The 72,089-nt window shown below is 27.0% G+C and overlaps 3 protein-coding genes across 3 annotated transcripts; all 3 read left to right on the forward strand.

Moving 5' to 3' along the window:
- Positions 1 to 12,250: 12,250 nt before the first annotated feature.
- Osi5 (Osiris 5) lies at positions 12,251 to 19,180 on the forward strand. Its single transcript, XM_088192908.1, has 3 exons — positions 12,251 to 13,095; positions 13,295 to 13,404; positions 18,875 to 19,180. The coding sequence occupies exons 1-3, from the start codon at positions 12,657 to 12,659 to the stop codon at positions 19,076 to 19,078; spliced, it is 753 nt and encodes a 250-aa protein (XP_088049034.1). The 5' UTR covers positions 12,251 to 12,656; the 3' UTR covers positions 19,079 to 19,180.
- A 7,396-nt stretch (positions 19,181 to 26,576) lies between these two features.
- Positions 26,577 to 30,929, forward strand: Osi6 (DUF1676 domain-containing protein Osi6). The gene is made up of 4 exons (XM_088193150.1): positions 26,577 to 27,011; positions 28,199 to 28,452; positions 30,275 to 30,530; positions 30,600 to 30,929. The coding sequence occupies exons 1-4, from the start codon at positions 26,817 to 26,819 to the stop codon at positions 30,720 to 30,722; spliced, it is 828 nt and encodes a 275-aa protein (XP_088049276.1). The 5' UTR covers positions 26,577 to 26,816; the 3' UTR covers positions 30,723 to 30,929.
- A 15,459-nt stretch (positions 30,930 to 46,388) lies between these two features.
- Positions 46,389 to 48,207, forward strand: Osi7 (Osiris 7). Its single transcript, XM_088191401.1, has one exon. It carries the CDS (start codon positions 46,637 to 46,639, stop codon positions 47,474 to 47,476), a length of 840 nt encoding a protein of 279 aa, XP_088047527.1. The 5' UTR covers positions 46,389 to 46,636; the 3' UTR covers positions 47,477 to 48,207.
- Positions 48,208 to 72,089: the final 23,882 nt, after the last annotated feature.

The following is a 72,089-nucleotide window of genomic DNA, read 5'->3' on the forward strand; positions in this document are numbered from 1 at the left end:
GATGTGCAATGTTGTGATGCTAGTAGTGATTGTGCTTCTGATTCAATTTATCCATAATGCTGAATCTACTGCCAAGATAAAAACTGATAAGAAATCAAATAGAACAAATACAGAAGCAAAAACTATTCCATCGTTAAAATCCTTAGAACAACGTAAGTGATTTTTTTTATTTATTTATAAAAGGCATAATAGAAGTTACAAATATGTTTTATGTAGTATATAGTTCTTGGATATAGTAGTTCACTTTTTTAAATCATTGTAAATTAAATAAATCGATTTAGCATTATAAGTACAAACTTGACATTTGTATTTATCAGTATATATATAATATAATGATCTTTCACTTAATGTTTTTCTTCTATCCTGACAATATTACTATTTAATCTAATAGAATCTGATTGGGAATATTGATAGCGACAATTTCTTGCCTAATTTAATTATTTATATTTGAAAGCATTTATAAAAAAGGCCATTTTTAATAGTTATTCATTTTAGGTCCTCGATTTTTTTTTACATCCTTACTCATTTCTTCTGATATTAAAAAAATCATACTATCTAATATATTTTTACTAACACAGTTAATTGATTTTTTTAGAACGCACTATCTTAGCATAATTGTAATTTTATGATTCACTAAAAATTTTCATAGTGGTAAACTTCTAAAAAATAATTATAATATATATATTATTCTAATCATCATAAGCTTTCATATATAAATATCAAATAAAGCTTTCTTTAAATGTTTAATGGTTTAATGATCCAAATCAATTAATTTTGTTAGAATTAGATAGCTCTTAATTAGCATATTTTAGTTATTCTCTGATTTGCTAAGAATTCTTAATGATCATTATTCTCAATACAACATTAATGGTATTAGTAATTTAATCAATCAACCAGTCGATATGTAAACTGAGTTAACGATATCCAGGTAAATTATCTAAATAAAAAATAATTTATTTTCGTAATTAATGTTTTTTTTTCAAAACTGTATTTCTGAATTTTTATACACATAAAAAGTAATACTGTGTAACATTAATGATAATGATTACAGTATACATTTTTATTTTACATAAAATTCAGAATCACAAGAGGTTTTAAGAAAAAAATAATCTGGAATTAATTTTGTTTAATATTATTTATGAAAAAATATCACATATGTATATTTTTATATAATACACTTCTAAATATGTAACACATACTGATAGATAAGATAAAAACCAGTATTGTATTTATTTGTTTACAAATAAGATATCAAGGGTTTTAATAGATTTTACAAAGAATATGTTATTTCCTTTATAAAGAAAAAGGAAAACAAATTTACAATATGTTCAAACGTTCAATTTGAGCCTTTATATTTTTCCTTATTTTATTTTGATGTGGTTAATACATTAAATATATTTAGTTTTTTATATAATATACATTGTATTATATACATACAGCTGTGTCTGTGCCTATTTATAAATGTATGTATATGTACTATAGCAATTCTATATTATAAAAGAACTCTCATAATGGAGTTATTATAAATTTAATAAACAATAAAAAAAACATTACAATATTTTTTTTATTATTTGTTACAAATACATAGGCATTTTCTTTGTTTGTTTTTGGAGTAATTCAATTTAAGAAAAATATTATCATATTATTTTAACATCAGTGAATAATAGAGCTTATGAGTTTTTTGCTATAAATATATTTTTTTTATTATTTAATGTACTTCTGCTTTTCTGAGAAACAGTATACAATACAATTTAAATAAACTTGATGCAAACATTAAATAAAATATATTAGAATATGACAATTAAAAATCAAAGTAAAGAGGTACACTTTTAAAACCTTACTAGTAAGTATCATATATTTAAGCTAAATATCTCTAATTTTTTCATTAAATATATAGTCTGATTATTAGGTTTTAAAATTATGTCATTAGAATACTTTTGATAATACATTGCATTAAGTATTTTACAATAAGAATACTTAGTTCAATTTAATTTTAATATAAAAATATATACATTTATATTACGTCTAATATAGCAAGAATTTGATCATTTTATTTTATTTGATCAAGTTATATTGACTTTTAAAATTATTTTCTATATTATCTGTATAATTTTAAAACATACAAAATATTTTTATATACCGCCTAATAAATATAAAAGCAATTGTTTATGGCTATAGCAATAAAATTCGCAAGAAATAACAAATAAACAAAATAGGTCAACATGAAAGTATTTACATTATAGTTCTAAAGGATATTTTTATGAAAAAAACTGCCGAGTTTATAGTCGTGAATAACAAAAAACCGACAATAAAACGTTATAGTTAAAAAAATTTAATATATTTTTAATGTCGTAGTTAAATAAAATAAAATTTAAAATTTATATTTTCAATGCATATAAAAGAAATGCATTAGAAATACCGTTTAATAATATTCAAGAAAAGGTTTTAATTTTATTCCATTATTTATCGACTATATTATGTATCGCCATCTCTTGCTGTATTGTTATATCTTTTTTCGGCATACTAAACCGCGTGTATATTAAAAATATATACATACCTTCCTATACCTGTCTCTTTTGGTTGGCGTGTTTCAATTATTTTAATAATTTTATTTTATAATGAAACTTTTTGTGAACAGAAAATATTTGATTTTTTATTACATAGTCCTCTCTTACCTGCACATTTTCTAAATCGATATTCGTAGGGTGTGATACTAAAATTTTCCATAAACATTGTATAAAAGGCTTGTCATCAATCAACGTCAAAAAGAAAATAATAATACTTCATTTTATGATGTTTAAAAATTTAAACAATTAAAACATTGTATTTGCGAGTATTGTGTGTATTTATAAAGACTCGTGCTTATGGCATTTAATATTTTTATAAATAAATATATAATATATTATATATTATTATACAATAAAAACTTCATTTTGATCAGAATAGTTTACACGGGTTAGTAAAAGTATGCGTTATTTTCAATACGCATATAAATCAATTCACATATTGTATCAAAAAGCTTGTGTTTTTTTTTATTATTATTTGTGCCCAAAAGGCAAGAGGATGAAATATAAAGCAACATATGACATTACCGTGAAAGAGTTTGAGTGATTAAATAAAATAGGTTTTGTTGAAAGCTACGGTAGTTCCGGATAACAAAATCTCTTCCATTCTTATCGCTCAGATGAATCTCTTTTCATGGAAAGCATACTTTAACTATATCAAAGACCTTTTATAAAAATAAATGTTTTATACGTGTATATGCTGTATTCAATACTCAATAGATATTTTCACAATATAAATTATATAAAGCAATTAAGATCAAAATAAGGAGGAATTAGATTGTGTTTATAGTATTGAGCTACTTATTTGTGCATAATAGGTGCTTTATTATTATTATCATTGATGAAGATTCACATATTTTTAAGATGCTAAAATAATATTATCACAATAATTATAAAGTTATTAATACTATTTAGCTTTATATAAATTTAATTTTAAAAACATTTAAAACTGTTTTTTTTACTATAGATAAAGTTTTACTTTAATGTTATTATTTTTGATTTATTAAAGAAAATAACATCATTTTAAACAAGTTTAGTTATAATAATTGATATAAATTTACAAAAATACAAATGATAAAGAAATTTTAAGCTAATTTTAATATTAAGACATGTACTATTAAAATGAATATCATGTAAAACATTATTGATTTTTTATCAACATTTTATTAAATGTCTATTAAGCGCTTCGTAAATTTAAATGATTTTTAAATATAAACTTTAAAGGTATTTTTATTTTTAAATTTAAAATTTTGGAGGTAGAGTAACTGAATCTATATTTTACCACCTTTATTTAAACAGATGTTAAAATTCCATAGAAAATAAGTCATGCATATATTCACCAATTTCCATAATTAAACTAATACTGAGAATAGAAGCGAAAATAAGTGTCTATTAAATTAAATGCTTTCATCTTATCCAGTTTATAATATTTTTTTAAAATAAGTATTTTAAAACACTAGTGATTATTGCATAGATTTTATTAAGCTCTAATTGTCAAATAAAATAAAATATATTATTTTGTATTCGTAATGTTTTTAAAAAATAAGGATACAAAGTTTATGATATATAATACTAATCAATAATTTGCTTTTATTATTTATTTTAAGATATTATTTATATATTTTTAATTAAATTCAATAGACTCAGTTGATCATAATTTATTAAGTGAGTTTATGATTGAGTTTCTCGTAGTTTCTTTTTCCTATAAAATCTCCATAAAGAATTCTTATTTCCTCCATTCTACAAAAGAAATGGTGTAAGTCAAATATATATCCGAGCAATTTTATTATATTATAATAGGATTTATTCATTAATAATAATTATAAAAATGACAATGCAATTTATTTTAATTTATTAAGAGTTATTCGGAACGTAAAAATATACAGTCTAAACTTTAGACTGTGTATTTTTACTTTATTTTTTTTGGTGTTTTATTTATATTTTAGAATAAGGATTGTATTTAAGGATTTACTTACAGTTTCTTTACATTTTATAACATATGTGTATATGTAATACGTTTTTTTTCTTTTGCAAGTATTTGCCTAATATATGTGATACAATTCCATCAATAATTTTAAACAGTTATTGACAGTACTCATAAAGTTTATTGATTGTTGGTTCTGATCAAAACCATTCTTCCTAACTTTTTCGATTAAGCTAATCAGTGACACTACATACATATACTTTTCTTAACTTTTTTTTTAATAATACATATACTATAACTAAAGCATATTATTATGAAAAACTTATATTCTAAATATATTGTACTTTGTTAAAGTTAGTTCGTTGAAAGTTATTATTTATTACTATAATCCATAAAGGAACTATTTTAATTGAATTTTCATTTCTTGCAGGCACGTTCAAGCTGGCGGAGAAATTCATAATTCCGATACTTATGGGTGGTCTTTTGAAAGTGGCCACCGTGATTCCGATAATCGCCGTAGTTTCCACATTCATCGGCACCATATCTCTGATCGGCAGCAAAATATCGCTATTGATAAGCTTAATTTTAGGCGTCAGAGCTATATTGTCGTTGATACCATCGGAACCCAAGGAGCCTCAAAGTTTCAGCTACGAAGACCTGCACGACCTACATCAGATTTTGAGCAAGCATCCCGACAAAAACCACTGGGATCCACACAGTTACGTAGACAACGACCCTCATGGATATTCACACGACCCTCACGGATATCCGCAGAATGCATATCCAATGGTGTATTATCCAGAACCATATATGCATATGACTGCGCCAGATGTTCATTCGACAGACCATGCCATTGATGAGCATATCAAAGTGGCTGGAGCTCATGCTATCAGCAGGTTGGATAAAGAAATATTGAGAAGAGACGGAAATGTGGGAAAGATGAAAATTTTAGCTGCGGCAGAGATGGCAGCGAAAGCTAACGCCATTTTGCATCAACAGGCTTCGGAAAATCCCAATGGGAGGGTTGGAGTTAAAATAACAAAGACCGTTGTTAAGCATAATGGATAAACTAATATCTGTGAATATTACCATGAATCATTGTGTCAATAATTAATGTACCAATTTTATAATTTATATGTATTTATTACTTAAGACGTATTATTAAAACAGTTGTTAATGAAAATAAATTTAATTAGTATAAATGAAACGACTTGACAAATCAAAATCTACATTCTGATTTTATTTATGTCATCATTTTTTTCTCAACAGGGTGTTGGTGATATTTTGTGCATTATATGCTATTGTTCTTACTTTCTTTTTATTCATTCCATATAAAAAATGCTTTAATGTAAAACTAAATTCATTTCTTTACTTAAGTTATTATCAAAAACCATAAAGAGTCTAATCATCATTTTTGGTACGAGATCATTACTATATGTGGTTACACGTTATCTTATTTTGTTAGTTAAATTTCAGTTTAAAAAACATCTCACTAAAAAAACAGCATATTTTTAGTATATTTTGATTTAAAAGGACTTAATTTGACTTTAGTTTTTTTAGAGTTTTAATCTTTTATTCACTATTTAATTTTCAATGAAAAATTAAATGTCAACATCTATCAAATTTTGCATTTGCACTGAAAAATTACAAATACTCTCGACTGCTATATTTCTGTAATTGTCTTTGAAAATATATATTTTTAAAGAAAGATATACATGTACTAAATGTTAAGAGCTTTCAGTTATAATATAATATTTAATAAATAAAAAAAATATTGTAAAGTGTAATTTGTGCTATTACATATGATTTCGTGTAACTGAGTACATAAGGATGAAATGTATTTTATCTCTTGAAAGATTATCCATGTTTATTAAATTATGCTTTTGTAAATTATTTCTCAAGCAATTATATAATGTAATTAGGTAATTTATTCATTTTGCGTTATGTTAATATTTAAATATAATATTGTAGTAATTATAAACATTCCATCGTTATTTAGATCGACCTTGAAATGTTTTATAAAATAAACTTAATTTAATCAAATAAGAATATTAAAATTTAAATACTAAAGCTGTATACATATGACGGGCTTAATTTATTTATTGTGTTACCGCATATGTATCAAATGATTCATTAGGCAATAATTTCCAATAATTATTATGTGATCAAATTTTAAGCATTTCATTAGTAAAACTGCGAAACAATTTAATAAAAATACCTTTTCGCGATTGTAAAATAAAAATGTTTAATGCGACAAAGCTAATTAATTCTGAGCTTAATTGGCGAGGGATTTATGCCTACGCACAGAGCTCGTGCTCAAAGCTCTGTCGTTCGCCGACTGCTGGAAAAAGAGCCGTTGGAAATTGTTTATATATTCTTACCATTTTTTGTTGGTCTTTGTGATTATATACAGGCTATAATATTTTTTTTGTAATGCGTATCATAAAATAAGGCAAGGGTTTGACAATTGAATAGTGCTTTCCAATCTAGCGGTCATATCGATTTTTTGTTTAGTTTGTGGGTCGTCAAGAGATCGTTACAGTTTTCTTCTTCGGCCGTAACACTGACATACATTTTTATAAGAGAAACTCACTCACCTGTTCGAGCGATCAGTTTTACTCAAACTTTGTGTGAATTTCAGGAATTCATCGAAGAAAACGTCGTGTATATTTTTAAACATTTTTTGTAATTTATTTAAACATGTAGTATGTTTTGAATTTATTTAAAATAAATATTAATATTTATATGGTTTTCATAAAAGGTTTAGATTAAATAAAAATACTTATAATTTTTTTTTTTTACCAAGTAAATAAGGTGGAAGAATTTTCATCATATTTCTTAGTAGTAAGGTAAGACTAATAAGGCGAAATGGTATGAAAATTTAAATAAGGCCTTAAATATTAGTATTTTAGACTCATACAACAATAAATATATGCTTATAAATAGTCATAGCATATATGTACCAAGAATTTTAATCATCTTAAAAATCAAATTACAAAAAAGTTTGGATTTTAATATCATCTAAATCAATTTTTTTATTTATTATTATGTACTATTATATATGAATTACTTTAAACAAAGATTTATTATTCATGACAAAAATATTTTTCTTTAAAGTTTGAGAAACATTGATGGTTCGGAGATGATTCACGCTTGCATTCATATATAAATATCAGTTGTTCGTCATTGTTAGTCGTCTATGAATATTGGTACTCATTGCACGGTATATGCTGCTTTGTTATATACATATGTATATAACACCAGGAGTTTTTAAGGAAAATGGCTGCATTGAAAAAACTTCATGATTATAAAAATAATTTTTGTGTGGTCATGTTTTAATAAAGAATATAGCCTCTATTAATAAAATACTTACCGATAATGATTTATGAAGACAAATTGGTTGGTAAGATTAGACACGAAACTTCCGGTGAAATAATTAATTAAAATTTATTTTGTGCCCTTGCAAAGATTAAAGGAAAATATCAGGTCAATATATTAGGGCGTGTAATTTAAATACTTCAGTATTAAATGATTTTTATAAAATTATATTAAAATAACATAATAACCATGATTGAATATGATAAAATATCGCTATAATAAATTATGGACTAGTAATTAAGCCTTAAAAATTATAACGATCTTTTTTACTACGAATTTGACCGTTGTTTGTAAAATGATACAGTGAGATTGCTTTTTGATGCTATTTAATGATGGTGATATCATACCCGCCGCTTATAATAAGATACCATCGGTGATTAGCCACCTTTCTACTCTTGTACAATGTTGATCTTCTTATACAAAAAAACAATGCCATCTTTCTAGTAAATCTTACATATATAATAAACAGTAATATACTATAAATATGATTGACCCTATTAAACGTATTTTTTCAACAAGTACCTACTCTAAATATTCATGCTTCGAATTGGAGCATAAGTAAAAGTATTTGTGTCAGCATTAGCCAGAAGGAAATGGTTCGGTATGTCAAAAACAAATGGTTAACCGTTTCACATCGAGAAATTTTAAATCGTGGACCTCAACCACTGCTCACGATCTAAAAAACCAACACTTGAACAAAATCGTTAACAATTACAAAAAAAAAGTAATAAAAGTACAAGTGCGCTCGTTTAGCCAGACCGCGAAAGGTGAACCGTGTAGAAATAAAACTGAGATCAAAAAGTTACATTCAGGAATTCAATATATACAGTTAATCAAATTGATAGTGTTAAATGTGTAGTTTTAATCCTAAATTTAATGAATATATTATACTTTGTATTGAGTAAATTTGCTGATGAAGCTTCGTTTAACGTAAAGTTCACAGTGGTTATTTCATTAATGCTATAAGAGAGAATCTTAAATGAGGGCTTTATATTTGAATATTCATACTCTTTCTATTTTACTTTATCATATAAATTTTAAACACGCTAATAAAAAGGTGTACTTAATTTTAATAAAAAATTTTGAATGTAAATAAGGGAAATAAATCTAGAAAATCTCTTAACCCTATAAATAGTTTGTTAAAAATATTTAAAACAAATTAAAAAATATCAGTTTTAAACTATAATTTTTTTTTTAAGAAATTAAAGAGACATCTATCAAAGGAAAAAATTATAAAATAATATTATTTAATAATGCTTAAATAAAAAAATACTATTATAAAATATACGTGGGTGATTTTTTATAATTTTAAATCGCAATTGTAATTTTAATATATACAATATATTTTTAAACATATGTATTATTATACAAATACAAATTATTGTTTCAGATATTTTTTTTAATCATGTTTTTCTGCTGAAATAATATTATAAATATATATTGTAATATATTTTTTTAATATTCTCATATATTTCCATTACATAATATAATATTTTTGCTATGCTCTCATAAAAATATATATATTTTTTCTAGTTTTACTTTTGTAATAAATCATATGTTATAAATTAAAAATAAATATATTTAATATACAAATATTTTCTTTTTTTTTACAAAAAACACTGCTTTATATGTCTTTTAAATAAAGTGCTAAAATAAATGTAAAAGTTTGGCAAACGTTGAGTGGTACTATGCATATTTTAATATATTATTTGTTTATCTACTTAATTATTATATAATTTAATAATACTGATATGAAAGTGTATAAGTGTAATATTATTACTTCATTATAAATATATAAATGTAATGTTATTACAATATTATAATTATTTTAGAGGTTTATTTTGATTTATATGTATAATTTAATAAATCTTAGAGAACAATATGATAGTATGAATACTATGTTAATTTAAATGTATGTGTTGTATATTTTTACTTTTATTTCTTATTAATGGCACTTAAAAACTTTTAATTAAAATTAATAAAAATAAAAATAGAATTATTTATTATCTGTCTAACTAATATTATGCATAGAATTTTAACTACAGTCGTTCATTAAATATAGTTTTGTGCTGAGTTTTTTTAGATGCACGAGGCAAATAATTGTTCGAATAAACAATAAACTTATATATAAAATACCATAGCAAAAAATAAAAGGACGGAACAGCGCAGTCTGTAACGTCTCAGACTAGTAACTTGGAGGTTGCGAGTTCGAGTATTAGCAGCAGCACTCAACTTTTTATTTATAAAAAAACTGCACTATTGTTTAAAAAAAACCGTGCCTAGCTGTAGTGGTTATAAATTATAAAACACATAATAATTTACATTTAATTATATATATGTCACCGATTCCCGGATTTTGTCAGGTGGTTAATGTTTTTTAGATATGTATTTTACCCGATTGACTCATTCAGTTGGTACATATTTACTCCATCGTAAAGATTACAACGAAAGATTTAAAATTAATTAATAAAATAAAAAATGAGATTTGTATTTTTAAAATACATTTGTACATACATATGTACATATATGCATAAATATTAGTGACATTATAGTAGCCTTATTAAGAAATCGTTAAATGTTACTGATATTTGCTACAAAGCTCTAATTTATAATTTATTTAATAAAATTGTATTAAAAGTTTTGAAAATGTAAAAATAAAAAGCATAGTGCAATTTTGTAATCTTAAGGGGTGTGATTTCGTTAGAATTTTATTAGATAATACTACAATTGCGACAAACGATAAATAGCGAGATGTTTTCAACGAGTGGCGGTGAAGAAGCTGGCGCAGGGATGATGTACATGAGAGGTCTTCAAAGGTCTTTTAGTTGCTTACAGTGAGAGTGTCTGGAGGCAGTTCCTCTTGCTGTATTAATCGTGCTCGGGAGTCTCAGGTCGTATCTTTGCGTCTGTCAGTGGGGGCGCGTCTTCCAGACGAGGTGAATCTGCTAGTCTCTTCGAGTGACTGTGTGTATCCAGGTTTGCAAGTATCCAGGTTTGCAAAGCTTGCTAATCAATCACAATCATGCAGTAATCATTGAGTCAATAGATGTACTTGCTTATTTTATCAGCGAAGTATGTATACGCCTTTAGAAAGCGACAATAACTTGATGGGCATTATTCAACGTCGTATATTCGAGAATATTTACATTAAGAACATTAGAGGGCTCTTGAATGTTCCATCTTTTACATTTCATCATTTTGGTCACCACATAAAGTGGTACTCTGGTAGCACTGACATGATGTTGGCACAGGGCAATACATTCTTTGGCGGACTTGACGGTAAGACAACGACCGGCGGGCCTTTGTCCGCTGATCTTTTGTATCCTATATCATCCTTCAATATATAAATTGTATAACTTTAAATAACATATTACAGCTGAAGCTTAATCTATGTCTAATTGCCACAGTCATCATCCGCCTGCAAAAAACAACATTTCTTGTAAATGGGAATTTTTTTAGGAAGCAGCACTCAGAATTGCACAAAAGTCACGCATACTTTTGAAAGTCTTAAGTTACATAAAATACTCCTGGAACATTTAAGTCTATTACATTTAAATCCATCAGTGTTTTTTTTTTAAAAGACTTATCAACCGTAAGAAACGAAACTTTCGTAGATTGAAAAAATAATATTACGATAAATTTGCTTAGGGGAGTACTACCAATAGAATAGAACGTATAGTTCCAGAAAGGGAAGAATAGCGTAGTCCGTAGCGTCTCAGATTAGTAGTTCAAAGGTTACGGATTCGAGCCCTGGCAGCGACATTCGAAGTTTTATTTTAAAAAAATGCGCTATTAATAAAATAAACTCGCCTTAGCTTCAGTGACATAAATTGCTTATACATTATATTATATTGTCAATTATTTATTTATGATTGACTTAATGAGTTGGTACAGATAAAGCCAGTTGTAAAGCATTGGGCCTGTCAGGTTACAGCGGAAGATTTAATAAATAAATAAAATAATCAAACTTGTATATCAAATGCTTCTAGCTGGTTGTTGCTATTATTATGGTAGTTAAAAATATACATGTTTATGATTTTATTGCATTTATATGTTAGTGTCATATATTAAAAAATTGTAAATAAAAGTCTTGTTTTTAATTTTAATTGCATCTTATGTTAGATTTTGTAAATTTTATTTAAATAAATATAATATATTGAATTAAAAATGGGCCGCCGGGCATTGCGGGGTTTGGCTATGAATAAATTGAAGTACCAATTTACATTACAAATGTACCATGATCAATGTGCTATGTAAAATCACTTTTTGCTGTAATTCACGAGCAATCTGGGCATAATCAAGAATTGGGGCTGATTCATGATTCGTTAATCGTTTTATTATTAAACGCCCATAAAATAAAGCCGGTGCTCTTTCATGTGTCGTTGAGCAAATTTGATGAGTGCACTTGTTCTTTGGGCGCAACGGTTCACCAGTAATTGTCTTCACCGACTTTCACGCAAATCTTCGAGGCCGGGGCAGAACGCAAACGGGAGAAAATAAATGACGAAAAAATAAGACAGTGGTACCACAAAAAGAAAAGGAAGCGTTTTCGGTTTTATCGTCGAGTTAATGGACCATGATAGGCCTCAAACCGCTGGTCGGTTGTTCGTGCACTTTGTTTACTTTTTTTGTAATTCTTCTATTTGGTTCGCTCCACCTACTTTTGGCGTTTTGTACATTTTGTACACCTTTTTGCGATTATTCGCTATATAAAGTATCAGTGAACGGAATCAGAGCTTCAGTTTTGTGCACAGAGTTGACATAGCGGTTGCATTATTACAATAGAGACAATGTTCAAGTGCCGTGTAGTTTTGCTGGTGCTCGCTTTATCTGTCTCTTGCCGGGCACAAGACGACAAGAAGCTCAATTCTGTCGAAGGAGAAGAAAATTTGGATAATTATGGATTTGCAACGTGCGACGAAAAGGACACGTCCTTATCCTGCCAAAGTATCAGAATAGCCAGAAACGTGCTTCAGCAGTTAATCAGAGCCAAGAGCACAGATGGAGTAGCTGACGTAAAATTGATCGAAGGAGTCGAATTGGTCAAGACGCGTAATTTAGGAGAAGGTGGTAGGAACCTCAACGATGGAACGATGCTGGGAAAGTTAGCTGGATATCTTCAAGAGCACGAAATCCGAGTCAGGATTCCAGATCTTCTCGGTAGAGAAGGAATGAATGGAGTGTTTTCCGAAACGCTCAGGTCGTTTAACAAGCAAAGTGATCTAGCCGGTAAGCACAAATTGCTTAATTTACCTCATAATTAATATTTATAAAATTCGCGCTCATCTGCGTAACCGGTTTTAGAAAATAAAATCTCAGTTAACGAACCATAAAAACAGTTTTAATGAAATGAAAAATATTTTACATAAATTAGTATGTATATAAACATTAGGATTATTATATAATTTATTACTGATTGCATAAGCAGAGACTGGAAGAAGAAAGAAGGGAGGTCAAGAATTCTTGCTGATGGGACTTATGATGGCAAAAACTTTGGCAGCCATCGGTTTTGGAGGGTTGGGTCTTCTTACAATGAAGGTAAATACTTTAATTTGAACTTTGCGTCATTATCTTTTTTTTTATTACCGATAGGGAAAATAATTGAGCTAACTGGGTTAGCGATAAAATATTTTGTTCAAAGAAGTTTTTTATAATGATAATTTAACGTAATTTAAAATAACAGTTTTATATTATGTTTTATTAATTAGCATTGATTTCATTAACAACAATTTGGGCTAAAACAACATGAAAAATGCTGGAACTTTTATCAAAAAATACAAGTACACAATTATCACAATATTAATATTACATTTTGGACTTTTTCTAAAAAAAATTTTAGGAAGCGTTTTTCTTACTCTTTTTCATCAAAAAGTTTGTGACCGTAGAAAAAATATTATTTCTTTGTATGCTTGCTTAGAGCCGGCCCTAGCTTATTTAGCGCTCAAGGCAAAAATTAAGTTGCTCCCATACGATGCCAAAAAAGTGGAGAATAAAATTGATAATTGTAGGGGATAATACTAAATAGTTTTAGCCACGTATGAAATCAAAGTAAAATAATAGTATCCCTTTTAGTATAAGAGGACCGAAATATATCCATAATACAATTTAATTTTACATGTTTCATATTTTTGTATGATATGCACGAAGTGTCAACATAATAATCAATTTGCTTTATCTCAGGCAAGTCTAACGGTACTTAACAGTTCCCAGTAATTAGGTTATTTAGCAGAGAAATGACCGCGTCGCCGCGGCCTATTGCCTTCTTTTTTATGATAGGGATGGCTGGCGAAATTAAAAAAAGCAAGTATTGCATACAAGAAATTATTTTTACTATTTGTACATTTTTATCTACATTCAGACATATTTGTACCCAAATAGTACACGGAATAAGCTTCATTAAACATTTGTGTTAAATATTACAATAAATAAGTTTAATATTCCTTTACATTTTAGTGCATTCCCTTTTTAGGAATGTAAAATTATTATCTATTTATATTTAAAAAGTTGCAAATAAAAACCTAATTAAAAATGGCATTATTAGAACCCTAGTGTAATTGACATGTTGTAGAAAATAATTTATAAATAAGTTAAACATAAAAATAATAGGCGTTTTAGAGTATAAAACCTTAACCTCAGATATTATCCACTAGCTCTACGAAATAATTTGAAGCTCTCTTTAATTCTAAGTGGTCACTGATCGTGTGCACGCGGTTGCGTTTTAAATATTCTTACAATAATTGTTTGAACATTTTTGAAAGAGATGATACATTTTTATTTTGATTTTTTGGTGTGCAGCGTGAAAGAAGGAACTCAAATAACGACTTATAATTTTTAGTCCTTTTGCCAGTCGATTAAAGAATTTTCTTTTTTTTTTCTTTTGATCCGTATCCTCGTTAGTTACATACATTAGTATATTAAAAGGTAACTATTACATATATTCTAATTTACTAATGTAAAATAATGATAATTTTGACTTAAATAATTATTGAAAGTTGATTTAGCTGTCACTGTCCTTAATATTTTAAGGAAAGAGATAATTTTTTATTGATATTATATTGACATAAAACCATTGACTCTTGTTTCATAAGGCCTGAGAAAAAATCCTTGAATTATTTTTTTTTCTGAAAATATTGAGACACTGAGTTGTTCCTAGAGTCGGTCATAAATCTTACTTTGCCATACAATATTTTTACAGTGTTAATCGTTTTTTTTAATAAACATCACTTTTTCTATGCAGCTATTTTTAACCAACAGATTTAACCACTAGCTGTTTTTAAAATAACTATGATCGTAAGCCATTATACGTTTAAATTTGTTCGACATTATATATATGTGTGTGTAGGTATTTAATGTATTTGAGCTACATTCCATCTTGTAACTTCCGCCTTTGTCCTTGGCCTGTTAGTCTAATGATGCACTTGTGGTATTGCGGCACTAATATCACTCATTACTGTCATATATGCACCCCTTGTGTTTGAGACTGCTATTCTCAGAGACATTTTTTATTGTCTTATGTAAAAATAACCAGCATGTTTATTTCTACCACTGTTATTAAATTCAAATACATATAAAATAAAATACGAGAAGAACATAGAAGTTTTACACAAGTATTGAATTATAAGTTATATTTATCCACGCTTTTACCATAAATAAATACGTTTTCGAGCTCCGAACTGTATGTATTTGTTACAATGAATGTCATGAATAATAAATTAAAATAAAGGCGATAACTCATATTTGTAATTCAGAATAGAAAAAATGATTTAAAGCGATTATTCTATTTTAAGTATTCATTTATATTTTATAAAGCATTGTATTTATATCATAGATCAAAGATTTACTTACTTTTATCTCCAATACATATTTTTTTATTTAATTCTAAGATAAAATTAACCGGTCTAGTAGATGTTAAAGACCTTTCTTGTATTTTTACGGTTGAAAGTTCAAAAGAAAAAAAGGTCACGAACATAGAAGCAACTGGAACTGATTTTAGACGGACGTTTTTCTAATATAAACCCGCCATTATTGATGCCAACGCCAGGTTGCCGTACATACCTATTTGTATATATTTGAGAAGCAATGTGCGCGTTGAGGTTTTACGAGTTAAAGTGTAAAAATATATCGTCAGCTTTTAGTAGGAAAAAATCCTATGTAAATAAAATCATCTAACCTATGCTGTAGTGTCGTTTTAATTTATTTCCGACAGCGTGAAATAGCTTTCCGTAATGTTTTCCGGCGAACAATTTTATTTTTATTATGAATGCTTAGAATACGCTTAATGCTTTCATATTATAGAAGTGTATATATTGGCTTCACTTACCTAAGGTATCATGACCTATTTCACCTCCTGCAGTATTTTACGACTTAGCAGCGGGATAAAACTGGTCCTTTATTGTGTATATACCCAGTTACTTACGCCATTATTAATATATTTATACCACTTCTGTAGATGAACTTATACAGGATTTTAGTAATATAATACATTTATAATTAAAAAATCAGAATAATAATAAGTTTTTTTTACTGAATAGTTACAGAAATTTTACTTTTATTTTTTTCATATTAGTAAATTAGATATGAAAAATATAATTTAACACAAATAAAATAACAAGCAATACAAAAATATGTTCTAGAAGTCTTGAAACACGATAAAGGTGTTTTGAATATATGTAGATACCTAGTGGTGATAAATTTTCTTACCTATGATTTAGAGATTTTATTTTGTAATGTATCTTTAGTAAAGATTTTTTTAATGCGGGATAAAACACATTTTTTAAACGATTTATTAGAGTTTAACTTTTTAAAAGAAGTAGGGGAAATAAGATCCTAAGTTAACGTTGTTGCTTTATTTTTGTATAATATAATTTTGTATAAAATATAAGATTATATTTAATGAAATCAAGGTAGCACAAAATATATAATAATATATGTTATATACAATTAAAATAACGCAGCAAATTATGTTTGATTTATAATAAAATAACGAACTTTTTTTTCAATAGATATAAATAAAAACAATGGTTTCAATTGTTTCTCTTTTCTCAAAAATATTTTATTTTCTGTTAGATTATATTTCCGTTATTATTTAATCGGTTTTTATTACGATAAATAGTCTACCATGCTAATTAGTAATCAACTTGGCTTTTAACTGTTAATGTTCATCAGATAAAGAACTTTAATTAAACTCAATATAATTAAAATTTACATAGGATTGCCAAGTAGTAAATTTTTGCAATATTTTTTTGATATTTAAATATTTTAAAGGTGTTTTATATATAATATTTTACTATGTTATTAATGATTGTACATATAATATTAATATTAGCGAAAATAATAGCATAGTTCGTAGCGTAGTAGCGTAGTCCATAACGTCTCAGACTAGTAACTCTGAAGTTACGGGCTCGAGCCCCGGCAGCTGCACTAGAATTTTTATGTATAAAAAATGCGCTATTATAAAAAAACTGGCTACAGCTATGGTGATAATTATTGTTTATCAATTGAATTACATATAATAATTTAGAATTAAAAATATAGATGTCACCGATTCCCAGACATTTATTCTGGTGGTTAATACTTACTTTGTAGGTATTCATTATATCTGATTGACTTTCTTAGTTGCTACAGATTTACCCCATTGTAATGCACTAGGCTTGCGCTTGTCAGGTTACACCCGAAGATTTAATAAAATATAATTCAAAATGTCTGTAAATACTCAGTGCATTTCAAGTTCAAACGTATTAGTACAATATATTAAAAAAGCTGAAGAAGTTTTAATAATAATATTATGGTGTTATAAACCAATATGTTAAAAGTAAATTAGATATGTTAAGTAATAAAATTAATAATAATATTTTTAATAATATATTTAAGTTTATAAAAAAAATTATAAATATAAAAGCAGTAACCATCAAAACCAAATCTAAAAATTAATAAAAAGTAAAAAGATTTTATGCTTTTCTCCATTGTCTTTATATTCTAACTGCGAATGCAGTAGTCGGCATTTACAATCGAATGAGAATTTTCCACCATTCAAATTGGTCACCAAGGAAATCTCGAAAACAAAGAAAAAGTACTCGATAAATTTCCAACGTAGTTTTATGGTTGAACGGCAGTCATATTGTTTGTGTGAACATAAAATCCGACTCCCCTTTGGTTTTTAAATGCATTTTCGTTAGAAGTAATATAAAATAAGTGTGTGGGTGTGAAATAAAATGTGATTACCTTAATATAAGAATATATCTGAAAGAAACAGTTATTTAAAACTATTATTATTTTATGTATTATAAATTAAATTTTTAATTTACAATATTACAAAGTAGCATTGACGTGATCATTAACTCGCGGCCTAATTAAATCATACAGATTATTATAAATAATTTTAATAGAAAACACAATTAGCTGCAAGCTATGTAAGGTAAACGGTTCATTTAACTTATTTTTTCACTGTCAATTATAACGGATGTTTTTTTATGCAATTTTACATTTGGTGTTCCGAATTTCACTTACACGCATTTTTAAAATCAATACATTGACAATTTCATAAGTGTCTTAATATAATACATACATACTTATAAAATATACTTTTGATTGCAAATCAAATAATAAAAATACATAACAAAAAGTATGATGCATGAATTTTGTAGGTTAGATGAGATACAAATATTGCTATAGAAAAAAGTTAAAACCAAATAGTTCAGAAAAAATAGCGCCAATTAAAAAAGTTAGTTGAAAAAACAGAACCGTTATAACAGGTTGGTCCATATATTTTTGATCAATTTGGATTGATCGATCGAAGTAGTACTTACTACATAGTATGTTAATATTTTTTATTAAAAATAAATAAGATGTAATACAATCAATATATTATTTAATTATTTAAAATTAAACATTAATTTGATGTAATATAATTTATGTGCTATCGGAATAACTTAAGATTTTTATGTTATTAACTAATAAATTATTTTATGTTATGAAATATGTTATTAAAATGAAATAAAATTGATTCTAGGCTTTAATGGTGTCAGCAATGGCGTTGATGCTATCAGCAATCATTGGTGTTAAAAAATTAGCCTCTTCCGGTGGAGATGATGGAGGACACCAAGTTCACTATGTTCAAGCACATGACCACCACAGAAGAAGAAGAATGTTAAGTGATGACGACTACTTTCAAGCACCGTACAAAGGATGGCTAGACTACATGACCAAAAAATGACTTTCAACATAAAATATAATTTATTTATTTAACTTATCCGTATCGTAAGAATGTGCTTTGTATTTTATATAGAATATTAATTAAAAAATAAATATGCCAGCACCACTTTCTTTTAATGTACATAAATACGTAAAGATCCAAGAATGTCGAAGGAAATCGTTCAGGATAGAAATCAGGACAGTAAGTTCCGGTTAAAGGAATTTCAAGTGAGAGCAAGTGGAAGCTATAAGGCCGTGACAAAACCGGAACTCATTTGCTCGCAAAGAACGGTAAAAGAAACACTGTTTAAATGCAGAATAACAAGAAGCGCTTACTGATTAACAGCAATTTTAATATGATATTAATAATAAACATATAATATGTGATGCAATAAAATTCTTTAAAAATAAGAAGAAATAGAACATAAATGATTAGAAAATATCTTAAAATATTTGAGACTTATTTTAAAAATATTTCACAAAAATTAATAACTCAAAACCTTAATTTTAATATGAATTTATAGAAAACTTTGTGCGGTTTTATTTAAAAAAGTATCAAAAATTATAATATATTCCTAAATTATATGATACATTATATCGGTTTAATAATAAAAAATACCGTTAAATTTAGCTAAATATGATTTTAAAGAAAACACTTATATCTTACTATAAATACACGCTAAAGCTTAGATTTTTATAAGATTAAAGTAAACATGAGTTTGAAAATCGATACCGAAAGAAATATCCTCTTTTAAATCTAACTGCTAATACTTCTCATTTAATTTGTGTAGTGAACTGAAATATTCTAAAGATGCTTTTTAACATGTCTCTTTATTAATAAAACTTTGCACTGTGAATAAGCATAATGAAAATACTTTGACTATACTGCGCTTCAAACATATTCATTCTGATGCTATTTTTTAAATGTGTCTAGTGATGTTCTTAAAAACCCTAAATATGCTTTTTCATAAAACTAAAACAATGCTACTAATCAATTTTAATATAATACAATAATATAAGCTTTACTAATATATTGTAAATATGTATAACGAAATACTTTTACTATACTTAGCTTATGTCTTATTTCTTCTCATGCTTTTTCTTGAAATGTTTCTAGGGATCATTTAAAATATTCATTGTAAATATCTAAAATATACTTAATAGAAATCTGTCTAGTGATATTCTGAAATATTTTAAAGTTGCTTCTAACATTTTAAAACCTTATACGTGTCTCCTTCTTGGTATAAATTAAACTATGCTACTACAAATAATATACTTTTATTCAACAAAATCTACAAATACAAAGTAAATGAGTGTAATTAAGCAAATTTTATAATACTTATAAAATATTATAAAGTTGCTTTTAACATCCTTATACTAAAAGAAAGTCTCTTTATAAATAAAACTCAAACAATGCTATTATAAAATTTTATTTTAAAACAAACACGCTTTATTATTACACTTTAGAAATAGAACAGAGATACCGTTTCTTTATCACGAATTACTTTTGATGCTGACGATATTCTGAAATATCCTAAGAAGATGCTTTTATTTTATTATTTTAATCGATTTTTTTTTCAATTGATTATATGGTAACTTTTAATTTTTTAAAATAGAGCAATATCTTGAACTGAAGAAATGTTTTTCTATAACGCATTTATCTTATTATCTATTTGATACTTTTTTCTTAAAAGTATCTAGTGATCTTCAATAATATTCTAATGATGCTTTAATCATAAAACTCAAAATATATTATTTTAGTACAATAAAACAAGCTCTTCAATACACTGTGAATAGATTGCACTAAGATATGAAGCTTATTCTTGTTCCAAATAAACACATTAAATATGCATTAATGCTAAGAGGAATGTCCCTTCTAAAAAAACTTTAACCATTTTATTTTATTGCAATGAAACAAGCTTTAAAAATTTACCGTAAATAAATTCAACTGAGATACTGCTCCTAACATTCCTTTATCATATTAAGCTGTTTCTTATAATGTGTCAAATGACCACCTAAAGTTTAATATATCCTTTTCTAAAATTAATTTGATCATATTAATACATAAGAAATTTGCATTTTTATCACTTAATTTAAATATATTGCAATTGAACCAGCTTTTTAAATACAAAATATATACTGTAGCTTACATTTATTTTTATCCAAAATTAGTGTTAATTGATTTTAGTTTTTAGCATATCTAAATTAAACACTAAGTATTATATCATACAATTTCACTCTTTTTCATTGAAGAAATATCGAATTAATTAAACTAAAATACTGCTATAATATTGCATGTGATGTAAATTCTTGATATATGCTAAATCAGAATATTAAATATCCTAATAGTTTTTAATTAGATATTATTCTACCACACATTTTTATGTCATTACCAAGCAAGTATTTTATATTTAAAATAATAATCTTATATATAACATAATTGAAGAGTAATAAAATTATATAAAAAGCCACCTGTATATAAAAAAATAAACCCACATTCATATTGGCGAGAAAAACATTAAATGTAAATGTGTGTGAGAGCAATTGGATGAATGTAGTTGACGCAGCAATGTCTGATGGACCCAATGACCTAGTTGCTTGAAAGTAGCTGACCGTTCAAGTCCAAGGTAATGACTACTTTCCAACCTGCTCAACAACTGCTCACCAAGGACAGGTAGTGAGAATGTGAGTACGCCGGTCAATAAGGATGTGTGCGAACACGTTATCTATATACATACATTCATACATACGTATTTATATAAATTTAAATTATATAAAAATTAGAATATATTTTGTTTAAATGTATATTGTACTCACACATATTTTGAGATAGATTAATTCATGTATTTATATTTAATTTACACTAGTTCAGTAGAAATGTAGCTGTAAATTCACGAATTATCCGTACAACAAACAAGTTATTATTGATAGACATTAACTGTAAACACGAGCGAGCACGGTCCACCAAAAAAGATAATTTATCCAGCACAGCCTTAACTATTTCAAAACCGGACCTTTTGTGAACTGGTTCTGAATCGAAACCGTCAATATGATTAATATGCGGAGTCCGCTCTCTGATCACACAGCTGAGAAGAAACCGAGTTGATGAGCGATCTGTAATAGCCGAGACGTCGATCAAAGGGTGGCGCCACTAAATAAATCTTCTGAGGTCATACAAGAGCAAAGGACATGGACATGTGTACTGTACAGCAAATAATTCGTCCGTTGCACCCTCAGAATATGGCAGTTCTTGTTCTGGCAAAATGAAAAATTGTTCATATAGTGTCGCTATCGCAGAGCACCTTTCCTCTTTAATGCTTCGGTAAAGTGAGCCGATGATAAAACGTTTCGAGCTCTTTATAATGCTTCGAAATGACCCACTTGTAACTATGCTAAGAAACTGGTGTTGCGTGCAATTATTTATAAATCAATTAAAATAGCTGTACATCTCTATGGTTCTTTGGCGCGAGAGAACACATAAAACATAATCACGCGCCTACCGATTTTATTTTTATTATTATTTAAAAATATATATTATCAGTAATTGTTGAAATGAACCGTCCAATATAAGTTCAGTATTAACTGGAACAAATTAATGCCAGGCGCTTACAGGTTATATTTAGAAGAGGTAGTATTTTGCATTAAGGTAAGAAAATTGCATATTCGAACGGTGTTTAATCGTGTAAACCTGATTCATTCAAAACAAGTTGGATTAAATTGATGGGAAGTATATTGCTCTTAATATGATATTAATACGAGTGGTGAGATCATATACTTTATACATTATGGCATTTTTTGTTGAACCTCAGATAGAGATGGGATAAATATATGATCATAGTAGACTGAATCAATACTATAAACAATAAGATCATATATTGTACTATTTTGATATAATATATATTTTGGCTTAACTTTAATATTTCTCGTAATGCATTGTAAATAAAATAAATACATTTTCCGTTAAAATGGAAATTGAAACGCATTGAAGCTAGATAAACCTGCGTGATTCCGTGTTATATTAGCTGCTATGAAATGGTCAGTGGAGAGGAAAACTTACAAGTTTTCACGTTATTACTAAAAATGTAGCAAAAACTGTAGCAGCGTTGCAAGTGCATAAAATGCACCTCCAATACGTTCAATACAATTTTATTTATGTATTTATTAATAACTATAACAAAAAATATGATAGATTAATTAATAAAAATTCCATGTAAACACATTGTATACACATATATAATAATTAAAATTACAATAAATAAAATTCACAAAATCATATATAATAAATACTGATAACAAATAAAAAAAATTAACTGTTCCTAAAAAACATATTTATATATGATTTTAAGCTTCTTAGATATATAATAGACCAATTTTATCATAAGTACTAGTAATATTTCGATCAAATAACTTTTATTTCTGAATTTTTTTTTTATAAATTTAAAATTTTAACAATTCAATCTTATGTGAAAAATTATTTTAGCTGGACAAATATTTTTTATACATATTTATTTTTAATTTAATATCAAATAAAACACTCTTATAACTTATATTAAAATATTTAAACTATTAACGTATATCTTAAGAGCAAAATTAAAAAAAAATATATTTTGATTTTAAAATTATTTAATAATAAAAATATATTTAAAATCAAAATATATAAAATACAACATCCGTCTTTTTTTAAACATTTTATTCATTGTCATCTTATAAATAATAATAAATGTTAGCGTAGCCCGTAAGGTATATAGTAGCAACAAAGAGTCGACGGGTTCTAGTCTCAGCAGTAGATACGAATTTGTATTTAATAAAAAACCGGCAGTAGCTGCCAAATCGCATTTAATAATTATAAATAAAAATAAACAAAACAAATAATAATTATATATGCTATATATATGGACGTCACAGATTCTCAGTAGATATTCATTATGTCTGATTAACTTACCCAGTTGATACAGATTAACCTCATTTTAATGCTTTAGACTTACGCCTATCGAATAACAACGGAACATTTAAAATCGTAATTTTCAAGTCAATTTGTATTTATTTACTATTTAAATCAAAAATTAAAATGAGTATAAAAACTATTTTGATCTAAAAAGCATATACCAAATATATTACTTTTGTGACAATATATAATTGTAGGGATAGAAGACGAAAAATATTTCTAATTAATTATAAAGCATAGTAGCTTTACATCTAGTTATAAACTATTAATTAGCAATTGCTCTCACTATAATAAAAGCGCGGGTGTTGAAAGATTTTTTGTTTAATTAAATTTAACAGAAATGGATTAAAGCAAAGGAGAATCATGAAGTTTTAATTCGGAGACCACATTATTTTCCTCACATAGTAAAGTAATTAATTAGAGTGAATACAAAAATGACTTACAACTAGATATAATATAATATATCATACATAAAATATATTGCGTGAATAATGTTAAATGAAATGTAATTTTATTAATAATTTTTCATTATAATTAGGAATTAAACTTGTATTGCTATTATTATCTGCCATTAGGTCATTTTTATTACGTGACTAATATTTGCACATTATTTGCTTAAAATATTAGGTAATCCCAAAATGAATATAATTTTAATGAATCAATTTTATTAATTTCGTTACCATCAAATTGTAAAGGCTTTGATGTAAATATTCCTATAGATTTTTTATCTCATCATCTGCATTTTAAATTATATTTTTTTGTCTAGAAAGTGTTGCATTGATCACAATAAATATAATTCATAAGAAGCAGGGTCTGGAGAATAGGGTGAATGAGATTCCAAGTTCCTTAATTTTATCGAGAGTTAATTTCGCCTCATGGGGACATGCATTGTCGTGTTATGAAACTATAAAACCAAGTGCAATAATATTTCTTTACTACCTTGTGCAAATGATCCAGACGATTATAATGTAAGTTAGTTGTTATTGTTTAACCATGTAAAAGAGTTTCATAATGCACAATCCCTTTGCAGTCCCATCATTCACAAAATATTTTTTTTATAGTGAGCTTGGACTACGAGATAGGTTTTGCTACTTGACCTTTGGATAACCACTGTACAACACATATTTATTGTCTTCCGTTATCATATGATTTAGAAAAGGCGACCAGCTTTAAGGTCTAGAATCTCTTGGGATATGTGAAATCCATAAACCTTGTCTCCTTGCCTCTCTAAGCTTCTTTATATGTCTATGTAAGGTTGAATCGGAGTTACTTAGTTTTTTGGCTAACTGATAGATAGTTTGAGTAGGATTTTCTTTCTTTTGAGCAGGCAGAAATAATTAGCTATCTTTGCTGCTCCTTCACATCTAGGATTATTCTTGATGTTGTAATTTACATCTTTGACATTTAATATATATGTACATATATATCTAATAAATCACCTTTCAATTAACAAATGTTTTAAAGGCCATAGTTGTTAATTTTTTTATAGAAATTTACATAATATGCAGTTATGTTTAAATTGTTTACCTGGTAAAAAATTTGCCACCTTTTTTTAAATACAAAAATATGTACTAAGGTTTCAACTATCAAAGCACAACTGACTGCTAGCATTAAATAAAAAAAAACATACATTTTAGGATTACCTAATCTTCTCATAAATAAAAATCAAAAGCATTTTAATATAGTTTTTAACAGTCCTGTAAGGTTAGTCTTTTTGATTAAATTATCTTTAATGCTAAATAGTATGATGACACAAATTGAAGTAACCGTATAGAATATCGGACTGTTATATTATACACTTTCACAACACGAATTAATGCACTGTTTGTATCATATTTATTTGAGTTCTTCTTAATATAATATTATTTAACACTCAAGCTAATTTTACAACAGAGCAACTTTTATTTAATTTGTAAATAGTCCTATTCATATTTTTTTACTGCGATTTTTATTTGACTTTGCTGTTCATTGATCATTTTGATACATGTGCTATAAAAATCTCACATTTCCAAAATAGCAAGTAATTAATAAAATACATTGTGAAACTATATTGTTACTGAAAGAAATTTTGCAAAATGTCAATAAATAAGTTATTAATTTCATTGGCGGACTTGTCAGAAAAGAAAGTGTACGTTGATTAATAAATACAAATAAAATAAAATAAAAAAACTAAATACAGATTATTTTCTTTCCTCTTGAGATAATCAAAACCATGTTTTTAAAGCAAAATTCGTGTAATATATTTTTTATTATATCAATAAGATTTTATTAAAAAACTATTTTTTTTATATTTTAACCTGGATATATACTAAATAAACCATAAAATTAATTTTAACTTTCTTTGAAACATTTTTGATTTAATTGAATAGAAATGGAATTTTTTTTAATATACAATTTTTTGTATAAAATAGTACTAATTTCTTTCACATAAGCAGAATATAAAATTTATTTAACAATTAAATTATAGTTAGAAGCGTGAGCGGCCGGCTTAACACTGCACGCCGCTAAGTTAGCCAAGCAAGTAACTTAGTTAAACATGTCGGGGTTTAAATACAGTATGGTTTTGTAGTAAATTGTCATAGTAGTCCGCGACATCGAACACATGATACGTCCACAATTAATCACTAAAAATTAGAACAATCATCCATAAATAAACAAAGTAAAATAATAACTACAACTACACACATACAAATATTAAAAAAAAATCGGTTGGACAAAAAGTGATGTCAGCTTGAGGTTCGAACACAGCGCTGGAAAGTGAAAGTCGTCTGAGCGAAATTGTCACGAGGGAGTTATTTAACTGATAGCCGTCAAAATGCACAAAAAGTTAAACCATGTGGTTACTGTAGTTTTGCTGTGTTCCTGTTTTGCGTCTGCGTCGGTCTTATTACCCGCAGGAGATGGATATGGAATAGAAGATAACATTGTGGTGAGTTTGGAAAAGTCCAAATCTCCATCATCCATAGAGGAGTGCCTCAGGAAAGACTCAATATCATGCGTGCAATTTCAGGTATAATATGTTTAAATATGAATTTAAATAAATGTTATGCATCTTTAATAAAAATCTACTATAATATGAAAATATAATAATATAAATCTCTGCAACTAACAAATTATATTTTTCATTTAATAATGTTTTTCAATAGATATAATTTATATCCCATGTTAGTTATATCACAGTATTATATTTACAAATATTATTAAAATTCTACAAACCAAATAGTTAAATCAAGTTTAAATCTAGTTGAATGGACAATAAGCATTAATTTTTTTTTTCTTATAAGATAATCATATGACAGTGTTAAAATAATTTTGTGTTATTTTCCTATTTCACATTATTTGATTATGACGTAGGTACATACAAATGTATAATCATAGCTTTAAATAAAAATTAGCTACGTAAACTTTTGGATTTAAATTATTTATCATCGACACTGTATTCTGGAGATTCTGATACATATTAAATTCCCATATCCAAAATTATTCTTTAAAATAATAACTTCACACTCACTGAAACTATTGTTTTAAAATGTTTATACCCAAATTTTGCAGATTTATTTAAGAAGAAAGTATACCTTCATAGTTTGATTAAAATTTATATTACCTACAAAACGGGTTAGTCTATAACCAAACAGTTTCTTGTTCTTCACGTAAAGTTAAAAATTATACTTAGTTATATCTATCAATATATAATATATACATATATAATAATTTGCTTAATAAATAATGTTTATGGTGTGCAAGTATATTTAATAAATTATTTCACACCTTAATATAATGTAAATATAATTAAAAATTATAAATTTAATATTAATATACATTTTTAAAAAGGTTGCAATTTTTTATGTGTTTAGAATTGTAATTATAAGTTTTTTATGCTTATTTTTCATTATATGAAATTATTATATTGATTTCTCAATAGGATTAAAAAATGTATTATGTTTTATATAAATTTATCACTGGTGTGTATCAGTACTCACTACATGTTTACGATTTGTGTATCTAAATACAATATGCTATAAAATAAAAACGTATAATCCTTATCGTTCTTACACGGTTAAATAGATTAGTGCTTTAGAAAATGTGCGCGAGACTGTAAGAGATTTCATGTAACAATATATATATAATATATATATTGTATAGGTATTTAACAGTGTGTAGTAAAACACGTTTAAAAATGAATTTTTATTTGGGCAGATTTTCAGAATGGCCAAAGAAATGTTTGACCGTCCATCTATTGATGTATTAACCGGAGTCACTTTGACCAAGAGCTCCATATTTGCTGAAGAAGCCAGGTCTCTTCAATCCAACGGAAATCAGGCCGAAGAGAAGCTATCGAAAGCCCGAAGTGCTTATGAAAGGGAGGCCATCTTGGAAAGTTACGTTGTCGATGAGTCGAGAAACTTTTTCGAAAAGAGAAATATCAACTGGAACATTGACGTTTTAGCCAGGTTATTAAAAAACTAATTAACTATAATAGTATATACATACATATAGCTGATGGTTATATTCTAAAAGGGTTATTCTGATTATGGTAGCATAACGATTTACCTTCACAAAAATGTTAAAAGTATATTTAATATAAATAATAAAATAATTAAAAATCGATAGTCAATGGTTTATGTTTTCATATTATGAAAAGACAGTTTAATAACATTTAAAATATAGTTATTACCGCCATATATCTTAATAAATGTGTTTGTTTATAGGTATACAATTTTAATTAACTCTCAAAGTAAACGTACTATTTTAAAAGTTTCAATTTAATTTAATGGGTTAGGGAGATTTTATTTATTATGTCCTCACTCAAATCAAATACAATTATTGTAACTTTCATCTTTAAAGCTTAAGAACGTTTTTTTAAAATAATAATAATAAAATAAAAAACTGTCAAATGACTTTCTGAGATTCTTCATTTCACTAAAGTCAAAAAAAGAGCTTAACATTTTCGCCTTAGGTTTTAATTTAAAAAATATAAAATAGTTCACATCTTAAAAAAGAAGCATTAATTTGCTATACTATAAATACGTTTTATTTCGTATATAAATACCCCAAGATAATAATTGTATTAGTGCATCTAAGATTTCTTTCTGCGAACAAAAAAATAAAAGACAGTCTAGATTGCGACTTTATGAAAAAATACCAAGCACCGTAAAATAGATAAATTACAGCAATAACATTTAATTACATTATTATCAACCTTTGGTATGATCATAAATTTAAACATTCAAACATTCTATAAGACCTGTGTTCAAATTTATTTTGACTATCATATCAGAGAAATCAGAATTATTGCTTATTAAAATGCTCTAATTCAGATTGATTTTTAAAGATTAAGTTTTCTTATATTTTCTTAAACTCATAAATAAATATCATGAAAGTGACATAGTTGTAATTATACAATAGTAAATGTATGTAAATACATTATAAAATATATGTCACTGATATACAGACTTAGATTTTAGTTTAATATCTCACTTCTTATTTAGTAGTTCTTGATTTTGTTACCATTGTTTTATCGCACTTAGCTTATTCGGTTCATACTTAAAATAAGATTTACAATAGATAAATACAAATTTAAGAAATATCTCTTGAAATTAAAAAATCGTTTTAATAAATTTCAGATTTATTACTATTTTTCTTGATATGCACAAAGTGATACAAAAATATCAAAGCGCGTAGTAAATTTTATTTATAAGCTTTTATCACATATGATATCTTATATCAGTATTTTATCAACTGCATCACCACCTTTCCATTCTTTATTGTAATTCAATACATTTTTTTTCTTAACAGTACTAAAATGTACATATCTCACTAATATCATAAGTTGCTTATAGATCATTTTTATTAACTTTCTCTAATTAGCACCAACTGAGATTATAAAAATCTGTTTTATATTATGTTTGCTTATGATATAATAACACTAAAAAAATTATTCCCTTCTTTTGTGATACTTAATTAATATTTTTGCTACAATTTAAAATTTATTTTAATATTTTTATTTTATGTAACAGTTAAATTTTATAAAAATAAGTGTATATTTTATTATATTTTTAAATAATAAAAGGATGTCTTTTGATAAAGGTTGGAAACGTTAATGAACAAGAATTGCTGACATTTCACACCTTTTCACTAACGAGCTCGCTCGATTTGACGCAATATTATTTCACGTCCACATTTCTTTCCACTATCAAGAAGCATTTTCTTTACGTCTACCCCCTCTTACAAAATATATGAATTTTCTTAAAAAAATCTTTATATTTTATCCAGGAGTCTTGCAAACGCCACTCCAGCGAGCTTTAAGGGCGTGATCAGCGACCTGATGACCGAGGGAAGGGGAAAAAAGAAAGTTTTAAAGATGCTCCTGCCCTTTTTAATGGGAATGAAAGTTAAATTCGTTACAGTGTTGGCGCTTACGTATTTAGGCGTCGTTTTACTCGCCAAGAAAGCACTTCTTTTATCCGTAGTATCCATAGCCATTAGCGTGTTTCTTTTTATCAAGAAAATGTATCATCACACCGAAGACGTAAGTAAAATTATACTATAATATTAATATACAAGCGTTTATTTTAACTTTTTCTTACACGTATTTTAGGTTTACCCCGCAGGACCTGGATGGCAAAGTCACAGTGACGTAGGAAACGTGGAATTCGCCGCTCACAATTCACCCATTGCACAGCAGATGGCTTACAACGGTCCACCTAAGCACAGACGATAAATAACGTTTCAGCAAAATATGTACATAATAATTTTTAATTGAAAAATATTTATTCGCAATTAAAAATGGCTAGTCTCTGATAAGCGTTGATCGCGCAAAAAAAGTACACATTATTTATTATATAATTTATTTATTTTAAATGTATATTATTGTTATTTATTTGTAAAAAAAAATTTTGAATATTATATTTATATTTATGAAAGAGTAGCGTGTGTCAGTTTATTTTAATTATCTTTTATAGAAGCAAAATATACAGCGTAAATGAAAACACAATGATCAAAGAGAACATCCAGACGAGAATAATATTCGTCAAAAAGGAGGTTTAGATGAGTTGTTATGTGTATGGTATGAAAGGGGGTTAAACGTACACGATAAAATTAAGCTTTATTAACATAACTATAGAAAAGCGTGTAAAGCAGCGCTTTTCAACCGTTTTATGGTCGAGTATAAAACGCCACTAAATGCTACTCCTTTTTAACATTAATACTACAGTGTGCCTAAAAATATATATTATGTTTAAATTCTAACAGTATTAATAAATATCTGTATTATATAATACATATATATAATATGTAAAAAAGGAATATATTTATGTATAAAAGCCACACATACATCAACAAATACATTCAATTCAATGAGATATTTATTTTGTATATCATGTTTCTTAAAACATTATTAAAAAAAATACCTCATTATTTTACCAGTAAATTTAATACAAAACATATATAAATCACTTAAAACAATATTATTCTGGTTTTATAAGAGTAAAAATATTTTTTATTCACATTATTTTTCTCATGTTGAAAAAATATTTTTTAAACCCCATTTATCGATAAAAAGTAGTTGTAATTGTAAAATAATGAGTTCATCTAAAAATAAAAATATATATAAATATATAATAACGTATACATAGAGTATTTAAAATTATTTTGTAATACCTACACTATATATTAGGGTAATAAGATATAAAAATAATATTACGCAAAATTCTTGACAGGTTTATAAGGAAATCGTATGGTAAGGGTTATGGCTCTAGGAATGATTGACCTCACAACCAATGAGACTCAATGTAAATCTAGTAAGTCTTTTTATTAAAATATTTACATGAGTGCGATGGACGATTATCGACGAGACATTTTCTCCAAGCGGTAGTGAAGCTAATTTTAAGCCCGACAGCATTTAATGCACATTACAATTTATCAGACCAATGTCAAGCAGCTTTTCATTGTGTAGTAAAGCCGTTTTAACTAGTTCATATGGTCTTAAACCAATAGCAACAAAACTACAAAAATCTTTGCATAACTTAAATAAACATTTAAAAAAGTGGAAAATAAAAATAAACGATGATAAAACTGAGGCAATCATTTTTACGATGCGCCGGCAACCGTTGCCTCCGCCTTTAAAAACCGAGCAGGGCAAAAACATTGAATGGAAAACGAGTGTTAGGTATCTGGGTCTTCACTTAGATTCTAAATTAAAATATACAAAGCATATAAAAGAAGTACGGTCTAAAGGGCTTGCCGCCATTTCAGCTCTGAGACCCATTTTTAACAGAAAAAGCGCGTTGACGATTAAAAACAAAATTTTATTATATAAACAATTAATACGACCGATATTAACATACGCTTGCCCAGTGTGGAGTAATACGTGTAAAAATAATTTTAATAAGTTACAAGTAATTCAAAATAAAGCTGTAAAAATAATTTATAACACCCCATATTATACTAATTTAAAGAAACTCCACACTCGATATTCTATACCTACAATTAAAAATCACATTATTACTAATACGATAAATTATTACAAAAATATCTCGCGTGAACATAATAATAAATTAATTGCAAAAATTGGTAACTATGACAAAGTCACACTAAATTTCAAGTATAAACATAAAATGCCTAAGCACATAATGCTTTGATAGCAAATCTGTAACCACGACTTCAATAGCCCCAGTTCGTAAGTGTTATTTTTAATTATGTATCTTATATTTTATTTATTTTATTTTCTTTTTCTTATTGTATAAAGGTTTTAGTATTTTCTCCTTAAATTTTACTTATTAAATATTGCATAATGTCGCCTCTATTTTTATTTAAACTATTGTAATTTCGCTTGTAAACATGATAATGGCTAAAAGCCAGAAACATGTAATTTATAACTTGTATAAAACTAAATTATTTTTGAAATAAACACTTAAAAAAAAAAAAAAAAAAAAAAATTGTGTAGTAAAAACTAGTGGATTGGTTTATGGCGCTTTTAACACGTTAGATTTTTCATATCGGTCTACTTTAATAAAATCTTTGGACCAGTTGCCAATTAATTTTTATTTAGTTTATTGCTTGCTTGTTATAAAGTTCCATTTAATTAAACATTTTGATCTACAGATTATATTGATTTTTTAAAAATATTTTTTTTTAATATGTGAAAGAACTTCACGTTTTGGTGACGCTAACTGAGAATTGAGATCATGCGATTTAACGCCGTTGGATAAGAATCGTGTCAACACCGACAAACCTGAAACGTCGAAGATCTTAAAAACCAACGTCCGACAAGTTATAGCCGAAATACCGCTCAAAATGTACGAAAGAGTAATCGAAAATCAGACTGAAAGGATCAGCTGCTGCAAGAGGTCCAGAGGCGGCAATTTAATTGATATTATCTTATTAATGAATATATATCAAATGTTTGATTAATACAGAAAAATTCAAAGTTCTCCTTAAATTTGTGATTTAAAAAAAATAAAGTTCGGTAAATGAAGTTGAATCACACTTTAAAATGTGATAGACTCATTTAATGATTATTGATAAAAATTCTGTCATCTTTTCTAATTTTTTTAATTTAGTAGATGTAAAATGTTTTAAAAACAGTGGAGAAATATATAGGCACACAATAAATATAGCATACATATGTAGCTAAAACCATTTGCAAAAGGTTCGTTATTTAGTTCTTATCTAATCCATGATATTTTTTTATTTTATTATTTAATCATTTTTATTATAGTACGTTACTTAGAAGCAATAAAAAACACTTATCAATAAGTATCTCAGACTTCTGATCAATTTTTAGCTGAGATATATTAGAATATTTATTTTTATTATTTGGTAACAATATTTTGAGAAAAACTGTATGTATTTTTAATCTTTTATAATCAATTTTTTGAAAATGTTTTTAAATTATTATTTGAATCAAATTTTAAAAATTGAAATGATTAAAACCAAATTGTTACATACACACCGAGAGACATCCTCGACATATTTGGTTTTATTTTAATTAATTTTAAAGCTCGAAGGAACTAAGCGTATCTAAAACCAACATCTCTCGTACATTTAATAATATTAGTATATATACACGTATATTTATTATACATAGATGCATATGCGATTAAGATAAAATAAACCAGGCCTCATCACAGGTTGCTCTTGTGACCGGCGAAAGTGGATCAAACTCCTCCCGGTTGGTGATACTACCTGACTCACACGTGGTAATAAATCAATCGAATTTGGGCGAGCCGATTTTAAAGCGTATCACAAAAAATGCGAGGAAGTACCTCCTATCACTTTTCAATAATAACACACCGGATCGATAAAGAAATCGGCAATTTGCATATTGATCGGGCTGCTCGCAGGTGTATGTAACAAAAAAAATACACTTATTTTTTCTGATACGCATAGTTACCAGGTCACACTGAGAGGAATGTCATCATTCCGTTACAATTATTCCTCATGAATTATGCAAGTGCTACTCTTCATAAAAAAATATTAAACCGCTTAATATCAAAAGTTAATTCGCATCATGTATATAATATTCGATAGTAATAATTCGCGGAAATTAATCGAGAACGCCGCAGTTGGTTATTGGCAAAGCTTTAACCATTGTGATGATCATCATCATTATCGTCAAAAGAGGCTTGACCTCTCGTTTTCTATGCTATGTAGCTGTTGACCCAGTGGCGACTGAATCGTATTGGAGCACAAACACGAGACTGGAAATATCACGATTTTAAAAAATGAACATTTAGTATTTGCATGTATTATGTATGTATTTTTTCAAGCTGAAGAATGTTTTCCAAAATATGTAGTACGTTAAAAAATAATAATTCTTTTATTCGTACTTAGCAGTAAGATGACGCTCTTTTGCTATTTTCCTTATAAATATCTTTTGAATTATTCATGTGACGAATGAAAATGAAACCGGAATATTCTTTAAGAGTCGATTCATGCTCTATATGGTTTGCTATTTTTAAACGCCATACAAAAATATTAATATTAAGAATTATACGTCTACTAACTGTATACCAGTTTCTCTTAAGCCAACTTTAAATGCGAAATACTTGGTAAAATAAATTTCATGTATCGAAACGCACACTTATATTTTGAAGTAAGGATACAAAGTACAGCATATACTATGTCAGCACTTTATTTATTACAAATATTTATCACAAATTATTTTTTTCCCTAGAAACACGTTCTTTTTATTTCAAAACTATAGAAGCCTTTTCTTTCTCGGTATCCAACGTGTGCAGAATTTTCTATTGCCTAATATTTTAGTAAACGTTTCAAAATCATTACAATAGATACTTCATGTCATTGTTTATGAAGTTAATCGATCGTTAACTTCTATATTAATGCTTTCTTCAGTTGTGTATATGAATTTATCAGTGACAACAAATAAAATTTTGCTTTCATTATTTAAATGCTACTTTTGCAGCTTAAAATCTTTCGTATTCATAACGTCATTGCCATAAACTAAAAGAGGTCGTCAGTAATGCTTTTTATACAGTGTTGAATATTAGATTTTTATTTCATGTATTATATATACGATTTAGCTAGATTCTAATTATTTATAATGATATTTATCCGAATGATCAGGAAAATTCAAGAAAACCTAATAAGTGTAATATCCTAGACACAATAGAAATAAAAAAAACATTAGTATTCATATTTATGGTTCATATTAGTTTAATCCCAATTACTTAATTTTTTAAATTTTTATCACGTCTGAAAAATCTAAATTAGAGATTATTTTATAAATTTAAGTCTGAGCAATACGCAGATTAGATAAATTTAAATCTTCTTTAACTCACAGATTAATATTGTGATGACTAATTTAAATCTAGCTAGGTCGTCCAAATAAGGTATTAAAAATTGTCTAATATAATAAGCAACTTCAGCTTATAAAACAACAAAAAATTATTATTAATTCAGAATCTATATATATATATATAATAATGTATAATAAATAAGTCCACTGTACGGCATTTGATTGTGTGTATTTTATGTTAAATTTGTGAGGGACAGAATAAGGAAATTGTATTAGTTGATTTATGTCATAGTCGTAAAATATTTTTTTTTCTATTTTTATTCAATATTACTAATATATCTGCTCAGAAATCAAATATAGCAATCTAAATTTAAAAAAAATTGTTCTGGGCTAAAATATCGGTATTCTCAAATTGTTTTTAAGGTCTGTTTAATGTCAAATATAAAATTATTTTTAATAGTATTTTTTTTTTAATTCTATCTTGGCAGAAATTGCTAAACATTTTTTTGGTGTCATTTTAAAATTACAATTTAATCGGGTATTGTAGATGTATCTTTAAGAGTTAAAATTTTTTGAAACATTTAAATGTTGCTGTGACCTTGAACATATGCGTCAATACAATAGACTAAATTAACCTTATTTTATTATTATATTAAATGCTTATTTCACACACTTTAATAAAACTTGTATATTTATATATGCAAATATATCTAAGGCTTTTTATATTAATATACATATGTATGTCGTTAATAATGCAAATCTAGTTTTCAGAATACATTATATAATAATATGAATGTATTAGAATTTAGTTTCAAAAATATACAATTGAATAAAACATGAATATTTTAATGCTTTATAGATATAATTATTATATTTTAGAGATTTAAATTAATGTAGGAAAAAATCAAAATCTATCGTAAATATTTAGATTATAATCTAAAAGCATATTTAATTATTCAATGGAAGTATTTAAAAAATTTCGAAATGAAATGCCTCTCTTGCCTCAATATTAATAACAATTAAACGTCATTCAGATTATTCATTGTGTACACACATACATACTTTCAGACGCTCATTGACATGGTTTTATTTTTATAGCTAATTTTCTTATTATGAAAAAAAATCCTCAATACTTTCACCGAGCCATGTGCTCAGTGTAATTTGGAACAAATTACGCATTTTTATATAGATGACAACATTACCGCTTGGCACATTTAAGCGGTCAATTTACGGTAAACGCACTCTTTATTTTATCCTAAGCTGTTCGTTCCACTTTGCATAAACGAAAAGACTAACAATTCAAGGTCAATTCACTCCGAATCGCACTTACGTAACAATACCCTCTTCAACGTAAAAAAATCGTAACAATTTAGGTGTTAATCTCTAGTGAAAACGCATCGATTGTGCGGTAAACAACGAAACAGTAATAAGAATCCTATGTGATTTTTTTTGTATTGTTTAATTAAGTAATGTTTTAATTTGATTTAAATTACAGTTTACATTTTATATGTATATGTATATACTACATGACAATAGTAATTATGTAAAATTTGTTTGTTGAATAAATTATAATTAATTATAAATTGAAACACATTTCCTATTATGTTAGCTTATAAAAACAGCAATGTATTGTACTGGATTTATTAAAATGTGTGACTTTTTTATGAATAAAAAAAATAAAGAGAAATGATACTTATTTATGTTAGGTCTTTTAATGATATTTAAAGGTTATATTTAAAGCTCACAGTAATATGTTTCATAATAATCATAATTTAGATCTCTTATTTTGCAGATGATAAATATATTTATTATAAAAAAACTGACTTTTAAATGTTTATATCTAATTAATTTATCAGTCTATATAAACAATAAAATTTAGATCAAACGTTTATTTATTTCTTATATATGAATGTAAAATTATACAAACGTTCTTTAAATTATAAAATATAACTTAATAGAGAATTATGTTTCAGGTACATCGAAGAGAGATTCTTAAATGAACTTTCATATTATTATTATTTTTTTTCTGTAGCATTGACTGGTTATAAAGTTTGCAAGTATTTAAATATATTTGTGTCAGTTACTAGTGTTTTATTTAAAATAATGAATTCCAAAGTTATGAAATTTAATGTTTTGGTTTAATTTAATAAAAGTAATACAAATATAGCACTTTACATAATAAATATAAGTTTGATTTCTGAATAAAAAAAAATTGATTAAAAAAACACTTTTTTTTATCAAATAGTGATTGTAATATATTGTAAATTAATTAATAGTTATAATGGTATAATATTTCAGTATAACAGTCAGTATGTCAGTATTTTAGTGATACTGTAAGTCAGCTTGGTGTTAACTTATTCAGTCTCGATTGCTATTTAATTTCAGGTTTTTTTTTCAACAAACATAAAAAATTATTTGTTGATTAAAAATCAGTTTTATATTTTATTGTAATAGAGTATGTTAAAAATATATTATATTTATTTATTGTACAGCTTTGTAATCTTAAATATATTTATGAGTTTTGAAATAAATATTTTGGCAAAAATATTTTTTTGTTAAAATTATTGCATTTGCTAGTATGTAAAGAATATATTACTTTGATGAGATTACACTTCAAAATATCTTATTGTCATTAAGATTTTAAATGTGAAGTGATATTCTGATTTCATGTATGTTCTTGACTAATAATTGTATTAAATGAAAACAAATATTACAGTCACACATGCATAATTTATTAAATAAAATATATATTTTTTATTATGTGTATTAGATGTATATATTTAACTATTATTTTATAATCGTACTACTTTTATAGATAATTTCATAATTTATGTAATTATTTTTTTTTCATAAAAACTGTTTTTTGTAAAGGATAAATCATATTAAAGTGGGTCGTGCGAAGAATTAAATTTTATCTCTCTGAAAAAAGCAAGATGAGATATATTTTTTCGCACATAATTATATTATTTAAGTAGAACAAAAATAACTAATAATTTCAGGATTTTTAAACAATATTTGTGCTTTCTTATCTAAATACATCATCTTACATTATTCAAACTGACAGATTCACAAGAATTTTTACATAAATAAGATAAAATCTCTCATTGTCTTCGTATTATCATTATGCACCGTAGTAGTCATATTTGCATACGTTAAATGACACGCTAATATTTTTTTTGCAAACCGAATCGGGTTAGCTTAAAGTAAGACAACACAATTCCCATCATTTATGGAAACGTTACTAATTACATGCACATTTGCAGTTAGTGGTTCATAAGAGATTCACATATTCTTTCCCATCATAAGAGGCATTCTTCAATGTTAAATAAAAGCGTTACTCACATTTATTACCGCGCTACATTTTAATACGGTTTTATATAACATGTCATATTGTTCTTGATCTTATCAAATAACGTTTAAATAAATGTATACATATAATTCATATAAATAGTTTGATTATAATATTTTATCTGTTTTCTTTCATTTGAAATTTATATTCGTTGAAATGAATTAACATTCGGGCTTTTAAGGAAATATTATTAAAGTAAAATAAACATTGATTTATTTTATTATTTACGTATGTAAATATTATATTTTTGTTTCCAGTTTCAATTCACAGGAACATATTTCAGATGAAAGTTATTGTGTGTTGTTTATATATGAACCACAATATATTTATATAATACGAAAGGTATAAAAACGTCCATGGAAAGTTATTTAAATGTAAAGAAAATAAGGGTTGAATTCAGATCATTTGCATTTATGTGCCACTAAAAGCTTTTAAGTTCCGAAGTAAAAAATCAACCAAAAGGATAAAAACGGTAAAAGGAAAGTGCTTTCGATGAATGTTTAAAGAATTGCAAAAAATCTGGGTGTTATTTATTAGGCGTGTTATCGAATGTTGTGCCAAATTTTATAATGTTCTCTTTACATGTTTATGATCGTTTTCCGCGTTGTAATCCGCCGATTTTGACTGTAAATTGTGGTCTAGAAACCGAAAGTTGACGACCGAGGAGAATATTTTTTTATAAAAAAGTTAGAAATTTTTACGCATAGCTGCCCATTCAGGAAAGATTCATTCAGAAATTCATCATCAGACGTAACAATTTACGTTGATTGAACACGATCGAAAGAAAAATGATTAAATTTTGCTTTTATAGATGTTCTATTGATTGTTTATTACATGTTAGCGATAAAATATGTATATTATCTCACTACGTAATTAATGTTTAAATGAAATAATATTAAAAACTTACACAACACATTATAAAACTTTTTTACTGTTGTCGTTTATTTCGAACCATTTTAGAAAGAAGTACAAATAAATTAAAAAACACAACATAACATTAAATCACAATAGTTTTTTAAAGTAGTATCTTTCAAGCTCTTTATTTACATTTAAATTAAAAAGCAGCAAGCTACGAAAAATATGTTTTTAAGTTAATTTAATGTAGACTTAAAATAAATTGAATAATAAAAATAAATACATTTTACCAGTTGATTTCTAAATATAACTTCTTAAAATATAAATAATCTTTGCGTTTATAATATATATGATGAATTGCAATACAGGCAGACGTAATCTTCTATATTTTCCCCACTCAATGCTCTTGACAGTGACTGTATACATATGTTTATTTACCTCTTGATCTGAAACATTTAACGGATTTTTGATCTATTATATCCTGTTAGGACCATTTATGATCATCGCATTGTAATTATTTCGTATAAGATCGAGTAATCTAGATTTTCGGTTGTAAAGAAACGGTGTTTTAGTAATCTGCTTAAAATAGACAACGGACTATAGAACACAAGCAATGCTAAATAAATTCCAGCTAACAACGGGACTTCAGAAACCGTCCTCAGATTTAAGCCTGTACAAATTTCATTGTTGCTAGACTAACGCAACCCAGGCTTAAATCATACAGATTGGTTAACGAATAGAGAAAGAGTAGTCGTTGAACTGACACCGAATCTATATATGTGAAAACTGACTTAAAAATCATCAAAAACTGATATATTTTAGTTGTCACTGATTACTTAAATAAAACATATTATGATATGGGTTTACCGATAGATCTTATTACGTGCAATACATCGGCAAAATGCTGCATTACATGAAACGGTGGTGTAATTTTGCGTGTTGATTATTAAATAAAAAAATGAAATTCTGTTTGTTTTGATTAAGTTGCATACATTAGCGTGTTAAAAATTAATCTGACTAATTAGCTGATTTTAGAAACGATTAGAAACATGCAAATATGATCAGTCAATATAGTCGAATTTAGTAAAAATATTATTTTTTATATTGAGTGGCCAAATTTTACTAATGGAACAATACGTTTGTATTAAAAAACCATGTTTTTAATTATGAACCGAAAGGTTTTGAGTTTTATATTATTTTTTATATTTGCAGTTAGGATGTTTATTTGGCTCCTATGCATTATGTTATGACAAAAGGTTTATGTACCCATGTTTTGTATGAATTCAAACTAAAACACAATGTGGCGCAGTTCAGCAGAAACTGTAAGGCGTTTGTTCGAGAAATTTGCACTAGAAATATTGTACTTTAAAATGAAGTTGAAGATCACCATCTGCTGTCGATTAGGAAAGATAGAGTAACATTGGTGAAGCAAATCCACAAACAACTGTTCGTACACTAGCAGCAGATTTAGAAGTTTCTCTTGTACCCGTTTCACGACATCTTGACGCCATAAAATGACTGACCAAAAAACAAAAAAAAAGCAATATTCCTCCGTTCTGTATTAGTATAAATATTTTTATAGTTCGTTCAGTTTTCAAATCAGGAATGAGAATATGGTATGACAATTTTAACTATGTATAAAACATCATATATTGATAATATATATTGCTTCATTAAGATGTAAGCAATCATACTTACTACAAAATTTAACAAATTAGGATTGGAATTTTACTTGATCATTCGTATTTTACTTAGCATTATCCTACAGAATTTCACATTTTAATTATTTAGATTTAATTCTTGGAAATACGAAATTCAATGATTAAAATAATTTTATAAAAGCTTATAAAGATATTGAAACATTAACCATAGTCATAAGCAAGGAATTTAATTATTGTTTAAAGGAAGGAGACATTTATATTCTTAGAATTAAAAGTTGAAAAATACTTGTCTTATCAAATTAATTGGATTTATAATTATATGCTTAAAAAATAACGACAATATATTTATAGATATTTTTTATGGGGGAAACATTCTAGTGGATTTAAAGTCATGATTTTCGATAATTATGATTTATTATTTATTTATTTTTATTATTTAATATCATTATTCGATAATCAAATTAAAAAAAATCATCATCAGTATTTTCTTTCATAATTATTTCAGTATTCTATTTCGTACTGTATAAATTATAAAAAGGAATATGAATCATCTTCTCCAGTAATCAAACAATTTTTTTACAAAAAACTTTCAAATAATTTTGTAAAAAATGTATTAAATCAATAAGCTACTAATTTCACCTTTCTTAATTTTTTTATTTCTGTGCTGCAAACATTTTTAGTAATAAAGACAATTTTTTTAGTAAAAAACTTAATTTTTTCAAGTTGGTTAAAAACTGAGTTACAGAATCCCTAATCATGCCATATAAGGATGGAATAGCGTAGTCCATAACGTCTCAGACTAGTAACTCTGAGGTTTCGGGTTCAAGCCCCGAATTTTTATTTTATAAAAATGCGCTATTATCAAAAAAAATGACCCCATCTGCAGTGATATCTATTGATTATAAATTGTAAAGCACATAATTTAAAATTAATAATATAGAATCACCGATTACCAGACTTTCAGTCTGGTGGTTAATACTTACTTGTATGTATTTATTATGTCTGATTGGTTACTCAGTTGTAACGCATTGGGCTTACGCCAGTTAGGTTACAACGGAAGATTTAATAAAAAAATAAAAAATGATAGAGTAAAATATAATAATTGTCAAATGTATATATAGTAAATAAAGTATTAAGGCGCACTATAATATCTTGAATAATGTTTGGTCTGTTTTATGAATCTGTAAAATATTAATTTATTTACAATTAAAAATGTTTTTCCAAAAAATATTATAAGTTTATTATTTAAGGTTACTGCTGTCGTTGAAATATTTAATTATTTATTAAAGATAATGCCATTATCTAGTATTGATAAAAATACATTTAGGAGTGATTTACCTGAATTAAAGCCAAATCTGAAAATATTTTAAGTATGCTTTTTTGATCTTTACACAAAACTATATTTTTGTTATCAAATTCAATTCAATTTTCAAATGTCTAAATGTTCTTCAAATATGTGTAGGTTAGTTAATGTATGTAAAGATTATTTAAGATTAGCTCTTAGACATATTTGTAAATGCAATTGAAAAAATAACTTGATTTGATTCATAAATAAAATATAAGGGTTTGAGAATCACTGCATTGATGCACACATACATGTACCGTTGGATTCGAGAATGAAATGCATCTGCACGAATGCAGAAAGAGACTTACACCTTTGCATTTCTGAATGAGATCTTAACCGACTTATTGCGACCAGGGAAAGTGAGGCCTTTTTGCATTGCAGAGATATCTCGTCTGGACACACACATACACGCATTGGAGGCGTAATGTCTGACTGCCGAGGCACATTTATTCTTTAGTACCTTTTTTTACGGCCTTCCTGTATATAATAATTGTATATCCACGCATTTCTAGCACCAGACGGAAGACGTATGGCTAGAGAAAAAACGCATAATTTCATACAAATAATACTATCTGACACACTATGGCCACCTCGTTCACATCCATTATACATGTGGTACATGTTAACGTCCCAGTAACAACAAATCGTACAATTTTCGATGGCAATCTTTCATGTTTCTTCTTCATTTTCAACTAACGCACACTCACGCTAAATTACACGCAATTGTCGTAATTATTTTCGCCGAAATTTTACTTTTCGTCGTCGTTTCTGCTTAGTTGGTCAGTATTGAAGGTCAAGTTGGTCGCATTAATGCCGGAGATGCGTTTAACGCTTTAATGTATTATTTATGTCGACTATTGCGTATAAACATTATATTTAAGTGCAAGGCTTCTGCAGCCGTGGCATTGGCAATCGCCTGATGTGCACGCACAGGGGTAAGAGAAAGTTGTTTTTGTTGACCTTTACCAGTTTAACTACACTCTTGCATGGATGAATTTAAGGCGAAAATATTCGCGCGACTACATACAGAAGTTCCATTAAAATAAATATTGAACCAAAGTTCCAGAGAATATTATTTTATACATTTTTTCATATCAGATGTTTCTTGTGTAATATAAAATATTTTTATCTTCATAATATGTATCGTATTATATGAATATTAAGTCGAAAATTAACTGGTCAATTTCCGGTCACATCACATACTAGAGGTCAGTTTAGTTTTAGCCGTGACTAGACTTAACAAGATGGCTAAACCTCAATGGTAAAAGTCTACGTGCGGTTAATGCAAAAAAAAAAACTATTTAGAGCCGAAAAATGTCATGTGATTTTTTTTCCTACACATTATTTTAGTGTCAGCACAAATAGTTTAAAACCAAAATAATAGAAATAACGTGCACGATGAAGAGGAAAAAAATTTTAAGAGAAATATGGCGGTTTCTACTACATGAATAATTATCTTTTGAGGAACGACAACCGCGAAAATATGCATTACTTTTTTCACAAATAAAAGATTTTATTTTATTTCGGTTAATGATTAAAAATTTGCTTTATTGCCCATCTAACCGCAAAATTTCTGCAAAACCAGCTTTTCTCTTTCCACTGGCGAAAAAATGTTTAAAATAAATTCATGAATAAATCCAATCATTAATAATCAGAAAAATTAAACGATACGGTAGCAAAATTGCCAGTCTGTTGGTTTTGTAATAATAAAACTGTATTAAATTTCAACAAAAAATATTAAATTATATGCTGTCATCGTGTATATTGTTATGTACGCATAAATATATAATTATATTATTTTTAAAAAAGCATGAATAAATATAGTCCAATAAAATTAAATCAACCCATTTTTCATAACGATATAACAATGGACACAGTAGCTTAATTAAAAATAATTATAATGCAAAAATATAACAAATCACACACTAGTAAACAATTATCTAAAAAATAAGAAAACACTACAATATACATATATGTAGTACGCATTAGACTAAGCATAGTATTTTATTTTGATTCGATATTTTAAACTATTCGAAAATATTCATAAAGTTATGAAGAATTAAAAACGTCAGAAAACATGTTATAAAGACAAAATAAAACGTGTTAAGACTATTTTTTTTAATTTAAAAAATAATAAAACATACAGTTTTTTAATGTTTAAATTACTTTTAATTTTTTTTAATTAAAAATACTGCTAAAAACATTATTTCTAATAATTAAAAAGTGACGAAAATTTAAAAATCAGCCATTGAGAAAGTCCACAGGTGCACAATATTTACACATAAATATGAGTATTTTCTGGAATTTCTGCAGTTACAAAATGTTTTTTTAATGTTTGTTTTATCAGCTATTAGTTATTATAAATAGCATATATGTAATTTTTTATTTTTTTAAAATAAAAATGTGGCATATTTAGGCAGATTTTATAATGCAATAAAAAAATATTACTCGTGTTATTCCTTTTTTTTAGAATTACAATTAGAAGACTACACAATTTTTGATATTTTTATAAATAAGTAATATTAGATGACGATATATTTGGTTTTCGAATATTTGTTAATTTGGATTGGAATCTATGTACCGCATACAAATTTTAATATATGCTAGTTAAAAGTAGAAAATAAGATATTAAAATAAAAATGTGCTCTGTCTATAAAATATACAATAATTAGCACAGCAAAAATAAAAAAAATAAGGAATGGATAAAAGGCGTTATTAAGAGATGAATTTTATAATGGCTTTATCAAATTTATACTAATTTACATTTTAAAGAAGTAATAAAAACTAAGTTATGTTAATAAATTGTGCCTTATTATATATTGATTAAATGTTAATATTATTTTTATATTAATGAAATTAAAATAAAAAAATATTTTGTTATTAGGAAGTTATTAAAGTCAATGATTTTTCATCGCTATTATATCTATATAAAAACTAGTGTTGAATTGCGTTAAAACGTCGTTTTAATAATGATACAAATGTGTGTTTTGTGTCTATGATAGCATAAAAACTAACGAACCGATTGAAACTAAACTGCTAATTTTGATCAGTGATACAATAGTTAAAAATAAAATGAGTAGTATTGCACTATCATTTTTCTGCTTATTATATATGTTTTTGAACGTTTTTACGATACTTTCTTCTCCAATTTGAATAATTTTATTGCTTGTTAATTTGTAGTGTTTATTTTAAAATAAATTTAAATTTGTAATGTTTATTTAAAAGTATATCTAAAATAATTCATGATATTTTTTATTTTTTAAATTGATTGTGTATATTTTTCTAAACGTCATATCTGATAAATATGTTTTTTTTATTATTATTTTTTTAAATTAAAAAACAGGGATATAGTGGAAAGTAAATGCGCCAAAATTAACAGCAGGTGTTTAATAAGAGGCCGATGAAGAATTTTTGACCATACAATAATCGAACGTGGACATACGAAAAAAGAGAAAGAACAGTGTATGTGTGAGCAAGTGCTCATTGTGAAGAGCACCTTTCCCAGCGCGGGTGTTGCTGACCTCGTTGTTGGGGCGGGGAGGGACCTATTGCTCATGGTATAAAAGAACAACAGATACCAGACAGACGGCATAATCTCACAACCCATCCGTGCATCCGCGTGCTCGATCAGTGTTCCTCAAACCGGTCGGACGAGTCCCCTACAATCATGTCAATTTGGTGGAGAGCTGCTCTTTTGGCGTGGCTGAGCGTAGCCATCGCACTGCCTGCCCAGGAAGCGAGGTCCTTGCAACCGTCGCGCAATTCTATCCAGCCCGAAAACGATATCTATAGTGATTGTTTCCGCAAGGATTCGGCGACATGCTTCAAACTCAAGTTGTTCTCCCTGATCGACAGGCTATCGCTGCAAGAGAAGCCCTTCGTGCTCACAGAAGGATTCACCGTCGTTAAGACCGCAGGAGCCGAAAAAGACGGAGCACCTAGATCATTAACCGGAGACGAATCATTGGAAAGCTTGGTTTTATCGCGCGTGCAATCCTTCCTGGACACCCACACTTTGAAATTCGAACTCAAAGGAAGTGACGTAGTCAGCGCTGTTTCATCTACCGGACGCGCTCTGGAAGACGCCACCGATGGACTTTTGGGAGACGAAGAAGGTCGCGGAAAAAAGAAGAAGGCCTCCAAGATCTTGGGACCGCTCCTAGCTGCCGTAGCTTTGAAAGCCGCCGCTTTATTACCCTTAGTGCTCGGAGCAATCGCTCTGATCGCCGGAAAAGCTCTCTTAGTAGGCAAGCTCGCCTTGGTCCTTTCTGCCATCATCGGTTTGAAAAAGCTCTTGTCGCAGCAAAAGCACGTGACTTATGAAGTGGTAGCTCATCCTCATCACACCAGCAGCCATTCCACCGGACACACGGAATATAGCGGCGCAGGAGGATCAGGATACGGAGATGCGGGATACGCATCAAGCAGCTCTGGAACACATGGAGGTTGGGGTAGAGCTATCGATGCGCAAGAGCAAGCTTATGCTGCTCAACGCCCACAACAGTGAAAATCCACCACCTAATTATTAAGAATAAACACGTCAGTACCGATTAAAATACTCCGGTTAAGTTAAATAAGTTATTAATTTATTAACGGATAACAAGTGTATGCCCATTAAATTATTGACCACGCCAGAATTGTTATCCGGATTGTTGTGTTATTAATGTTATCGAGTAATTTATTATTATTTATTTATATAAAAATGGAGAAACTCTCATAATATTAAAACGATCATATATATTGAGGCTTTATAACATCTCGTATATATATATATATTTATCTTCATCGTTAATTTTTTTATTTTTGTTTTTATTTTTTTTAATTTTTATTTTTTTATATTTTTTTAGTCATTTTTTCTACCTCTGTCTATTTTATGTGACTTTATAAAAGACTTTATTTCTCTTTAAAAGAGAATCGATACAACGTGATGCGATTTTGCATCGATTTTTAAGACTTGTGATTTTTTACGTACGACTTTTATTTGTTTAAGTTTTTCTCACTTGCGATGTTATGTTTGTAATACCTTTTTTAAGCCATAACTTGCCATAACACTGTGACTTTCGTTTTCTGTACGTTTTCGATTTTTGTACGTTTTTCATTTGCGTTCGCCTATGTACTTTTATTATTTGCAATAGTTTAATATGACGATGCCAATATTACGTTTTAGCTTCGAATGTAATAATACTCTGCGAGAGAATGAGTTTTGTAAAGAGAAAAAATAAATGATTTTTACATAAATTGCCGTATTTACTTTCATTACCGACTTGTAAAATTATGTTCTTAATATTTCAATTAACCGTATTCCATATAATAAGTAAAACAGGTTTTATGAGCTGTAAAACGTTATTTGTTACACGACCTGTATTGAAACCACTAATAACGATTGACACCGAATACACATAGATTTGTTTCACATCATTAGATTCAAACACATACGTATAATAATTTCCGCTCGTATGAGTACAAGTATTAATCAATTTTTCGCTTTTGGCTTTGTTCTTTGTGCTGAACATAACATAATAGCACGGTATATCGTCGCTTTTTATCCCTGTCTTCTTTGAGTTCAAAACACACGAAATTCTTTACACATTTCCATACAAAATATTGATAAAACGAAGGCTTTCAAGTAGCACGTGAATATACAGACATGTTTTGTACGCTTCGATAGATTGTTTTTTTTTTATTTGATGTTCGCATAAGACCGCGTTATTATTATTTTTTCAACAATCGAACACAAGTAATGAACTCAGACCTATAATGACCGAGAAATCTACTTTAAACTTATACGTGACGAAAATCAAGATAGCTCAATTACTTCCCGCAGATGTTACTATGTTTGTAACACGAATTATTGATATAATAAACCATAGAAATTTTGTCGGTTAATGTCAAACGTGAGTTGTGATCATGCGCGGAGCTTCAATTACGCTTTGACCTTGATTTTGCATCCAATTTTTTTAAAGAAAATTTCACGGCTGAAAATTTAACATATTTTTATAATTTAAAGCAATGCGTTTCTTCCGAAAACGAGCCTAATTAGCGGACAGAGGAAGTAAGAATATCAATTCGCTACAGATCGGTGACTAATTTGCCATGTGTGACGACTGGCGATAAACGTTAACAAAGCAACTCTTGAAGAAGTTTAATGAACGAAATTTCACTTAACGACTAACCGTTTTTACGGTCGTTCTTATTTCTGTGCTATAATAATGAGAAACGCTTTATAAAATCTTAGATTGATAACATTCAATTTCATGTTATTGTGACTCATTGCCGAAAATATTTGGCACCAACTTGGATTATAAACCTACTTAATTATTGCTTGATAAATTCTCTATTCTTATCTTTAAATTAAGCGCAATCTACGGATGTAGTTTATGAGTACCGATTTCACATTCGCAATTAAAATATTTATAATTACACTAAGAATGCATTTAGGTTAGAAAGTTTCCCTTCGATAGCAATTAACATTTTTATTAATAAAATTAATAGTAATAAAAATGAAAGTTTTAAATACATATATATTATATTTTTAATATTAAATACAAAAATGCAGTCGATAATTCATGGACAAGAAAACAGTAAGCGAAAATGTAGTTATATTATGACACTATTTCTATCAAGTTATACCGTATTTTACTATAGTGGTTTTGTCTTACAGGCTTGGAAAACTTTGGGCCCATTAAAACTTTACACTTTACTATTAAAATATGTTTTAATTTTTATGGTCAAAATATTCTATAAAAAAGTTACATGTTATAATAATGGCCATTTTTTAAACAAATTTTATAATTTTTATTGTTAAATATAACATCCTATTAGTTAATTTATTTATCTTATCCCCATAAAAATCTTTTAAAATATTACATCAAAGTATGTTTTAAGTTAATTTTTCAGGGATTGGAATAAATGGTAGTCGCTAGGTGCTAAGTCTAATGAATACTTTTTGAGTAAAGAGTACCACATAGTCTAAGATTATCGTGGTAAAAAATAATTGTTAATTTAGTGTTTGAGTTAAAATATGTAATTATTGACATTTATTGTCCCATTCGATTTTAAAAGATATTAATACACAATAACCTTAATATTCCACCACACACATAACATAACATTTTTTAATGTGATTCTTCTTTGGAGCTGAAATGGAGGTTGCCCACTTATAACATTATTGTACATAATCTATTTCATCAGCCTTAGCAAGCAAAGATCAGTAGGTATCACTATCATTCATGCGACACCCAAACTTAAAGCTTTAACAACATTGAACATTTCTGCAAGTTTTATCGATTCTCGATGAGACTAGCAAATCTTCATCATATATTAAACATATATTTTTATTTGCGGTAGTTGCAGTACTTTTTTTTTAAATTTATGGAACATGCAATTGTAGATATTAATTTTATTCTTGGCCATAACTATATATTAAAAAACGAAAGAAAGTGGCCAAAACAGGTGTCAATTTTTAAAGCATTGGCAAAATAATACATTAAATAAACAAGATGAGTTAAAACGGAACTAGTTTCGCACCAGCCTGAAAGTTTCCTATTTATTTTTAAAATGTAATGGATAAAATAATAAGTCATATGACAGTTTATAAAGATTTCTATATTTACTAAAAAGGGGTCGAAATAAAATTAAACATGCCTTTATTATCATATTAAGTTTCATGATGATTCTAAAGATTTACAACTTATGGGTATCTTACTAATAACACATATGTTTAAATATCATATTTCTATACTTATATAATCTATGATGTTGTATATTAAACTTCTTTATAAACTCTTTTATATTTTTATTGATACTGTTATTATTCAGCGAAAACTTTGTGGCATTTTATACACTAAAATTAAAAGACTTATATCCCCTGAATCTAGTCATCACAATATAAATAATATATGAGCGCTTGTATGTATTATAAACATATAAAAAATCGACCCAGTTGCGTGTGTTTTTTTAAATGATCACACAGATAAAATATGTAGAACCAGCAAGTGAACAACTTAATAATTGCAGTTTTTTATAGAAGATAAATATTTAATTTACGGCAGCACTGTGTTACAGCAATTCAATTCTATAAATTTAGTTTAAGCCATACAAATAATATATTTTATATATTATAGCGTTATAAAGATAAACTAGATTTTACTTTATCTTATTTAAACCATGCGATATTTGTTAACTAGTGAATAAATAATAATAGTGATGAGCTTTGCTCCACATTCGCATCAGCACAACATATAAGATATTAATTGTGTATATTATTTTATTATATAACATTATTTTATCTTAGGGTGGGCATCTCAGCGATGGCTTGCTAACTTATCAAGACATACATAGTTCGTTTGATAAGGTTGCTTTGTTAGGTTGCACACAGTAGGCTCAAATTGAGATGTACAATATTTTTCACTTCGTATGTATAGAAAAATCGCCAATGTTCTTAGCCAGTAATATCCCCAATATTCTTACATAAAAGTCCTTCCCAAAATTAATGACAATCATTATAAATAAAAAAGGGTATACACGTGAAATATAAATTTATAATTTTCAATTACCAAGCTACAAAAAATATCAGCAATTAATTTGTTGTCAACGTTGGATAGCAAAGAGCAAAAAACCAACAAATTGAATGAGTTCTCAATAGCGCATTTATTTATTTATTTTATTTATTCTTCCGTTGTATCTTGACCAAGAAAACTTTATCACCATCTTTCAGAATTAATCGACAGTGAGCTCAAGCTTATGAATAAGCAGAAAACAGATATATTTGCTCAATTCCTCTAATGATTGTTTTAACCTAAGAACCTCACTGAATAGATGGATACTGTTCTGAGAGGTGGTACTCAACTTCGCTCATTTCAGGATACATAGCTGCTGCAATTCAGTAAGAAGTGACATTGATGATAAATTGGGAGCTGCTGATAAACTCATTTAAAACATTATAGGGGTTTCACGATAGAAGTTTTTTTATGAATATATTACTAGTAGACTTAGCAAACATTAACTTTAACTAAACGCATTGAGATATATACAGACTTTTAAGTCGATAAAAATATATTTTGTACAATGTATCTTTATATTTTTTAAATACTCATTCTAACTTAGGGACTTGCAATTAACGAAAATAAATCATAAATTAACGTGAGACAATTAAATTTTATTATATTTTCCAGAACATCGAGCTTTTAGTTTATTATTAGTTCAGCTAAAATCAATCGCGTATTTAGGATGAAATTTAATTTACGTGGAAGCTTCGTCAATTCATTTTCTTTTGTATTATGATATATATTATTTGGGCAATTTGCTGTGTAATTTCAATATTGTACTCGCATTGATTGACAATGGCAGATGTTCTGTGTAGTTATTAAGTTGTTTCCTACAGATCGGCACTAATCATCGATGGAAAGATTGGTACTCATGTGTCAGAAGCTGGTTTCATCATGCGATCCATGTTCGTGATTGTTAGAAATTCAAACTATTTTTTAATACGAAATTTTCTATTTTTGCTTCAAGAGCAATTTCTAGAGAAATCATCGACCTATTCAAGACGGTGACATTAAGATCATCCGTGCCACACACACATATACATGTACTGTCCGTCTTGACTATTTATTGCCATTTTACTCATGAAGCGACTACAAATGCTCGCAATAACAATACCGATGCATTTGCATTCACCGTGTGAAGTTAAACAAAAAATAAAAAAATCACAGACACACACAAGGAGTTTGATGCGACTTGACTTTGATACGAGATCGGGTTGAAGTAACGGTATGTAATGTGATATGAAAGAAACAAAAAATACATTAGATTTGACGATCTGTAGTTTAATGACCCTTCGTTACACTCGAAATAGCCACGCAGTGTGCGTTTGTATGTGTACTTGTTTTCTAGAATTGTGAGCCTAATTGATAGAAATTCAATAGAGCAAAAGGGAAGAGTTTGTCTAACACCGCTAACTACTTAATAAGTAGCAAGCGAACATACATGTGTCAAAAGTATCTGATTTTGTCAGAATTCATTAATAACGTCGATGTTGCTTCCACGCAAGAATAAAGATATATCGCATCAGAGACATTTAATATTAATGAGTATTTCAAAAAACAATGATCAGATAATAATGCTATTGAAAGCATTATAACAATTATAATACTGAATTAATAAAAAAAATATTTGCTGTTGACTTATTTATAGTCAATAATACTGACAACAATAAAAAAATCCTATAACGGAATTATCTTTTATTATAATATAATTTCATATTACAAACAAACCCACAATCAATATTAACCGTTTAACTTTATTTTACTAAATTGTTTAAAAATCACATAAAGGTAAATTAGAATAGACCAAAATAATTATTGGATCAAAACATGACTTATTTTAATGTCAATAGTTTAAAATTGTGTAGCGTAAACTTTTAAGAACTAAAATATAGTAATGAAAATTCCGTATAATCTAACTACAACAAAATTATTTTAAAGTCTCTCGAAATTCATACTAGTCTTACGATTTTTATATTTAATCATAAACGCTTGATATTAGGGTAATATTGATTTTAACCAATATTATGTGAGTTTATATAAACATTATTGTGCTTTTAATAAATATAGTAATTCAATTTCTATATGAGGTAGCTTATGAAATACAAGGTATTTTTTTATGGCTTACCACAAAATAACCTTTTTTCAACTCTTTGTAGTTCAAATTTTTGTGGTTCTTTTTATAAAAAAAAATGTTTCTATTGTAATCTGCATTTAAATATGTATATCAATAACTTTTTTTCCGTGTGTATTATTTTAATTGTGAGGTATTAAAACTTATTTTTGGAATAATATCAGCTTAATAGCAACTTGAGCTTTTTATTTCCATTTAAAATAATATTTTTTCTAATAATAAAAAAATAAAAATATATGTAGGTATATAATATATAAATCATCACACGATAAGATATATAATACAAAATACAAAGTATTTTTACACAATTTTTTTTAAAAATAAAAACAAAAATTAAATTAAAATTAAACATTAAAAAATTAGTAGATTTTTGTTTATAAAAATTTGTAAGTCTTGTTCTACAATTTTATTAGTATAATATAAATTTTTATTGACTACTGTTTCTTTAAAATTATTTTCAATATAGATATGATTTTTTTAATGTAATCGTACAATTTTTTTTATCAATGTTACGAACTTGTATTTATTTTTAATTGATGTCATTTTAGTACAAAATGTCAGTATATTGCATAAGATAAATAATACTGGTCAAGGAAAAATATAAGGTCAATTATCAGGTAAAGTTGCATGAAAATCTGAATAAAACTTCACCAGGTAATATTGCACTAATATTTCACATTTTTTTGCTAACAAAACAATAAGCATCAAATTTTCAATTAGAAAAGAAAATTGTTTTAAATGTTTCACAAGCAATTAATTAGTTTAAAACATATATAATGCATTTCTTTAGTAATCCTTGTTTTCTTCAATCTCACATATTTGTAAAAGATTTGCGTTTGTTGTATAATTTTAGCAAACAACATGCGATTAAATAATTAGGAATATGATTAAAAGTAACAAAGAATTTTTCAAAATAATATTAAGAAACGTATTTTGATACTCAAAATATCATAATTGTACGATATTCATAAAGACCGAATAACAAAAAAAATGTCTATTACATTTCCGTACAACAAAGGAAATTAATAAATATTTTCAGTGTAGTGCCATATTTTTATTCAATATTAACTAAAATACAGAAAATCTGCTATAAAAAGCATTCAATGCAATTTTATAAAATCCTACATTTTATGTTCATTTATTGATTATTTTTTATCAAATTAATTTTTTTCTCATAAACTAAATGTAAAAAAAGACAGAATTTAAAAATATGTATTTAAATGTATTATTAAATATTATTAAAAAATATCTGGTATTTCTATTGATAATTTTTTACAGCACTTCGTATTTACTTGGCGAAATTTAGAAAGACGGCGTCACGAATATCTTTTTAGCTGCTTTAATGCGAAGTTTGAGCTTTAATCTTTAATTGCTGTAGCTGAGTGTTTTTCTTTTTAAGGTCGATATCTCAACATCCGTTTCCGAGTTCGGGGTCGTCGGACGGGCATGTGCGACTTTTCTTGCTCGATAAGGTTAATTTGCCAGCTTTCATTAACTCTGGTCAGACGCAAGCTCCTGGAGAAAACTAGACGTAGCTTTATGTACACAATTTATAACATCTACTCTCATAAATAACGTGCTTTACAATTTAATTTAATAAACTGTGAAATAAAAAAATTGTATAAGTAAATTGTTTTGTAAAATTTCAACTACAAATAAATACAGTCCATTTTTAATTGACACAATATGTAATAATTTAATAATATGAACTGTTTCTTAAAAAATATATAATTTAAAAAATATGTTGCATATGAATTGTCGGCAATATTCTATACTAGTAAGATGTATATTAGTATGGCCAATATATCTATTCTATATTTGTTCGTTGGCCGCATAGAATACTAGTGTCGTTGATAATATTACAAGAGTGTAGAAAATTATATACATTTGGTTAGAGGGCCGCAAGTTGTATATCACTATCCTATACGTACCATAGATTAATATCATATTATAGCAGTAGTTTGCAAACCCATTAATCATGTGAGCTACTTTGAATATATTTTTTTTAATACATAAAATATTTATTATAAATATTGTAAATTTATTGTTGTTACAAGTAATAATGCGTATGATAAGATTTTCACATTTTTAATCATTAAAAGTACACATTCTATTATGCATAAATTTTACCATTTCAACACAGTGATCAAAAACATTTTTAAACTTGTAGATGTTGTTAAATATTAAATAAAATGAACAGGAATTTTTTGTTATATGTATATTGGGTTGCTAATAAAATAAAAGTTTTGCTTCCCGAATTTAAACTTTACCTTTTTCTATAAAAATGTAATTTAATTGTGCATGCATTTTTTATTTTACTATAAATTAAATTATCGAAGCAAATATGGAAGATAAGCAATTATGTATTTTTTATGCTAAATTTTAAATTGGAAGGTAATGCAGTATAAGCTGTAAACTAAATACTACTTTTGGTTTGCGTTTTGTTAAATAGTATTTGAAGCTGAGAACAAGAGCCTTTAATATGAAAACATAATTGGTGTTCTTTCTCAGTTGATAACTACAGTAAGTTAGTTGAATTAAAAATTGCACAAAAAAATTCTGGACCACTTCAAATAGATGATAAAATTAAAATAACTTAACTAGTTGTGAAAAACTTTAGAAAAATACAGAATATTTAACGCATTTTACGAATTATTTCTCTTTATGAGCCATAATCATTTTCTTGTTCGTAATTCAGTTTTTTAATTTATTTTTTTCTAGATCATCTTTGGGTATATAATATATATATTTTAATTTTTTTTTTATCTATCCATATTCATTTGTATATCATATTGTAACATGCGCTAAAAAGTAGATACTTGATGTTAAAAGAAAGAGTTAAAATTGTGTCAATTTTAATGATGCTTATTTTTATTAATGAAGTAAATGATTATCTACAATAGGAAAAATGTATTGTAATTCAAATGTCATAAACCGCAATTATTTTTCTAGAAACCTAATACATAAATACATATTTTTATATATTTCATTAGAAACTTATAATTTTATTTACTTAAAAGAGCGAGGTTAATTTAGCCACACAACGTGAAATTTATGTATAGTTTCTTTACATCTTTATTCAATTTAATAAAATGCTGGATAATGTTTGTTAGTTTAGCGTAGTACCGCTTAAGTATTTAATCAGCTTAATCTGTTTGAGATCGATATCTACAGCGTGAAAGCATGTCATTTAACAAATGTTTTAATACTTTGAAGACATCGTGTAGTTGTATAAGGCAGCGCAGGAATAATTTTTTTGATATTCCTCACGCATTGGCCTTTAATTTAAAAAAACCATAAAAATTATTTGACTGTGCTATGTTATTTTTTGTAGTTTTTAATTTAAATTAAGATTAGATTTAAAATACTGTATTAATTGTATTTTTAATCTATGATGATGTTTGCAGCAGACAAGATCAAAGGGTGTTATATAAATAGAAATTCTAAGAATTATATTCGACTTGCTTTTAACATACATATATATGTATTTGTTAATCTGGAGTACTATCACAAGAATCGGAGATTAAGCTTTGATGCGACTAACTACACTATTTCAAGCAAGTAAGATACATATGTACATATGTTTGTAATTATCAAATTACTTGTTTCATCATTAAACCCTTAAACCTTGTGAACTAATTTGAACTTTTACAAAACACTCAAGAGTCTGACTAAATAAAATTTTTTTTTTTTTAAATTTCGCTTCTTTTTTAGTTTGCAAAAAAAAAACTTTTAAAAAATATAAAAAAAATAACACGAGAGATGCAGTGAAAGATAAATAAAAAAACATCATTTTGTGATGACCGTTGCCCAAATAATATTAAAACGTTTCTTGAAAGATTAAAACTGAACTTATTTTATTTGATTATGAAGTTCTATAAGGACTTTCCAAAAAAAATCTATATAGAATATAAAAAAAAATCAACCATACTCTCTGGGTGTTTTAAAAAAAAACATTTCGCCAAGGGTTAAGGATTTCAACATTTTTGAGCAACGCTCAAAATGGATCTTTGGTTGTCGACTAGAGTAAAGAGGACAACGCACTGATTTCATTTTTTCCTGGCGCCAATGTTTTTTTAGGCCCACAAAGATTTTATAGCAGTTCAGCAAAGCATATAGCTTTCGACTTCAGCTTGTAGAGTCCTATTTAAAGCATTCTCTGGAGAGCGGCACCCATTAAGGCGCATAAAACTGCAGTTTGCAAGATAAATTCATGAAGGTTAGAAAAATATATCAATTAAGACTGAAAGTTAAAAAACTGCTAAGCTGTATTCCTAAATACATCATAGGCTTTTGACAAAGTGTAGCCCCCTGGACTACTTTATAAAATAAAAGGACTGCTTCCACACAACATATTCTTAATAATCTAATTCTACCCGATAGATAGACACTTGCAAAATAAGACCAGAAAAGTGAACACGAAGCTTCACAAAATATCATCAGGTGTGCTTCAGGGCAGCGTTCTTGGATCGATGCTGTATTTTTATGCACGATAGATCTTCCTCGGGCGAACTTAACAAGAATTGCTACATTTTCCGACGATCTCTCAAATGTCTAAGTTTGGCTCTTTAAATGACGAATTAGAGCAAATGAAACTAGATCAATTAATGTTTCATTTACACTAAGCAAATATAGTTGTCCTCCGGTATCCCTTAACCTAAAATTATTTTTTTATTTATTGTTTGTTGCTGTACATAATCTTATTCAAGATTATCTATTACATATTATAATGATTTATATTATATATTCCAAAATTATTTAATCTAATACTTTTCCTTAATATATTAGTTTATGTAACCATTTATATATTTGAATAACATACATGGATATCTATTTATGTAGATACATTTAATTTATAAAGTATAAAAACATGTACTTGAAAAAAAGTTTCACCCTCTTCCAAAGCCACTATAGTCTCTGAATTCAGCACAAAATTTACATAGATACAAAAGCGTACGTATTTATATTTTACACTTTTTTACCATTTTTTTCGACTACTTTAATCGTTTTTTCTCAGCTTTTGTATATTTAAAAAAATAGATTAATAATATAAATTAAAAAATATAGATTAATAATGCTTTTTAAGCTTTACCATACTTATTTATATTCTTTAGATAAAATATTACTTATTAGAATTGAAGGTAAATAATTTATTAAAAGACGGGTTGAAATAATATAAGATTTACTAATGAAATATTACGTATGTTAATAGAAAATCTAAAGCAATAGATTTATAAACAGGTATTCTATAAATAAATCTAGTTGAACTAAATAATAAATATTAAATCGCGCTCTACATTATAAGCACGTATGTGTATTTAAAGGAGTTTATAGCGTTACTAAATTTCTAAAATAATATAACTAATTAATAATTATTAGGAATAATATGATTTTTTAAATTTAGAAATAAAATATAGAATTTAAATATATAAATAAATGTCTTATATTAATATAAATAAATAAAAAAATAATATAGTTATAAATATAAGCGCCGTCTGTGTAGTTATTGGCAAATATTTTAATATAAACTATATTTTTATTTACACTATTTTTATTGATTGACATTGAACTTGAAGTTGTAGAGAAAGAGGAAAGAGTAAGAAAGTTTCTTATTTTTATAGCCGTTCGTCAAGAGATGGCATATTTAAAAAATCGATAACTGATTTGTAGATTTATTATTTAATGTAAGAATTATCAAATATTTATTATCTTAGTTAAAAATATTTAATATTAAAAATATAAATATATTTTTTATTATATAGAATATATTTGTATTTTAAATAAAATTTTATTTAAAAATTATGACTCTCGGTCCTGAAGGGAAAGTTTACTACGGTATTTAGCAAAACCGAGTTTCAGTTACATCTTGAGAATGCGAGAAAATGTGTATATTTACGAATAACAGATTATTGCAAAATGATGTGCGAATGAAGAAGACGACGAGGCTACATACTCTAATTTTACAGTTAAAAGAGAAATCGACTTCGATTATTAATAATTAACATCTGTCCGTGGGTGTACTTTAACGTTAACTAAACCATGTTAAATAAAAAGTAAATATATTACATCTATGAATTTATTACTATATTTTATCTGCTCGATTAATTATTATTATATATCATAGATAGGCTTTTTGTATGGTGGAGAGATAAATAAAATATGACATTGACGTGGAAACAATAATTTATTAGCTACAAAAAAATATTAATAATATATTATTGACAGATAATGTAAATTTCGTTCTAAAGTATATTAACAATTTATATTAAAATAAAACGTTGCAAAAAATTCTAATTTAATTATAAATGTAATCAATATTTTTGCGTTTAGAAGTGATTCTTACTTTCTTAAGATTGTAATATCTATGTATTTCTTAGGTAAAATTTGTTAAGCCTGAAATGCTATTTCAGCGACAATACATAGTTAATAAAGTTCTTTTATTAAAATGTAAGGGATTAATTTTTTAGAGCTGTAAAAGTTGTTGCTTATTTTATATATATAAATTATTTGGTAATTTATTATTTTATTTTGTCTATAACTAGTATAGATTAATACTTACATGCTAATAAAATAATAAGTCATTGATAATAATCTTAAACTACATAAAAAATATATTGTTATTATCCCCTTATTTTTTAACGAATACTAACGTTATTTCAATTTTATTAAAATCTAATAAACATAAACAATATATTTATTTCTTTTTGCAAAAAGTTGAATGGATCGCGTATCTCCAAACTTTTTTCCAACTCTTTTCCTGACGTTTTGTCCTCCGATTTGCCCTTCTAATGGACTATAAAAAATAAGTAAAGATTTAAATAGCTAATACAATTTGTCATATGTTTAATTAATCCCTTATTATTTAGAAGATTTACAAAAATATTGCTCAATTATATTTCAAAATGTTTACTATTATACTCAATAAAAAGTTACGTTAAATATATTAAATATAATATTTAACTTTTACAATTTATTAAATATTAAAATAATATAAAATCCGATACAAAAATATTAGCTCTAGAAGATAATACTTTCATCAAAGACCACAATATTAATTTAATAATACTAAAATATTAGATAGAGAAACAATTAAGATTAATAATATTTTCATTAATAATTAGAACGATTAAAATTATTCAAACATTATGATTTAAACCATAACTTATTTTTAATATGGCTAAATATTAGCTATACTTTTTATATATGTAGAAAGTTTTGATATGCAATTTAAACTTTAATATCACATACAGTGCAAGTTCATGCTAATTTTGCACTAAATATATTCTAACTAAGATTAAATGTATAATTAATGTAGGAAATTGCGAATGACATGTTCAGTATTCATTTGAAAACTTTGTAGTGTATTTCATGAAATGTGTAATATTACATTCTTTGATTAATTAATAATATGATTAAAATAATTAGCTTTAATATATTATTTTTTCAATTTTAGCGAAAACAATACCATAGATTGGTTAGATATTTACTTAAATATTAACGTAGGTTTAATGATAAACCTTAACAACAAACTTCAAGTAGGGATTTATTCCGAGTATTTTGATGACATTTTAAACTCGTCTCAATACGATACCACCTAAGCCCAAAAACACTTTATATGAAACGCTACACGAAAGTGAGTCGAAAAGTTTTCGATTACAGCTTTAACCGTTAAACCTTAATCGAGCGCGGGTATCAGGGATACTCAGCTTTGTTGTTATTATCTCGCACACACAAACACACGTAATATTTCAACGAAAATATTTAGTATTGAAATTCCTTCACGGATACCCGACGTTGACCTGAATAATAAGAAAGACCAGTGCGTACGTAGAAAGATCTCACGCAATATGGACGATGGTCCGATCATGTCCGGCGTCTGCAGCATTACTACCTGTCGTTTCCGACTAAAAGAAAGTTGGACCACAGATAAATGAGTTTATAAGTATACGCTTCGGAGATTATAACACGCCGACAATTGCGCTGCTATTATTATTATTAAGCACAAAAAAATGTATCGAAATAACACGAGAGCTACTGGGTGTCATTCATATATGACCGTGAACTCTTACAATGCAATGTCTAATGGAGTATCTATTTGCCTTTTTAAATATTTTTTTAAATTCTCCTCGTTATGTTGTTGTCATAGATTGGCAAAAAGTTTTGTCACCGTTGCTTGCACCTTACAAATGCAGAATTTTTATGAGACAGACGAACACTTACTACGTGGTGATATGACCCGTAACTCGAGGTTGACATAAAAAATTGTTGACATAAAAAAAAAAGAAAACTCAGCCTATGTTTTATACTATACAAGTTAAATTATTGTAATTACAATTATATAGAAAATAAAAAAAACAATGCGTTGCAGATCTGACGTCTATCAATAAAATGATCGCACGCGTGATTGTATTGACTAGTTAATAATTCCATATAAATACTTTAAACGGCTGAGCTAGATAATGCATACATAGACTATGTAATTGATGTATTGATTATATGGAAAAATATATGCTGAATATGCTCAATTTTATTATTTTTATTTATGTTTAAATTCTCTTTGTTTTTTATTCTTTTACAGATATATTTATTATTTGTTTATTAAAAGTTATTAAAATGGATTTAATATTAAAGATAGAGAAGTGGTAGACCAGTTAGTGACTAATATATAAAAGTCCTAGGTTAGTATTATATATGAGTCGTAATGATTTTCAATTTATATTGTGACTAGTAGATTGGAATTTGTGATTATTATATAATTATTATTTCGATCGATTATCTTAGATTGTGTTTTCATATATTTACCTAATCTTTAAAAGAACGTCGAATTATTTAAAATAAAAAAAAATATTTAGGTCATGCATGATTCACATATTTAAATTGTAAGTTTTATAATCATATGTCACTGATTTACATACCGTAATTTCAGCTTATTGTTTCACTACTTAGTTATTAATATTTACTTCGTTGTTACGCATAAGGCTATCGCGTGTCATATACTGCATCAGTAAATTCACAATAAATAAATAAAATAAATTGCGTAACGTGCCTTTTTTCAGATGTCTTACCCTCTGATGTTAGTCATTGAGTTATTGATATATTTTGTTGCATTGTTGCAAAGTCAAGTGCATTACCTTTTGTAATATTATTTGTTGCATGTGTATTTGAGTTATTTTTAATACAATTTTGTGAGTTGCAGCCCTAGGGGTGTGATTTTACAGCCAGAAATAGACGCCGAAAGGCTGGTAACAATTTATTTAATATTACATATATTGCAACAAACTCGGGATGTGCTCGTCGCCGTTTGTATTATGTTAGCTGAAGGTCTTCTTGCCGTCTGAAGTGTGGGGTTGTCTACAGTAATCAGTTACCTGCGGTATCTGTCGATCGTTTTCCTGTTAGCCTTTTTGTACCGTAGGTTGGGGAGGTCTCCGTGAATCACAACCATGCACATTCAAGCAATTCGACTAAATATATAGTATGGCTAGTCTCTAAAGAGTAAAATTTTAAATAATGTAAAGGGTGTAATACTAAAAGTCTTTATTCTGTCGCTCGATGGCATATTATTTGCGAAAAAATAATGCACAAAGGTATTTATATTCTCTGTATTACAAGGGTAATAAGGACGTGTTTCTACATATTGTTTATGTATTTCTTTATATCCAAATGATTGTTTTTTCGTCTGGACATTACGAGGGTTTACCATTATGGTCCGTTCAGTGTCAGTTTATTGTGTTGTCATTCTTGAGGGTTACTCTTTGTTTATGATATACAATTTCCAAGGTACATTCTTGTAATTATCGTTTGGTTGTGGTATTTACTGTAACACCCCCCACACAAAAATTAAATATAACTTGATTGAAAACACTTGGTTATTCATAACCATTAATTTTAAACTAAATTTCATAAAAAAATAACATTTGTTAATTAGGTTTTATTATTAGTTACTTAAAATTAGTAATTTTATTATGCACTTTAACTTTTTGTGTGTGTAAAAGTTAAATTTATTTAGTTATTCGAGAAATAATATTTTTGCATATATCAGATGACAAAACAAGGTTGTGTAGCTTTATATTTTAATTATATAGAGCAGAAATACTTATAAAAAATATATGCAATAATCCTTATATCACCTTTAATTTTATAGTTACGTGTTAACAACAGGATAGAAGCTCTTAAAACAATGTATTTAAACAATCTTTTTTTAATATTAAAATTGTCTATTTATCGTGTAATTATCAAGTGTTAAAAAAATATCTAGTTTAGGAAAATGTTGGGAGAATGAAATGGGTCAAGTAAAATTTCTAGTAGTAATGTTAAAATTTTATCCCTAGTGTGTTTTTCAATATGAGGTCATGCAAAAATAAAATTTTCTAGCTTTTTCAGAAGTCGGGCATTTTTTATACTTTATAAATTATATGATCAAGTTTTTGTCATATTTCAATGCGTTTTTTTTATACCGTTCTTGGTAATAAATTCTGTAGAATATTCAAAATTAATTGTTGTTATATGTATTTTAAATCATAGTTATTAACAATAAGATTAATTTAGTTGCTCTTAAGCAACCGTTTACTGTGTTAAGTACTGCAAGAAAGTTGAATTCTTTAACCTATCCCTACCATCAGCGCAAAAAGCGAGAATGATGAAATTCATGAATGAAATGACCAGTTTGTATTTAGCACGTATCCGGCCATCTTAACATGTAGTTGTTTATATAAACTCTCAACATTTTAGCTAGTGTAAATAATACATATTTATTTTACAAATAAATTTATTATTTTCTATAAAAGGTTATTTTAAAGATAATATTAATATTTACTACTATAGCTTTTGCAATAAAAAAGAAATAAAACAAATATCTATTTATGGGAATACTTTTTCTCGTAAAATATAATAATTGGCTCTTTTCTGACCTAAAATCAAGAAGGATAATAAATCTCTTGTCTGTCTGTGGGTTTCCGACTAACCACAACAAATCCGGTTGGATATTGACGTTTTATAAGTTGTTTGTACAAAACATAGATAATATATATCTAGTATTATATAACAAAGGTTTTTATTGAGCGTTTACTAAAAAAAATATTTTTTAAAAAACTATTTTTGTCACAAATATAAGATTAATGTGTAGTAGTGTACTTTTGATATTGATTTCAATAAATTATGATACAGTTTATATTGAATTTCTTCACAGCTAAAAAATACGATATGTAAATTTATTTTTATAGCAACAGTATTATTGATGAAAAGGGTGAAGAGAATTGAATAACAGTTGCTTATTTTTTTATTTTTAATGTTGTCCTATAGTTTGAGAGCCTTTTCATAAAGAATATCCGGTTAAGATGTTCATTGAAACGATTTCTATTTCGGTCAAGTTTCAAGATCACTAGTTATCGACACGAAGAGCGAATGTCACTATACAGAGCCTCGAGCGTAACATAATAATACGCAAACGTAGAAATTGCAAACTGGACTTTCATTTTTTAACTGTTTCGGATAAGGCACAGTGGTTGGCTACCTTTTTACTGATTGACAAGGCAAATAAAAAGAAATCGCTGTAAACTTTCGCTTAATGAGATTTTATCATATTATGATAATTATGCATTATTGTAATGCATAATGTGATATAATTTGTGCTTTAATATTTTCTTTTATGTAGTATAAATTTCACTTTGACAATATATTTATATTTATTTAAAATTAAATTGAAAAAATAAATTATTTAAAAAAAGTATTTCTCCAGTATTTTTTTTAATACTTAAGAAATGTATTCAAGTTTTGCAATATATCTTATATCATTTACTTTTAATAATTTATTTTTTTCTAAACCGTATGTATTGCTGTTTTTATTAAACTAAATCTTTTAAGTTTTAAGTTTAAAAAAATATTATATTACTATTAAACTGTAAAAAAACTAATATTCTGGGATTTATTTGTAGAATAGTTCTCTCTTAATCTTTCACCATACTCTTTATATTCAATATGATTTCAACGGCAATTAATTTTTTTTTGGCACCAATCTCTATGAAACTTCAGCGAATGTGTAGTTTAATTATTTTTAAAACACTTTTGCATTTAAAAGTACAATGCAAGCACATAAGTACTTTTATAAGGAACTTTTTTACCATTTAACTATCTGTTCGTATTATGAATATCACTCGTCAAATGGACTAAAGCTTTTATATATAACCATAATAATGCTAAATTGCTCTTAAAATAATATACGTCTAATCTTTGTTACCTTGTAGCGCAACGATGATTTTTCCACATATTTTTTATATTATCATCACCTAAGTTTAAAATTAAACAAAGACAATTTATTTACCAAAAGGTGAATTAAAATATTAAAAAAACTACGTGCTCTAAGAATCTATACAATATGTTATTTTGGTTAGTTTTATCAATCAAACGTTTTATACATTTCTTTTCTTTTCAAGATTAAGAAGTAAATTTATTTATTTAACAAAGATATTAAACCACTGACTTTCACGCAATATCACATAGAATAAGATCCGTTTAGAGCTATTCCCAGGCAGGTCCGTTGTTCGAGTGCCCCAAGAATAGAGAGTGTTACCCATAAAACAGAAAGTGGATGTATCAATCACTCGATACGTAAAATCATTGTGCGTGTGTGAAAATGTATGTTATATATAGTCATTCGACGGGTACTATATGATAATATTTAATTCACCACGTGTATGGTATGTGTTTGTGTGTAAAGTATTATATGTAATACGTACTAGAGATCGACTTATATTTACAAGTAGTCGAGAATATGAAAGTAAACTCGTATAACGTCACAGAATATTTATGTTTGATTATAGTTTTTATTTGTTGCTAATAATTTCCTATTAAAATTCGTGCAAAGTAGTTGCTTTAACATATAGGTAATGAATATTAATGTAAATAGTTTGGTTTCTCCATTTCGTGTTAATTTTTTTTATTGAAGGCATTAGACTCAATTACTAATACATGCTTTGATTTTTAAATATTCAATTGAAGGGATTAAAATTGTAAATATAAATAAAATCTTGATCCAGTGCGACTTCAGCAAATGTGATGTGAGCAAATGTCACATAATTTTAGTGTGTCATTAGCTCATCGTATACGGAAAAGATGCCTGAAAATAAGTAACATGAGTCAATCGGAATTTGGAGAAAAGATTATAGTATGACGTGAAGTGCTAAATATAATAATATGACTTAAAACATTATTTGTTATATATGTAATGGTTGCATAAATATAATCGATTTTTAAATGATTATATCTCATGTACAGTTAAAAAACATAAAATAAAAGCGCATTTCAAGCACTTTCCATTACTGTAAAAAACCAGAACCTCAATATTTTATTAGTTACAAAACTTTTTGATTTTGTTTGTTTGTGAGGGGATTTTTATTATTTTACTATTAGCTACAATATATAAAAATATATTGTAGCCACGTTTTTAAGTTTTATATATGTTAAACGATAGGTATATGTATGTATGTATTTTACCACGAAAATGTATTTTATTTAAAAAAACTTTCATTTAAAACTATGGATTTAACTCATTTTATTCCGTTGGTACATTAAATATGATTTATCTCAATTTTATAATTTGCTTTTAATATTACCAATCAACCGTAGTTTCACCTTAATACTATTTTTTATATCATATTGACTATTTATTTTACTATCCTACTTACTTTTTTATTCATAGAAATGAACACATTTAAATAATCATTATTTCTTCATGTTATATTTATATATTTACACTGCATACTATATATAAAATATATGTTTATTTTGAGTGATTGTCATTGAATATATAAAGCAAGAAATACGACAATAAAATTAAAATACGATCAGATGTGATTAAATGTGCAATAAATTAAAAAGAGGCAAATGTAGGTACATCGGATACAATTTTCCTCTACACACTTAATCTATATTTCTTTTACAATACCTACTTATTATTAAATAATAAAAATAGTATTTCAAACATTTCAAACTGCTCAGTTTATTAAAAAATATTATATGCAGATATTAAATATTATTAAAATATAATAATAATATAATTTTCATGTATGTGTCATATAAGATAGTTTAAAAAATATATGAGCTTTTCTTTTAATTTTCACTTTCCATCTCCATGGTCACCCAGTCCTCGTAATGCCTCAGATTCCATCGTTATTCTCAAGTAGGCAGTCTTAAAGAGCGAAAACGCGGCGCATAGTGACGAAACCTGCGGTCGTACCGGATGCCGGGGAGGCTGTGCCCGTGGACCACTTTTCATGTACCGGAAGTCCGTCTGCGTGGTCCGTCGCGGAGGTCATTGTCGTCCGTGGCCAATGAACTCGGCCAGTGTTCCCACACGGCCCAAGAAACTGGCGCGTTGGCCAAAAACTTTCGATTTCGCCCGCGGCTATGCAAATATAATGGCAGACGCGTCACAGTTTCCACACGCCGAATCCGGCCCTGGGTTCTCTCCTTTCTTCGGTCGGGGCGTGTTCCTGCTGTATCCCATTACTTTATATTTTTTTTATAAAATATAAATTTTATTGTATGTGTCAACTTGTTTACAACAAAACCAGGTTTTAAATAGACTTTACGAAATCTTATTCAACGGAAAGATTTAATTATAATTTGCTCTAGTTTCATATCTACAATACAATGATATAATATATGTAAGCATTCTGGCTTCTCAATGTTTTTTATTTATCGAGAAATAATGATTCACATTTTTACTTCACGATTTTCTCAATAGTTCTCGTGAAACTATATGTAATGTTTAGTATGTGATTAGAGGGAACTTTATCAGAAGAGAATAACGAAAAATCAGATCATGAATTTTATTATCAGAGATCGGAAATTTGGTGCTCGAGTTTAAGATTCATAATTGACACTATTAGGTGTCTCTGTTTAACAGTATGTTTGCAAAAGACTGAACGTGCTGTGTAAAAACGCATTTATTTTTAGGTTATTTATCAACACAAAATTTAATTAAATATGAAGACAACTAGAAATTATTTGAGAAATTATCAGATTTAAAATGAATAAAAGTTGCATGTGACCCTCTACTTGTACAATTTAATTATTAGTGTTATTAAAATGGGGTTGAAGATTAATACTGTACATACTGTGTGAACATTACAGTTTGTTAGTAATTAATTATCTCAACGTGACTGATTCTAAAGATTGCATAAACATTATTTTTTTTTTTTTTAAGTTTAGAGTGACATACCAATTATTATTATTAGTTATTTTTAGAATTAACATATTGTATATATTGTATTACTCAATACCTACTTATTGTTTAAATAATGTGTTTTTAAATATTAAAATACAATATCTACCTTTTTAAATAACATATTTCCCTCAAACAATTCCAAAAATATGCTAATCAAATTTTATAGCAAAAAATTAAATAAAAAATAACTTTTGATGATTTGCCCAATTATATCTCATTGCTTCTAGACGGTGTACTATGATAGCGATCATTTGTAAGCTCTAAATTGTTTATGGGTTCAATGGAAGATTTTTTTTCAATTTTCCCAGACTCATTAAAGCAATGTAAATATTCTAGTAACATATCATTTTATTTTTCTTAATTAAACGTTATCTTACATTATTTATTAAGTAAATACAATATTGATTCACAATAATTAAAATAAGGCAGTATATAACTACTTTATTTCTTAACTCAAAAAATAAAATAAAATTACAAACTTTTATTGTATTTTTAATTAAAATATGTTCTGAGATTACATTAAATAAAAAAGAAACATTTAAATACATTAATATTTATATATAATTTTTTTTCATTAGAATATGCATTATCTTCTAATTCTAACATTGGTAACATTTTTTGCAAATACTTATGGGGCTTAAAAACGAAATTCTTATATATAATACGATCGGTCTACCCTATATTTTTCTTAACGTTATTTATTAAATCATTGTAAATATTTTATTGTAACATAACATAACAGCCCAATGCGTTACTATGCGTTAAATACAACTAATACCTACAAATAGGACATTAGACTAAAATAAGTTTGTAAATTAATGACGCATTTATTTTATTAATTATACACTAAATATACAGCTTAGAATCAAAAACCTTATTATAATTTTTCATAAATTATTTATCTCGAATTAGCACATTTAGTAAAACCTAATCTGTTATGATTTATCGGAATTAAAAATTTAGACTTTTTACTTATTCTCATTTTTAATATATAAATTAATTAAGTTCCACTAGTATATCGTGCTAGTAATATAAACTATATTTATGAAAGTAAAAGCTCTCTTAAAATCCATGCTTCAATGGTTTTTGTTCCCACAATAAACATTTATTACTGATGCTGAATTATTGTTTATATAAAATATTATGTAAAATATTGCATTTTAATTTTTGCTAATTTTATTATATTTTTCATAAAGTGCATATTGTTAAATGGTCGCATTTCTTTATACCTTGATATTATTTTTTAATATTGATTGAAACATAATAAAAAAGTATTAGATATGTTAATAAAATTTATATAATTTTCCAAAAACAATTTTGATTACAAAACCTAATTAAATAAACATGAGTCCAATACACTTACCCAAACACATATTAAATTTAAATTATAATAACGAAAGATTATTATCTTAGCTCAACGAAAGTCGTATATGACACAGAAAAATCATGTATTTAGGTCATTATTTGGGGCAGACTCAATATTATCTCATAATCGCAAAAATAGTAAAAATAAAATTAGCAACAAAATATCAAAACTTAAGGTGCATCCCCACACTTGACCAATGAATTTTGTATTCTATGCAGAAATTGGCGCATTGGTTAAAAACTTTCGATTTCGCCCGCGGCTATGCAAATATAATGGCAGACGCGTCACAATTTCCACACGCAGAATCCGGCCCTGGCTTCTCTCCTTTCTTCGGGAGCGTGTCTGCTGCTTTTTTTCTATCTCTCTTTCTCTCTTTCTCCCATACTCTTAATCTCAGATTTTTTATTCGTCACAATGCGCCGCCGTAATTGCACCTTTCGGCATGCGACACCCGGTCGGCCTTTGAAAACCGCCGACGAGCACACGTGTGCCTGTAAATAAAATATTTATATTTTATTTGCGTTTGAGAAACGCTGAGAATCTTTTTAAACATTTACATTATGGATCAGCAGTCTCTGACTATCAAACTGAATCGAATCCCATACGGACCTAAGTTTTTATCGTGTCTGGAAGATCGGAATTAGTGATTATTATATAATTATAATTCCGATCGATCATTACAGATATGGTTTACATAGATCTTGCTAATCTCATAAATTAACACCTAGATGATAAATTAAAATCTAACTAGATCGTACACATCTGGTAATGATGAGCTATATCAGCTTATAGTGAATATATTATGTGTATTAAAAAAATACCTTATAGTCCTCCGCTCAGTCATAGATTTAAAATATATATTTTATGGTTAAAGATAGTTGATTTCTAAAATAAAATAAATTTCAAGGGCCATAACAGGTAAATACAGTGACTGCGTTTTTAGACAATAATTAACGAATAAATAAAACACTGAGCTTGTGCGTTATCATGGTGCCAAAACTAAGAGGTGTTTGCTAAAAATTATTTTTTTGAGTATTTTTAAGATCTAGTGAATATGGTAGCTGTTGTATTACGACGGTGTCGTTTTAGACCAAAAAAATGTTAAAAAAACTGGTCGCTTTCTTCCGATTGCCTCGTGAAAACAGCGTAAAACTACAAAACAATACTTATTATTTACCATTTAAACTGTAGGGTTTGAATTTTTATTAGACTGTGTAATTAAAAAAATAGTTAAAAGAATCTTAATATTTATTTAAACTTGACGTGCTTTTTTTTTAAATTTGTCTTTTGAGGGCGCTTTTTTTAAACTGATTGCACCCTTAATTTAATGTCATACCCTGTTATGACGCATTTAAGCAGCAAATTATCCATTAAAAATTGCTCTGAATTTTTTGACGATATTGGTAATAAAATATATTTTTCTCCAATTTCTTTACAAATTTACCTAACAGTAATTCAGCGATTATTAGCATATCGTTCTTATATTTTTTGACATTTATTTAGAGGATAATTTGCTAAAACATCCATCTCCCTTATTATTTTCGACGTTGTCACCACTATCTTACACAGAATCAGACATGCCATTCTTAAACATTTTTAAACGTTTGGACAATTCTCTGTTCCATCATTTTCATAACAAAATACTTGCCTGTCAAGCACAAATTATGCATCCAATATGACTAATAACTGACGTACTCATTAAACACAGAAAGCAATGTGAAAAAAATATGAGCTTAACAGCCAACAAATTGCGTGCAAAATCCTTTTTTATTTGACATTTTTTTATACATCTAATTATATTTATAGTTATTTCTATTATTGTATAACACACTACTAAATATAACTGCTTTT

This window comes from Plectrocnemia conspersa, unplaced genomic scaffold (assembly GCF_051122295.1).
Source record: "Plectrocnemia conspersa isolate PC_06_02 unplaced genomic scaffold, ASM5112229v1 ptg000009l, whole genome shotgun sequence".
NCBI classification, from domain to species: domain Eukaryota; kingdom Metazoa; phylum Arthropoda; class Insecta; order Trichoptera; family Polycentropodidae; genus Plectrocnemia; species Plectrocnemia conspersa.

Excerpts from the sequence above, each read along its gene's own strand:
- Osi5 (XM_088192908.1), top strand. The coding sequence starts at position 12,657 with ATGTTCAAGTGCCGTGTAGTTTTGCTGGTGCTCGCTTTATCTGTCTCT. Across the intron at positions 13,096-13,294 it reads CAAGCAAAGTGATCTAGCCG|AGACTGGAAGAAGAAAGAAG; the intron begins GTAAGCACAAAT and ends TTGCATAAGCAG. Across the intron at positions 13,405-18,874 it reads TGGGTCTTCTTACAATGAAG|GCTTTAATGGTGTCAGCAAT; the intron begins GTAAATACTTTA and ends AATTGATTCTAG.
- Osi6 (XM_088193150.1), top strand. The coding sequence starts at position 26,817 with ATGCACAAAAAGTTAAACCATGTGGTTACTGTAGTTTTGCTGTGTTCC. Across the intron at positions 28,453-30,274 it reads AACATTGACGTTTTAGCCAG|GAGTCTTGCAAACGCCACTC; the intron begins GTTATTAAAAAA and ends TATTTTATCCAG. Across the intron at positions 30,531-30,599 it reads TGTATCATCACACCGAAGAC|GTTTACCCCGCAGGACCTGG; the intron begins GTAAGTAAAATT and ends CACGTATTTTAG.
- Osi7 (XM_088191401.1), top strand. The coding sequence starts at position 46,637 with ATGTCAATTTGGTGGAGAGCTGCTCTTTTGGCGTGGCTGAGCGTAGCC.